This window comes from Silurus meridionalis, chromosome 7 (genome assembly GCF_014805685.1).
Source record: "Silurus meridionalis isolate SWU-2019-XX chromosome 7, ASM1480568v1, whole genome shotgun sequence".
Lineage (NCBI taxonomy): Eukaryota > Metazoa > Chordata > Actinopteri > Siluriformes > Siluridae > Silurus > Silurus meridionalis.
Window position 1 is genome coordinate 6292617 of NC_060890.1, and position 62339 is coordinate 6354955.

The 62339-nt window shown below is 38.6% G+C and overlaps 1 protein-coding gene, 1 non-coding gene and 1 pseudogene across 2 annotated transcripts; all 3 read right to left on the bottom strand.

The window, feature by feature from the left end:
* Positions 1-24367: 24367 nt before the first annotated feature.
* trnar-ccu lies at positions 24368-24440 on the bottom strand. Its single transcript has one exon. It is a non-coding gene; the product is annotated as a tRNA-Arg (tRNA).
* Positions 24441-31519: 7079 nt separating this feature from the next.
* LOC124389035 (sulfotransferase 2B1-like) lies at positions 31520-55860 on the bottom strand. The gene is made up of 6 exons (XM_046854235.1): positions 55681-55860; positions 46061-46274; positions 32639-32760; positions 32235-32333; positions 31905-32086; positions 31520-31635 (listed from the first exon to the last, which is right to left on the bottom strand). The coding sequence occupies exons 1-6, from the start codon at positions 55815-55817 to the stop codon at positions 31520-31522; spliced, it is 870 nt and encodes a 289-aa protein (XP_046710191.1). The 5' UTR covers positions 55818-55860.
* A 1029-nt stretch (positions 55861-56889) lies between these two features.
* On the bottom strand, positions 56890-58542 carry LOC124388820 (annotated as a pseudogene).
* Between the last annotated feature and the right edge of the window lie 3797 nt (positions 58543-62339).

The window sequence follows — 62339 nt, forward strand, 5'->3', positions numbered from 1 at the left end:
TTATGACACACCAAATGTTTTCAATTGGTGAAAGGTCTGGATTGCAAGCAGGCAGGTTCAGCACCCATGCTATTTTACTACAGAATATGCAAAGCCTTCCCTGAAAAAGGGAAGTTTGGATGGAATGGATGGAAGCATATGTTTTTAAAAAACCTGTATATACCTTTCAGCAATGATACTGATTTTGCAGATGTGAAAGTTGGCCATTCCATGCAGCATCCATAGTCTCCAAAAACTATTTTAAATTTTGATCCGTCTGACCACAGAACAGTTTTCCATTTAGCATCAGTTCCTTTTAATATGAACAGAGAAGATGGTAGTCTTTCTGGATCATGCTCTCATATGGCTTCTTCTTTGCATGATTGAATTTTAACCTGTATTTGCGAATGACATGTCGAACTGTGTTAACAGTCAATGATTTCTGGAGGTGTTTCAGAGACCATGATGCGATTTCTATTGCAGAATGTCTGTTGCCCCAAAGTTCACAGGCATCCAATACTGATTTTCACTTTTGGGATTGATCAAAGACTTTGCAAACTTTATATTGAGGAGCATCATTCTGAAATTGTTCCACAATTTTTCACAGATTGGTGAACCTCTGCCCATGTTTACCTTTGAGAGACTCTGCTTCTCTAATATACTCTTTTATACCCAATCATGTTACTGACCTGCTGCCAAATAACCTTAATTAGTTGCAAAATGTTCCCCCTGCTGTTTCTTTCTTAGCAACACTTACTTTTTTGGCCACATCCCAACTTGTTTTAGACGTTTTGCCACCATCAAATTAAAAATAATTCTTAAACATTCTTAAAACATTGGATGTGTTTTCTATGTTCTGTTGTGAATTGAATATGGGTAATGAGATTTGCATATCTTTGCATTTTTCCCCAAATTTTTGGAATCGTGTTTGTACACAGAAAACAAGTTTTAAAATTTTTCAATAGTACAATAGTTTTTGGCATTTTTGTTTTTCTATGTATACACTGCTTTTGTATCTGCTGTATGAGACAGAACCTCAAACCTAAATACACTTTCACATTTACCCACTAAAGCGACTTAAAAGCTATACGAGTAAAATGATTCTACAAACATACATATTAGCTTCTATTATTAGGGCTTTGGGTGCATTTAAACACAGCACCATTGACTCATCTGACTGGAAAGAATATCTCTAGGGGCATGACAAGAGACTGTATAGAAGCCCTGAATTCATTTTCAGTGCTGAATGTGTTCCTCGGTGCAGGCAGCAATTTCACACTGACATGCATGCAGAAGAGAATCTCACTTAAAGCTCTTTTTAAAAGCAGAGCAGCAAATTGCAGAAATGTAGGTCAGGCCCTGCAAATCCGGCATGCCTCCGACATACTATAATATCTGTTGGCATTTCGCCTCTTCCAGTGTCATCCCTGCTATAGTAAATACACATTACTACAGCAAATGAACACAGCTGCTGTGTCTCAGAATCACTGAGCCAGTCGTCTGTTTACTGAGGGACACTGTAGGTGGAGTCATGAAAGAATTACGGCTGTGTTTGTTAATCTTTAAAAGGTCTGGCAACTGCTCTGCTATTATGTTATGCGACTCAGACATGCGGTCATGATCTTCAAATTGTTCCTGCAACAATATGCTGAAAATCTAACAACCATTCTGGAAATGGGGGAACAAGAAACGTCTCTTTCAAATTCTCCATTAGTTTCACTGTAGTTCTTTTGAATTTAAGATATACTACCGTATTTTTCGGACTATATGCCGCTACTTTTTTCCCACGTTTTGAACCCCGCGGCTTAAACAACGAAGCGGCTAATTTATGGACTTTTTCTTGGGTTTTTCCCGGTTTCACAAGCTTAAAGCCAAAAAACTGAGCGACATAACATTAGACCAATGAAATTTCTGAACGGAAAAGGAAAAACGCACCTCATCTGTGTTCTGAGATGCATGGCATCGGGAGAAAAAACTTCCACGGAAGGAGAAAGACAGTGAACAATGACTTTCTTGGTAGGCTACTGTTTAGATACAAGCCGTTGTAGCGCGTTGAGTCTGGGTCATAGGAGAGCTCGCTAGTCCAGTTGCAACAGAAATCATATGAGCACAGACAGGTTTCCAAAACTCGTGCTTTTTTATTTTTCTTGGCAACAGCATTACGGGTTAGTCAAAGAAATAAGCATCAGAAAATAATAAGGACATATTCCTCGGTCTTGCACACATGCAGTAATAGCGGAAAAAATGCGACGGCAGGCTATTCCCAAAATGCTGCTCTGCTCTTTAAGGAGCCACAACATATTTCACCCGTTACACCGTGTAACAGACGCTGTCTTTCATTAAAACCTGTGTAAAGTACATTCGTTTCAGTGTGGACACCTGCGGCTTATATATGGGTGCTTTATAGTCCGGAAATTACAGTAGTTTTTCATTTTTTAAAGGATGGAAAATCTAAATCATTGATTTTTATAAGGCCTGTCAAAAGTATTTTTTCAGACACATGCATGCTCCTTTTGTTTACTAGGTAAAAGACAAAAACACACAAGAATTGAACAGTGAAGAAGGTTCTATGGACAGATGAGTCCAAATGTGACATTTATTGACTCTAACAGAAAAACTTTGATTGGTTGGAGACTTATTCCAAAAAAAGAACATATTTACGTTTAATCACCACATTATCTGTGTAAAGCTGCTTTGAGACAATGTTCATTGTTAAAAGCGCTATACAAATAAAAATTAATTGAATTGAATTGAATTATTCCAGGTGAAAGGAACACTGAGCCAAAATGGCTACCATATCATTCTCCATGTACTTCCATCTAGACTGCAGCTCATTTAAAGCAACTTCTGATGTGTGTGAATTTATACATCCGAGCTCTGTAAGTGATATCTGTCAAGAAATTACCTGCCAGGTCACTGCACCTAAATCCTATTGAACTGCTCTGGGATGAACTGGATCACACGATCAGAAAGAAATCTCCAAAGGTGAAGAACACCTTTTGCAAGAATTTTCAATGTTTGGAGAAACGAACTGTCCAGTGTGTGTAAAGCTGTAATTCGTGCTAAAGGAAGATTTTTCAATAAAAATAAAGTTAAACATTTGTACATTTATAGATTTGTTTGGTCAAAGTAAATCTTAATAGCATTAAATGACCTCGTTTGTTGCATAGAAATATAAGGAGCATGTATGTGCTTTTAAATAACCATGAAAGACTAGCTGTTTCCAAACGCAAAGTGCTTAGGAGTGACTTTGCAGTTTGTTCTCGCTGGATGCAACAAATATACAGCCTCCCTCCTGAGCTGTTTACAGCAGGACTCATGGAATCATTTGTGTCTCTAAACTCATGTATGTGCAAGAGGGCAGATTACACTTTTAACTTTGAAAACCTTTTTGTGAAACCATCATCAGTAGTTTGAAAAGATGCTTCACTGCTTGAATGGCTTCACATATCTCAGAGGAAGCATGTGATACATTACACCTTCAGCTGCTGATAAGTGCTGCATGATTGGGAGGAACTGCCTGGTGGTGTGGGGTAGTGGTGAGAAATCATAAGTAAATTGCTATGTATGAGAGAAATAAAGCACCTTGAAAAGTCTGATTAGAAAATAATCTTTGTGTTTAGCCTCATTACACGACAACACCAATAACTCAAAAAAAACCCCAAATAACTGTATTTTTTTAGGCTGTTGCTTCATTTACAGACAAAAGAAAACTACCTTCAACCACACAGCTGAAATTACTACACAATTAAAAGATTAATAGGATGAATTAAGTCATTATATATGGCACAGGAGGAATCAGAGATCTCTCAGATATACACTATACAGAAAAAAGTTTGACCATGAGATTCCTGTTTTTTTTTTAACATCCCATTTTACAGATATTCTATATTTGCTCTTATTATAACCTCCACTTCACTAGTAGTCTGATCCCTGATTAAATATGATTCTCTTACCAGCTCTGTGGCTCTGAGGGTGCGTCGCTCCTTCCTGAAAATGAGAAGATCCCTCACTCCGAGGTCACTCAAGAAATCCCTCCATCCTGACAGATCTCCATCACGCAGGTAGCACGAATCCAGCAGGACCCAGTCCACACCTGAGATGAAGATTTCGAAAGGAAAACGGAGTAAAAAACAAACGAGAGGAGATTGAGAGCAAGGTGAGTTACCTGTGTCCAAGCTTTTTACATCCAATATTCATGCACTTTTATTTCAAATTCATTCCTTTTTATTTATTGTCCCTATAGTTCATGACCTTCATATTAAAACGTTCTATAGCTTCTATCTGTCTTACATGCAGAGAACATTCAGAAAAAAAAATACTAAAAAGTATATGATTAGGATGTTGTATTAATTGACACAGGTGTCTCATATTTTTAGACTGTTACTAGATTATAGATAATAATTTATCAAATAAATTATAGATAATAATAACTGCACATTAAAGCATAATACCATAATGAAGAAATAAGTAATAAAAAACAGATATATCCCTTTAAAAATGTAATAAGATTTTACACAACAATCTGCCAATATTTAGCCATCTTTCTCATTTAAACTTGTTTTTTCCAGGTTTATTTAAGCAAAAAATAAAAAATAAATAAAAAGGCTTTTCCACAGTATTATACACATGGGGTGAACCATGACTCACATATGGTCAGAGGTATAGTGCCAAACTGTTTGCCCCATGTATAGTGCCATATCTATGAGTAGGAGTATTTCAGTTTGGCAGAACAAACACAGGCTGAAAGAACAGCGTGGTATTTTACCAGGAAGCTTGTTGGGCAGGTTGATGTTGCCGTACTCTTCAGAGAACTGCACTTTTCTTTGGCCAGGGCAAAGGAAACCCTTATTGGTGAGTACAGGAATGGCTTCCCTCAGCACCCTGTAGTCTTGCTCCTGCGAATGCTCCTTGATAAACACCAGGTAGCTGATCGTGATGTCTTTCGGCTTTTCCTGTTGATGGATGAAATTGTGCATAATAATGCCAATGTTCTTAATTTGCTGCTTTACATTAATTTTTTTCACGTCTGCTCTTTACCTCAGCAGCAGTATTTTAAATTACTCAAAGTAGTGATGATTACACATGATACATTTTCGTTAGAAAGTCCAGGATTTCATTATCAGAAAATCTGTTTTAGTAACCTGATTAACATTAAATTAAATAGGACTGAACGCACAGCCAGCACCTCTGATCTAAAGATAGGATTGTTGAATATTAGATCTTTCATGTCAAAAGCGCTTACTATAAACGAAATTATTACCGACCAGGAGTTTAATATAATGTGTTTGACAGAAACATGGATTAAATCGAATGAATATGCATTAAATGAAGCGAGTCCTCCTGGGTATAGTTACATACACCAACCCTGTCTAAATGGCAGAAGAGGTGGAGTAGCAGCTATTTATAATAATAATCTAAACGTCACACAAAAGACTAAACACAAATGTAAAACATTTGAAGTTCTTTACACCAACATAAAATATTCAGTGTCCGAAAGCAGGTCAAGTCAGTCAATTCCACTAATTATTATTTATAGACCCCCAGGGCCCTACTCTGATTTTCTGATAGAATTTGCAGATTTCATTACAAATTTAGCTACTTCTTTAGACAAAGCATTAATTATTGGTGACTTTAATATTCATTTTGATAATCAGGAAGACTCCTTAAGAGCAGCAGTTGTGTCCATTCTAGAGTCAGTTGGAATTAATCAGAATATTATAGGACCCACTCATAGTGGTGGACAGACTCTCGATTTGTTGTTAACATTTGGATTAAAAAAAAAAAACTTAGTCATAATTCCACAGTCTGAAGCTATTTCAGACCATTATCTAATCTCGTTTAAAATTTACCTCAGTCATTGCATTTCTACCTCACCACGTTACCGTGTTAAGCGTACTTTCACGTCAGCTACAGCAGCACGTTTTATCAATAATCTTCCAGAAATTACGATATGAGATAGATCTCCGTCCGACCCCGCAGAGCTCGACTGGGCCACTGAACATCTAGAAACAACGTTACGTTACACTCTAGATGATGTAGCTCCCCTTAAGACCAAAATGATCAGGGAGAAAAAATTAGCACAGTGGTATAATGATCATACGCGCACCTTAAAACAAACCACTCGAAAATTAGAACGTAAATGGCGTTAAACAAAATTAACAGTATTTCAAATAGCATGGAAGGAGAGCCTCTTAAATTATAAAAAATCTCTTAGTGCTGCTAGATCAGCATATTTCTCCACCCTCATAGAAAATAACAAGCATAATCCTAGATTTTTATTCAGCACGGTAGCAAAATTAACAGGAAATAAAAGCTGTTCTCATGCACACCATCAATAGGTAGTAATGATTTCATGAACTTTTTTAATAATAAAATTGAAAACATCAGGCAAGAAATCCAGACGGTTAATATAAATCCAAATTATTTTACAAGTAACCCTGTAGACAGCAGTGTAATTATAGCAGACAATCAATTACAAAGCTTCACTCCTATTCATGAGAATGACTTAATTTCATTAATTTCCTCATCAAAATCATCAACCTGCATTCTCGATCCCTTGCCTACAAGTTTCTTTAAACAGATAGCTCCAGAGGTAATTGAACCTGTTTTAAAAATAATAAACTCTTCCATTAGCACTGGTTATGTACCTAAATCCTTCAAACTGGCAGTTATCCACCCCCTTATTAAGAAACCTGACCTTGACCCATGTCAGTTGTCCAACTACAGACCAATATCAAATCTCCCCTTTATATCCAAAATTTTTGAAAAGGTTGTAGCACAGCAGTTATGCTCACACCTACTTATGAATAACATTTTTGAAATGTATCAGTGAGGATTTCGGCCTCATCATAGCACAGAGACGGCGCTAGTTAAGTTGGTAAATGACCTGTTATTGGCCTCTGATCAGGGTTTTGTCTCCTTACTTGTTTTGCTCGACCTCAGTGCAGCTTTTGACACCATTGATCACAATATACTACTTGCTAGACTTGAGAACGTTGTTGGAATAAAGGGAACAGCTCTCTCTTGGCTCAGGTCTTATTTGACTGATCGCTATCAGTTTGTTGATGTAAATGGTGAGTTCTCCACACTCTATGAGGTAAAGTTTGGTGTTCTTCAAGGATCTGTCTTAGGCCCACTGCTTTTCTCTTTATATATGCTGCCTCTTGGTGAAATCATTCATAAACATGGGATTCGCTTCCATTGCTATGCTGATGACACACAGCTGTATATTTCAGCAAAGCCAGATGAGCGAGATCAGCTTAACAATGTTGAGACAGTGGATGCTTAATAACTTTCTTCTGCTCAACTCAGATAAGACGGAAATACTTTTACTAGGACCACATGCAGCTAGAAGTAAACTTTCCGATTACGTAGCATCTCTGGATGGTGTTTCTGTTTCAGCGTGTACGGCTGTCAAAGACCTTGGTGTGATTATTTACCCGAGTCTTTCCTTTGAGTCTCACGTGAATAATATCACCAGGATCGCCTGCTTTCACCTTAGAAATATTGCTAAAATTAGAAATATGATGTCGTTACAAGATGCAGAAAAACTAGTTCATGCTTTTGTTACTTCTAGATTAGACTACTGTAACGCTTTACTGTCTGGGTGTTCGAGTAAGTGCATAAATAAGCTTCAGTTAGTTCAGAATGCAGCAGCAAGAGTCCTCACTAGATCTAGGAAATATGACCACATCACCCCTGTTTTAATCAGTCTACACTGCTCCCAATTAAATCTCGCATTGATTATAAAATACTACTACAGACGTATAAAGCACTTAACGGTCTCGCACCGCAGTATCTGAGTGAACTCCTGTACCAGTATGATCTTCCACGCCTACTTAGATCAAAAGGTGCTGGCTATCTGTTGGTTCCTCAAATAATGAAGACTACAGCAGGGGGCAGATCTTTCTCTTATAAAGCTCCACAGTTATGGAACAGCCTTCCAATCAGTGTTCGGGACTCGGACACAGTCTCAGTGTTCAAGTCGAGGTTGAAAACTTATTTATTTAGTCAAGCCTTTTATCAGTAGATTTTTCTTAGGTAAAGGCACAGATCTGGAGGGAGCATGGATATAGAGTGTTTGGTGAACTGGTATATTTGTATGCTGTCGTCCCCTCCTATTCACACGTTCACTCGGGTTTGTTGACGGTGGTGTGGTGGGTCGTCTCTTATCCCAGAGATCCCTCATGTCTGTGTTACCTTCTGGTTCTCCCTTTTAGTTATGCTGCCATAGCGAGTCTTGCCGGAGTCCAAACTGCACATTGACATTAACTTTCATACACCAATAGGGACACTTAATAATCCATATACTTCTCTTCCTGTCACCCTCTTCTCTCTCTCTCTCTCTCTCTCTCTCTCTCTCTCTCTCTCTCTCTCTCTCTCTCTCGGTCGAGTTAAACATGCTCCTGAGGCTCCAGTGACCACTGTTCCCGACCCTCTCCCCTCCGTGGATCTTCACACTTCTGTGCAGCTTGGGACGGTCTCTCATCAACACCTTGGGTGGTTCCATGTTATTCCGGAGTTGAACGGGTGCTTTGAGGATGGATTGGACTGTAGTTAATGTCAACAGTCTGCTATACTGACTCAGGAATACAGTTTGCTTCTGATCATCATCACTGTACCCCGCAACATTGTATATCTGCTTCAAATGGACATTTGGTGCAACCCAGATGAGGATGGATTCCCTCCTGAGTCTGGTTCCTCTCAAGGTTTCTTCCTTATGCCATCTCGGGAAGTTTTTCCTTGCCACAGTTGCTCATCAGGGACAAACATACAAAGAACATATTTATGTTTAATCACCACATTATCTGTGTAAAGCTGCTTTGAGACAATGTTCATTGTTAAAAGCGATATACAAATAAAAATGAATTGAATTGAATTAGGCTGGGGAATATACTGCAAAACCTGACAGAGTCCTTGCAGTCCACTGAACTCTGGGTGACTCTGCAACGTTTTTTTTAAACAGCTGTGCATTAATTAAATACGGCAAAGGAAGCATTCGAAAGATTATAAAGCTGAGAGACAAAACTAATCAAAACACATTAAGTCTCATTTGTAAGGTGTTGAGCCAACATTAGCTAACTGAATAGCTTCAGCATGCACCGCTGCAAAGTCTTGGCAGTTCACTGAAGGGATGAACACCTTCTTTCGGCTGCTCCCTTTAGGGGTCACCACAGCGGACCATCTGTCTTCATATCACTCTGTCCTTTGCATCTGTCTCTTTCAAACCAACCATCCTCAGCATTCTTCTACTGATATCCCTAACATGAAAAAGCCATCTCAATCGCACCTCTCTTACCTGGCCTCATACACCTGCATCAACACTTTTTAGGAACAGAAGTTCCCATGAATAGCTACCAAATGCAAATTTAACACTAATGTATTTAAAGACGCACATGACTGTAAAATGGCTTATCGGCCAAGTGTCTGATTACTTATGTGAAAATGGAGACCGTGTGTGAAAAATGGTTGAAATATTATTTTTTTGGTTAAACCCCTTCGTATTAAAGCTGAAGGTTTACATTGCAATCGCATACTGATTGCTACATTTCAAATCCTTTGTGGTGGTGTATAAAGACTAAATGAGGGGAAAAATGGTGTCCCTGTCTAAATACTAATGGACTATACACTGTTATTGAACTCATAAAAATAATAAACCTCATATCGGAATAGTAATGTTTTATAGGATAAAGGTGACGTTCTAAGGGGACAAGTGGGGACACACTTTAAAATGTCAGCCATATACAGTGTATATATACTTACACTGAATACATCCATGGCTTCCAAGAAGAGTTGTGGGATTTCCGACCGGAGCCACTGATTCCAGGAACTGTCCCTATCAACATCCTCTCTAGAAGAAGGAATGTCAAAATCTCCTGCGGAGTCCCGGAAAAAGACACGTAGTGTTAACACTATTGAATTACACTGTATTTCTCATTTACATTCCTGTCGCAGTGGATCGCAGTGGCTCATGACTGGCATCATTAGTGAGAAATAAACTGAGGGAAATAATGAATGCACCATATTTATTTATTGATGCTAATTTAACATGCAGCACAACAATTTAGCCATATTGATCAGTGTTGGACAGTAACAAAGTGAATGTAATTTGTTACTGTACTTAAGTAGCTTTTTCACGTATCTGTACTTTGCTTAACTGTTTTTATTTGGGGAGAATTTTACTTTAACTTCACTACATTTTAAATTTAAAAATCTCACTTTTTACTCAAATACAGTTTTTTCGTTTTTATTAAAGAGAGGATAAAAACGTAACTGGTCAAGCACGCAACAAGTGACCAATCAGGGTAGAGCGTGCTCTATTCTATTAATATATTAATGTGCTGAGAGTAACATGAAAAACTTTTCACATAAACTTAGTTGACTAACCAAAAAATCGTATGACAAAAATGATAATAGGAACATTAAAGCTGTAATAAATCCTAGTACATTCGATACTTAAGTACATTTAAATTTAAATACTTTTGTACTTTCACTCAACTTTCATTCTCTTAGTAATTCTATTATTAAAAGAAATTATTTGATGAGGAGTAACAATTTGGTTATAATGAAGAAGAAATTGTTCCTCCATATCGAATAATTTCTTTTAATATTAAAATAGAATTACTAAGAGAATCACCTGGACCTAGACGTCCAGAAACACATCAATGGCTGACAACATTCCAAAAGATCTCAAGACCAATGACTTGAATTCAGTCCACTTGGTTTATATGGCAATTTGCCATTTTAATGAGATGGAACCCAAAAGTGCATCAGGCTCAGCGCTGAACGTTTTCAAGAAATGTCAAGTAAAGTTGGAAAAATACTGTTGGCCAAGGGTCTCAGAAGGTGTTTCAGGCAAGCTTGCATTATGAATAGAAAAATGTGTGTGTGTGTCACCTTCTGTGGGTGGAGCATCTTCTTGACGACCAGCCAGCGCTCCACCCCGCCTGTGTGCTCCACCTCCACCACGTTGTGACTCAGATCTCGTCTCGTCATCTGCACCAGTCTCCTCTCGGCCTGTCTCACAAAATCCAAACACACAGCATGTTACTTCCTTATTCAGAACTATGTTTTTTTTCTGCGTGCTGGAGATGAATATCATGCAGGAAGTGCTCACCTCACTGTGGATGCTGATGAAGCGGAGACGGTGGAGGAAGAGCAGGAGAGACGGATAGACGTCATGGAAAAGTTTTTGGTCCGGTAGCTCTCTGATCGGAGAGGCAGGAAGATCTTTGTGGTCCAGCTGTGTAGAAAAAGAAAGGGATAGGATAGTTAATGTCTAGAGATATCCTCAGTTGGGATGTAAGAGCTATTTCACATGCGATTTTAATACCAAATATAAAGTGATCTATTAAAAAATATAAAATACACAATTAAGCACTTATATTGATTCTAAAGAAAGCACAAAGCCCATGTGTTCAATACTGTGATGGACAGGAACAGGGACACGTCTCCTTGACTGGGATCGGCATAAAAGTTAACAATATAGCATCAGATGTGTGTATCATGAAGCATCGTATTTAACATATTTGCATCTGTAAAAAACGATACATTTCTATAAAATTATTAGTTTATTTTCATCATTTAAAAAGTGACCAATAATTTGTGACCAATATTTGATATGTAGATCGATTCCTCCTCGCCAAACTGTTTCTCAAGCGAGGCGTGTCCTGAGAGTCACTTATGATAGATTAACATGGCAGAGGTAGAGCTGCATCTTTCTGGAGACAGAACAGGAAAAGAACATCTGGTTTTGTTTAATCTGTTTCTGTTTTTTGCACTACAAAGGCCTGTTTGTGAAAGAGCCATGCTTTAGAAGTCAGAAGGCATTTCAGTAAATTTATGAATTGCTGTCTGTCTGAAAGAAAGAAATAAAAGTGAAATATCTGTACCATGTTAAATCGCATAGCATCATATTTTTTCCCTTGAATCACATTGCGTTGAATCGAATTGAGATCCGCACTGCATCGTTATAGGGGTGAATCGTATCACATCGCATTAGTAGCTGCTTCATATGTATCTTTAATATATCGTATCGTTGACAAATCGCAGCAGCTTTAGACATGGAGATGCACATCCCTAATGTGTAGAATATACCAAGTATAAAATAAGTATAAACTGGAATATCTTGTGCTAAAATAGATATTTTTTTTTTCAGCAATCTCCTTGGCAACAGAGAGCACAGGTCTCTCTTCCTCCACCCAGTGAGGCAGGATGTATCCCATAGGGCTGCTGACCTTGTCAAATTTGATATGGAAGTCGTTGGAGTGGATTTCAGGCAGTCTGTGACTTTAAAAACTGATTTAAAGCAGTTACCTTTCTGCCCTGTGTGTGTGTGTGTGTGTGTGTGTGTGTGTGTGTGTGTGTGTGTGTGTGTGTTTGTTTGGGGGTGTTGGGGGTGCCTGGAAAAAAAAATTATATAAAGCATTTGAAACTAAAAACATGTCAAATATAACATTCTTTGGGCCATTTCTGCATCTGAAACTGTACAGAAGCAAATTGTAATAAACGTAAAAAAAATTCCTATTTAATTCTTCTATCAATGAAACTCCACTCTCCTGGGTCACAACATCGACTTCTAATAAAGTTTATTTCTATAATTGAGATTAGAAATTATTGTTTTTTCCATAAAAAAAAAAATCAGCCTATGTGGCAGAATTAAATGTGCAGTACATTGACAAGATGATGCTGATGCTGACGATAAAGATCTCTATGAACTGGCATCAGTTTGCAAAGTAGCCACCTTTTGCTTAGATTACTGCTTTGCACACTCTTGGCATTCTCTTGATACCTACTTTGAAGAACCTACAATATGACATATTTTCAGTTCACTTTTTTGTTATGTATATAATTCCACATGTGTTAATTCATAGTTTTGATGCCTTCAGTGTGACTCTACAATTTTCATAGTCATGAAAATAAAGTAAACTCTTTGAATGAGCAGGTGTGTCCAAACTTTTGGTCTGTACTGTATATATAATATATATAAACTTTTGGTCTGTACTGTATATATAATATATATACAGTACAGACAAAAGTTTGACACACAAGGTGTGTCCAAACTTTTGGTCTGTACTGTATATACTGTACTATAGTTTATACAGTACAGTACTGTAAATTATTCTGTTTTTGCTAAATGTACTGGAATTTGTTCAATTATTAACAAGTACACAACCCCATACTGATCACTATTCTTTAACATCAATCTCAAGTCAATGTATTTTACAGGGACTTGGTTTCTACACAAGTGTATTAGGTCGCTGAGAAAGCCTGTCCCCACTATAAAAAATAAAAAATAATGAAAAATACACAGCTTAATAAGTGTCTGAGTAAATCAATCACAAATCCGATGTCTTATTCCCACTGTGTTGTCAAAATAATGAAAGAAAGTTCAAGAAGCTAAAGCTTTCTAGCACGTTCTAACATGAAATTTACTCTTGCAACAAGAGGTCTGATGTTCTGGCAGTCGAACCTGAATGAGTTCCAGGACAAAGTGTGTGTCTTTGCTGTAGAGTTCAGTGGAGAGGCGCTCCAGACTGCGGCCCAGCCTCGCCTGCTGCTTCTTCATTAGGTTCTGACCCGCTTCGTTCAGCTCCACTCCCACACCGAACTCGTTTTTCCTACGGGACAGAGAGAATCAGAAGGGGATTTTGAGGACTTTCATCAGAAAGAAGGATAAATTAATGTGTTTATTAGCAATGGTAAAGAATATTTAATATACAGACAGCAGGAGATGTTTCTAGGGAAACACCATCGTAAGTCGGGGGACTACCTGGAAAAAAAAATAAAAGATGACGTTTAAAATTACGCAAAAAAAGTTACATTTTAATCATCCACAGTGGTGTAACATACACAAAGTTTACGTCAAGGTTCAGTTCAATTTCTTGAATAGCTAAAAATCTTGAATCCATAGTGCTAGTGTTAGCCACTAGCTACTTCCTGGTTAGTGACTTTTGCTAGCAATATTAATTCTTTAGTGTTTTCATGCATATGCAAAACAAATCTTATTTTCAGTATGGAGTGTGTGGAAACACCATCATAAGTCGGGGACTACCTGTATATATATATATATATATATATATATATATATATATATATATATATATATATATATATATCCTAAACAACAATTTAAGACATAACTGAACATAACACAACAAATCAAATGCATTATAGGACTAGAAATTGTGAACCTGATGTCCTCGATGATGGCTCTCTGCTGACTGAGCTGCTCCCCATCTGAATGTCCTTCAGGAGCCACTTCTACACCTTGACCTTTCTCATCCTCCTCTTTACTGTCAACACTGCTGTTACCCTCCTCGTTCATCACTGATGCCAGTTCATAGAGATCTTCATCGTCAGCATCAGCATCATCTTCAACGTCATTCCTGTCGCCATCATTATCTGCATCTTCAGAGAGAGAGAGAGAGAGAGAGAGAGAGAGAGAGAGAGAGAGAGAGAGAGAGAGAGAGTTACAACACTACTCTAGTGAAGGGGATGAAAAGTGCTCTAAAGCGCTTTGGAGTAAAGCTTACCCTGCTTCGAGGCTTTAGAACTGGAGTCAGACATGAGCTCGGAGTTTTCCAACAAATCCTCACCATCAGCCAGACTCTACTGAGGAGACTTCACTCATAGAGTCAGCCAGCGGTTTCTGCAGAAAAGAAAGTAACAACCGAAAATGACTGAGATAATATGTTTTAGCTAAGATATCGCGTGTGGTACTAAAATGTATCAGTAAATACTGATGATGTGGATGAATTTTTGATAATTTTACAGCTCTGGTAGTAATCAGGCTACCAAACAAGTCAGAACCTTATCAACCTTATCAACCATATCATTGCGCTCATTTGAACTGATATATTTATTAAGGAATTTAAAGGGGAGACATTCACATGAGCTCGGCCCAATAATAGACTGATTTGTATAACATAGAAAACTTCACAGGAGAGAGGAAACTCAGCTGCTGTGTAAACGACTCAAACACCTTGAAGACTTGAACACACACACACACACACACACACACACACACACACACACACACACACACACACACTATATTTATATACAGTAAGGAAAATAAGTATTTGAACACCCTGCTATTTTGCAAGTTCTCCCACTTAGAAATCATGGAGGGGTCTGAAATTGTCATTGTAGGTGCATGTCCACTGTGAGAGACATAATCTAAAAAAAAAAATCCAGAAATCACAATGTATGATTTTTAAACTATTTATTTGTATGATACAGCTGCAAATAAGTATTTGAACACCTGAGAAAGTCAATGTTAATATTTGGTACAGTAGCCTTTGTTTGCAATTACAGAGGTCAAACGTTTCCTGTAGTTTTCACCAGGTTTGCACACACTGCAGGAGGATTTTGGCCCACTCCTCTACACAGATCTTCTCTAGATCAGTCAGGTTTCTGGCCTGTCTCTGAGAAACACAGAGTTTGAGCTCCCTCCAAAGATTCTTTATTGGGTTTAGGTCTGGAGACTGGCTAGGCCACGCCAGAACCTTGATATGCTTCTTACAGAGCCACTCCTTGGTTATCCTGGCTGTATGCTTCGGGTCATTGTCATGTTGGAAGACCCAGCCTCGACCAATCTTCAATGCTCTAACTGAGGAAGGAGGTTGTTCCCAAAATCTCGCAATACATGGCCCCGGTCATCCTCTCCTTAATACAGTGCAGTCGCCCTGTCCCATGTTCAGAAAAACACCCCCAAAGCATGATGCTACCACCCCCATGATTCACAGTAGGGATGGTGTTCTTGGGATGGTACTCATCATTCTTCTTCCTCCAAACACGTTTAGTGGAATTATGACCCAAAAGTTCTGTTTTGGTCTCATCTGACCACATGACTTTCTCCCATGACTCCTCTGGATCATCCAAATGGTCATTGGCAAACTTAAGACGTGCCTGGACATGTGCTGGTTTAAGCAGGGGAACCTTCCGTGCCATGCATGATTTCAAACCATGACGTCTTAGTGTATTACCAACAGTAACCTTGAAAACGGTGGTCCCAGCTCTTTTCAGGTCATTGACCAGCTCCTCCCGTGTAGTTCTGGGCTGATTTCTCACCTTCCTTATTATCATTGAGACCCCACGAGGTGAGATCTTGCATGGAGCCCCAGTCCGAGGAAGATTGACAGTCATGTTTAGCTTCTTCCATTTTCTAATGATTGCTCCAACAGTGGACCTTTTTTCACCAAGCTGCTTGGCAATTTTCCTGTAGCCCTTTCCAGCCTTGTGGAGGTGTACAATTTTGTCTCTAGTGTCTTTGGACAGCTCTTTGGTCTTGGCCATGTTAGTAGTTGGATTCTTACTGATTGTATGGGGTGGAAAGGTGTCTTTATGCAGCTAACGACCTCAAACAGGTGCATCTAATTTAGGATAATAAATGTAGTGGAGGTGGACATTTTAAAGGCAGACTAACAGGTCTTTGAGGGTCAGAATTCTAGCTGATAGACAGGTGTTCAAATAATGATTTGCAGCTGTATCATACAAATAAATAGGTTAAAAATCATATATTGTGATTTCTGGATTTTTTTTTTTTAGATTATGTCTCTCACAGTGGACCTGCACCTACGAGGACAATTTCAGACCCCTCCATGATTATTAAGTGGGAAAACTTGCAAAATAGCAGGGTGTTCAAATACTTATTTTCCTCACTGTATATGTTTTAAAAATATATATTACAAGAACACTATATTTAGACATTTGCTGTTATAGTAACCTCCACTCCACTCTGTTATAATAACCTCCACTCTTCTAGGAAGATGTTCTGTGATGTGTTCGTGGAGATTTGTGCTCATTCAGCTACAAGGGCTTTAGTAAACTCAGGTTCTGATGTATATGAGGTGAGGAAGCCTGGGGTGCAGTCAGCATTCACATTCACAACAAATATTTTCAATAGAGTTGAGGTTAGAGATCTATAGCAGGAGATCTTTCACTCCAAATCATGTAAACCACACCTTCATTTGTGCACAAGGGCATTGTCGTGCTGGAACAGGTTTGGGCCTTCAGGATCATTTCGTGCTACCAATTCTTTTTATATATAGTGTATAACTATTACACATTTAAATTAATAAGTGCTCTAGAGCTGAGTGCTAAAGGAAGTGTGGTATTGATTATGTCCTATAACAGCACACTGCATTAGGTTTCATTCCTTACCTACTTAAACAGTAACCATTTTTTTTTTATGGCAAACATTATTTAGATTTGTGGAACATTTTAAAGTGAGATGCTGTATTCCAGAACATTCCAGGCTCTAATAATATAACAATAATTATGGATCAGATCAGAGTGCAACAGCCGACAACTACATAATTTAGGATGATAATGAGTTTTCCTCTAACCTGTGAAGGCACCTCAGGCGTCAGGGGTAAGAGAAGTTTGGTGTGGAAGTCCTGCACCCATTCAGTGATGCCCAGCAGGATGCCCAGCTGATGGAGCTTGTTGAGGTACCTTGACTCTGACTTAGCTGCGTCCAGGAGCACAGTTTTAGACACGGCCTGGCCAAGCACTCATGAAAGAGGCTCCAGAAACACCTACATGATAATCAAATAAGTAGAATTATCAAAGAGCAATATATTAAAATATATTCTAGTTTCAGGACTGGAATTGGAGCAGTTAATGGTTTGATAGTATGTTCAAAGCAACATCAGTGACAAAAGTATACAGTTTTTTTTTATGTTATTATAATTAATATAACCATGGTTCCCTGGTGGTCTAGTGGTTAGGATGCGGCGCTCTAATTGCTGCGTCCCGGGTTTAACCCCAGCCACTCTTAGTCCCGGTCCCAAGCCCGGATAAATGGGGAGGGTTGCGTTAGGAAGGGCATCCAGCGTAAAAACGTGCCAAATCAAACATGCAGATGATCCGCTGTGGCGACCCCTAATGGGAGAAGCCGAAAGAAATAATTAATATAACCATACGTAGTTTATCTGAACGCTTATCGCACACCACACACATGGGCGTAAATTTCATTTAGCAGGAGACACAAATAATACAGTCAAGTTGTACTTATAAAGATATGGTTTAGGTGCACTGAAAAATGATATGTCCATTTTCCTTTTCTCCATCATTTTATCTAGTCTATGACACTGCAAGGCAAGTTTATTTATACTGTAGCACATTTCATACACAATGGTAATTCAACATGCTTTACATAAAGAAAGTAAAACTATCATTAAACAATAAGCACAACTATAAAAACAAGGAATTAAAAAAAAAGGTTTAAAATTGTATTTAAAACTAATTAAGACACTTAAGAACCGAATAGAAATTGATTATACAAAAAAATACAGTGGGGTCAGTTCGGATGTAGCACAGTGCTTATTTAGTAAATGCACAGATAAACAATATGCTAATTGTGTATTTATGTTAACATTATACCAAGTCGTCCCAAATAAAACACTGCATGGGAAACGGCTTTGGTGTGTTAGTGTCAGTGCACTATGCTACAAGCTATTGTAAACAAGCTAACGTTCACTAGATAAGTCATATTTTAATCGCTAATAGAGCAGATTCATGGAAAAATTTATGCCCATGACATCACATCTTGGTAACTTCACAGGTCTGTAACTAAATCGTTGACTGCATACTGACATAACGCAATATTTGTCAACAAAGTGTTTGAGGGGTCCATGATTGGGCTGAAAAACCAGCTCCCACTGGCTCCATTCAGCCAGGTCCTCCAGAAGTGGGGCAGTAAGGAGACTTGCCACTGCTTGCTCCCGGCTCTTGTCCCCTAGCAAGCCCACTGTCTCCACCAGCAGGTCCCTGACACACACATACAAATGATGCATTTACCCCGATCAACATAGACATTAAAGACGTGTGATTGTTATATACAGTAATCATAATTGAGAATCATTCTTTCTTCCATGCTAATTCACAACAAGAGAACTTTTTTTTTATCTTGTAAGCTTTGAATTGTATAATTTGCCCCCAAGTGACTGCAATTTCATTTACAGTTTATGATGCGTAGTTTAGCATTTTTTCCCCCTAGTGGCGTGTAAAGACAATGACAGCTTTGTGAAACGCTGCTATTTCATATTCATGACTTGGAAGATTAAGTATGTGCTGCATTACTGGAAGATTTACTGCAAAACACATTATGGAGGCGTCAATTCACCTTTACGTTGTCATTTAGTCCTTTTATATACATATCCATTAACTAGGTGGAAAATCAGAACTACTGAAACTGTGTTTTATCTGGTGGGAAATTTGAATCCAGTGCTCAGTGGTAAGACAATGCACATTGTGTGTGTGTGTGTGTGTGTGTGTGTGTGTGTGTGTGTGTGTGTGTGTGTGTGTAAATGAGAAAAGGCTCACTCTGGCTCTTTAGGGAGCAGAGGGCATTCATAGCGCACAAGACTGGAACTGGCCCCATCACACAGCTGCTTCTGGCGCCTGGCAAAGTCTACCAGGGTACGCAGTTTTCCGTAGCCCAGCTCTCGACTGTCCTGAACCCTGTAGTGGCTCCTGAGTGCAGCCTCGATGAATGGCAGCTGCTCACACACAGCAAGACAGGAAGAAGACCAGTGTGTTTAATTAAACAATGTAAATTTTATGTATATAGTTTGTCAGTGAGAGTTTGCATCAAAGTGAACTGTCTGTTATATGACTTTAATTTTCTATAAATAGCAATAAAATTTAAATCTATACAATATCCTGATGATGCAGGATGTATGTTCACCCATTGTGAGAGAATATTTTAATAGAAATGTACATGAACCTTTTCTTGCCAATGACTGTTACTTTATCCACAATAGTATTTACAAAAATTGACTTGTCTGAGTCAAAAGGAAGTATTGAGTACATACCCAGTACATAGTGAAATGTGTATAGGACTTACTCGTGAAGGATCTGCTTCTCCGCATTGCTTAATAAAGTCATACACATCTTGCTGGCTGGGTCTGAAGCCGGTTGCTCGAAAATCCTGGTTTCCAATAGCTACAGCGCCTCCTGCAGCATCCTGTAGAATCTGCACACACATCCAGACCAGGGTTCAGCATTACAGAGCCTCCTGACAGCTAGTGATCTTTACTCAGTATCTCTCAATATATATGTATATACTGTATATATATTAGGGTGTAAGGGTACACATAATTTATGGTTTATGGTATATAAGTGACAATTCAGGTAAATTTCATCACAGATTGGGGGAAGAAATGCAAAATATAAAATTACTTGTTTTTTTTATTAACGCAGTTTAAATATTATTAAGACTTGTGAACATCAACAATTCAACTTTTATTATACTGATTATATTTAGTAATCAGTTAGATTGGCACAAATTTAATTGATTAAATAAATGGAAGAATTTTATAGTTTAAATTTGTTTGACCTCATTTGGGTCATACAGATGTATATATATGTGTGTGTGTGTGTGTGTGTGTGTGTGTGTGTGTGTGTGTGTGTGTGTGAGAGAGAGAGAGAGTGTGTGCACGTTTTACATCCTTTAGCATACTTTAACAAATGTCTTTATTCCTTCCATCCTTTATTAATTCATTCCTCGATATGCAGAATTGTCAGGATTTTCTCCTTTTACGAGAAATTCTTGAAGCAAACACTAAAGAACACATATTTCTAGACTGTCGTAAAAACTGAAATGGCACAATTCTGCGCAGGCGAAAGACAAAATACGACTTTTGGATTGCAATAGATTACAAATTGTATTTCGGCACATTACAAATCTTATTTCTGGTACGGAGTGAGTGGCCACAGTGACACTGCGCTAACTCTGGTTTCTCTTTTATACCCCTGGCATTGTTGTGTATGATTTCAAGTTTAAGAATAACAAAATAATATGTGCTAAAAGTACGAGGCGGAAAGTAAGCAAACTAGCGGTTCAACACTTAATGTGTTTGTGAGGAAACTCAGATGTTAACTGAAAAATAATTGCATTTGCTACACATGTAAACCGAACTAAATGCCCTGTACTGGAAAAATTCAGTACGCATACATGTACCATTACACCCTTAATAGATATGTGTATATCTCATGTGTTGATGTGGGCAGACCTGCAAGTTTTTGACCAAGAACTACAGGAAGGAGCCCTGATATAGCTGAGAAAACTCTTTGAACTTTAAATGCTCTGCATTTTCTTCTCCAGCCGGCTGAGATTCGGCAAAGTCAGCGCGCTTCTTTACTGCTTTACAGCATCTGTAAAGAAAGCATCAGTCGGTGGCATCTCAGATGCCTCCTTCTCAGATGCTTTTTGCTCCGGGAGGTTTTTTGTGTTTCTCATTTAGAGCCAGGTCATTTGGGAGGGCCAGAGAGCCGCCGCAGATAGCCAGCTGAAACAAGGTCCGAGTCAGCCTGTCTCCGGATACGCACGTGAGGAATTCCTGAACTCGCTGCAAATGCAGACAGATTTATTGCACTCGTTGATCATTTTATCAGATAAACCTGACATTTACAGTAGGTCCATTGTAAGAACAGTGATCTTCCTGTTCCAGCACGACAATGCATCGGGATGAATCGGTATGCCAACTGACCCCAGGCCTTCTCACCTACATAAGTAAAATTTCCACAAACACACTCCAAAATCTAGTGGAGCATCTTCCCAGAAGAGTGGAGGTTATTATATCAGGAAATGGGGACTCCATGTGGAATAGGATGTTTATACAGTACAAAACCTTTGTCTATATTGTGAAAATCCCCATTCAGTAGAAACTTTCCAAAGGTCAAACAGGTCTAAAGGGGAAAAGTTAATTTTATCATCTATATGAGACAAGAGGAAAGTGGAAATTTGATAGACATCCAGACCAGATACTAACAGAAGTCCTAAGAGGCCACGTTTTATAATATTTATTTTTCCTTTCTTATTTTCTTGCAGAAATGACAGCTGGAGCATGGACGGCTGTGGGCACGTGAAAAATTAAGTACTGATCACAAGGAAACAATGTTTGTTATGTCAAGATCACTAGAAAACAAGACAGGAATTAATATTATAATGCAGCCTATTAGGACATCCTAAGATAAAGATAATATAGAACAATCATGAAGAAGCAATTAGGACATTATGCAACAACAGCAATCTGCGATTTCCCTGACCTACTGTAAAAACTTTCAAGAAAAGTCTGGACCTTTCAGTCAACAGCAGCAAGACAACAGATCTGAAAAAACAGACTATGTTAGAGTTAGTGAAGACCTCAAGGACGGCCTCGGCAGCGGTCAAGCTGGCATATTTCTTCCTAAGCTCCAGGCTGCTTGACAATGAGTAGAGTGGCGCTCCCTGTGCTGGCTCCAGCTAATTCTTTTTAATCTTTCACAGCCTGACCTCAACCTCCTCCTCAATATCCTTCTGAATGGTCTCTCTGGCTCTCTCCAAGCAAACGCTCTCACACCCATACGCCTTCGAAAATGTCTGAAAGCCAAAACGACAGAAAAGTTTGGACACCAATGATAGATGTTTAATGATGAAATTGGACACCAATCATAGATGTTTATAGCTTATAGATATATTTCCAGAAAAGCTAGACATTGTGAGAAGATTTCGGCCAACCCCGAAGCTAGCTAGCTTGTATCAGCCCGGGAAAGGGTTTGATCTCCACTTCCAGACCAGTGAATACGAGCGGTACCACTGGCTTACAGCCTCTGAGGAGAGGTGCAAATTATGAGTCTGCATCTGCAGGTTATCTGCAGGTTGTATCTTAATTAAATTTTTATGTAATCCAAACTAGGTTCATTTGAACTCCCAGCTTGAATGGAATCGGTCTCTATTTCAAGGAAGTAAACTTTCTGTTTTAGTAAAATGAAAGCTCCAAATCACTCTGTTCTCTACATCTGCCTCTTTCAAACCTACCACCTGCATGTCTTCCCTCACCACATCCACAAACCTCCTCCTTGGCCTTCCTCTTTTCCTCCTGCCCTAGCAGCTCCATCCTCAGCGTTCTTCTACCACACATGACCAAAACCATCGTAACCATCTTAACTCTCTTGTCTTTTTTTTTTTTCCAAAAATGTCTTTCTAATAAACTAATTTCTAATCCTGTCCATCGTCGTCACTCCCAACGAAAACCTCAACATCTTCAGCTCTGCTACCTCCAGCTTCACCTTTTGGTCCAACAGTTTTCAGTTTCTTTCAAACTTTTCAAAGAATAAAAAAGTAGTATTTAGTTATACTTTGCTTATACTAAGTGTTATAACCAGGCTATTATTGACAAACATAAAATGACTGGATGCGACCTGTATTTTGCCATCTTGTATAATTTCCTCACTTTACCTTCAGTTTTATTTCTTTAAGTCATTACTTGTGTCATGTATTACTTTAAAATAAAATAATTAATTTAAAAAAAGTTTGTGTGAATTTACATACATATTTAATGTTGATTAATTGCTCTTAAGTAGCATTCATATGCATTATTACAGTATTATTAGCATGTACACTGATTATTGGCCTACGATCAACAGAAAAGCCAATAAATTAAATAGTCTTTGCAACGGTTCTTCTATCGAGTACAACAAGATACACAAGTAGAAATATTCGTCTGTGCGGCAGTGCCTACGTCTTCAGTGGTGTCCTACCTGAATCAATTCACCTGGAGATTTATAATTTAGGCAATTTGTGTGTTGTGCAAATTCAACAGGAAAGAAAACGCAAAAGTATAAATGTTTCATGAAAAAGCTTAAGTTGTTTTGTACAATTTCCTCACGATGTCCAGCTTTTTTTTTTTTAAATCTGTCTTTCAAATGTTCTTTGTAAGTATATCTGCGACTAAATCGATCATATCTATTTCCATTGTGGAGTGAAAAAACAGCTATTAAGATGCGGTTTGACAGCCCTAGAGCCCTCTCTGGCCATCCAATCAAAGAAGGGGAAAACGCTAACGTGCTTGGATGCCTGCTAGCGGGCCTCGGCGTGATTGAAGTCTGATTGGTTAAAGTAACAGCTTCAAGCTAAATATACGTGATGTGACAGCTGAAATCAGATTGGATAGAAAATCCAACCGAAACTTACATTCTGGGAGCAGAAGACCTGAGAGAAACTCTATGAAATTAAAAAAATCATTTAATGCATATTCATCTATAAAAATATGTTAAAAACCTAAGTCTGTGATTCTGAGTTTAAAATATATCTGAGTTCAGAAAATAAGGACTTTCTGGCATTAACGGCCCGCCCACTGCTGTGCAGGTCTTCAGTGCCTTGCAAAATATCTGTAGTGTAGGCAGGCAGAATCACCAGGATACCTCTGTATGTATAAGCAGGGTTTTGGTTTTTAGTGTTACGATGTTAGGAAGCTGGGGGAGCCATGATACACCCCTAGAGAATAGAGTGTTAGGGGCCTTGCTCAAGGTTTACAGTGCTGGGGCTTGAACCCCTGATCTTCCAATCAGCTAAAAGTCTAACCTACCACCTTTTCTTTAAAAAACGCTCACTCACCCCAGATGGGACTCGAACCCACAATCCCTGGCTTAGGAGGCCAGTGCCTTATCCATTAGGCCACTGGGGCTGGTCTGTGCATTACATACTTTAACCAACAGCTTCTACATCACTTTCGGCTGAAACCCTACACAACCTGGGAATTATGGGAAGTAAGTTACACTAAAGGTCCAGTGTCCCCAGTTTGATCCTGACTTCAGGTTACAGTAAGGCTACTGTATCCCTTTAGGATTCCTCCTGGTCCTTTAAAGATTTTCAAAGCTTCCCACAAACATTTCAGGTGAAAAATTGATTGCGGTTAAGCCAGCCACACTTTTTTTTGTCTTGCGCATCTAATCGTGCACTTACGGTATGGGTGGTGCAGACGCTTCAGAACGGCATTTTCGTTATAAAAATGTTTTATGTATTGCTTTCTTCATCTTCTTATTCTTCTTCTTCTTTTGGCTTCTCTCATTAGGGGTCGTGTACACTTTTTTACTCCTACTAACTTTCTTTCCCCTTCTCTCCAGCATGTACCTCCAGCTTTCCAGGCTCTTCTCAATCTGCTCCCTTCTCTCACCACAAATCACAATATCATCCACAAACATTATAGTCCATGGAGACTCCTGTCTGACCTAACAGGAAAGGGCTCAGAGCCGATTCTTGATGCAGTCCAACCTCCACCTTGAACCAGTCTGTCGTTCCTACTGCACACATCACTGCTGTCACACTGTCCTCATACATGTCCTGCACCACCCTCACATACTTCTCTGACACACCTGACTTCCTCATACAATACCACAACTCCTCTCTTGGCACCCTGTTGTACCCTTTCTCTAAATCCACAAACACACAATGCAACTCCTTCTGACTTTCTATATTCTTCTCCATCTACATTCTCAAAACAAATAATGCACCTGTGGTGCTCTTCCTCAGCATGAAACCATACTGTTGCTCACAGATCACCTCTTCTCTCAGCCTGCCTTCCACTACTCTTTCCTATAACTGCATGGTGTGATTGATCAACTTAATTCACCTGTAGATAATTCAGGTCTGCACATCTTCCTTATTCTTAAAGATAGTCACTAGTCAACATTTTCCATCTCCATCCTTTATTGCTCTAACTTGTAGCACATCTTTCCCAGCTCGACCGATCTGCCTGTTACTCCTTTTGCTTTCCTGCACTTCCTCATTCCACCATCACGTCTCTTTGTCTTCCTTTCTATTTTCAGATGTCACACCGAGTACCTTTCTAGCCTCTGTCTGACCTCTTACCTGGATCTCACACTACAGTCTTCCTCCTTTAGCTTCCACCCTCTTATTCTTCTTTCAGTCCTCACTCTCTTTCTCTTCTTCTTCATCTCCAAAACCATCCTACACACCACCATCCGATGCTGTCTAGCTACACTGTCCCCTGCCAACACTTTACAGTCTCCAATCTCCTTTAGGTTGCCTCTCCCATATAAAACATAGTTCACCTGTGTGCACCTTTCTCCACTCTTATACGTCACCCTATGCTTCTCCTTCTTCTTAAAATAAATGTTCATCACTGCCATTTCAATCCTTTTAGCAAAATCTACCACTATCTGCCCTTCCACATTCCTCTTCTTAAAGCCATACCTACCAATCACCTCCTTACCGCCTCTGTTTCCATCACCTACACCTACACCTATCTTGATATTCAAGACGATAATAGACATTGATGCTTTTAATAAGAATTATTCAAAAGATTGAGCAAACCTAAAAAGGAAAATGTTTTATGAGTGTTTAAATATCGTGATTTAAATGCACTAATTCTTATGTTTCTTAAAAATTGTACAGTAGAACGACCCAAAAATGAATTCAGTCATAGTCAGGGTCACTCTGAGTAAATATCAATTGATTGAATTAGCAAAAATTTAAAGGAAGGTAAAATAAAAATTATTTTGGTTTAAAATTTTAACTGTAGAATCTCAAACATTATACAGTAAAGATGTTTTAGAAGTGTTTGAATATGGGCCTTGATTATATACATATTTACACCACAAACACGAAATTGTATTATTTGTGCTTTGATAAAAAAAAAAATAGCAATACATTAATATTTATTTATGTCTTTTTGTTTTTTATATCGGAAAGGCTGTTCCCCTTTTGGGAACTTTGAGCTGCATCACAATGCTTTGGGAAAGCCTCGCATTGTCTACGCTCTGAATCAGTGTAAAATCCGGCCAATAGGCAAGTTGTGATGTCATCGGCAGGCGACGTCGCGTTTAGGTAAGCACTTCGTGTGTGAGATCTGTTCAAACATGTTTAAGAGCAAACAAAAATTTCGTATTTGTGTTCCTCATTCCCCCTCGTTTCATTTCGGGAGGATACACACGATCTGTGTGTTGTTTGCTTGGGAGTGGGGCATGCTCAATCGGCTCTCAAGGGAGTCGGTTGCTTGCATTGCAACCGCATGGCTAGCGCATGCTCCGCTCCTGGAGAATGCTCTTCAGGGAGAGCGCTCTCCCTCGCGGCTCGGGCCCCGCTCTTGCCGAGGCAAAGCGGCGCCGGAAGTCGTGGGGCTTGACAGGATCAAAGCTATCCTCACAGCAGTCAGGAGAGTAAGAAAAGGCCAGCCACTCACTGTTAAGCAGTTCCAGAGGCTGCTAGGTCTCATGGTGGCAGCATCCAGGGTGATTCTACTTGGCCTCCTTAATATGAGACCCCTACAGTGGTGGCTCTGAGACAAAGGGTTCTCCCAAAAAAACAAATCCACACCGTCTCATATCAACCACCAGGGGGGTCTCCAATCTCACCACCTTTACAGGCTGGCACTGCAGGAGGAAAGCAGCTGGAAGGTGCAGCTGGAAGTAGCTGGAAGCTACATCCTCCCAAAATGAAACGGGGGGGAATGAGGAACACAAATATGAAAGTTTTGTTTGCTCTTAAACATGTTTGAACAGATCTCACACACGGGACAGTTGAATTCGAAAGGGAAAGCTCTTTCAAGGCAAGGGCCAAGGCCCAGGGAATGGAGATTTTACAGAGCCCAGGTCAATCTGTTTACGGGTTCGGGAGACTTTGCACTGACCCCCACTGGTTCTCTTTCTCTCACCCAGCCCCACTGGGACTGGGCACCATGGTGCAGACATGGCCAAGGCTATGCCTGTAAGCCTTTCCCCCGTCGTGCTGCTCCTGTTCGCTGGGAAGGAGCCCGTCCTTCCCAGCGGGAAGGAGCCTGTCTCCTTCTGGTGGCACCTCGTTGGCCTGGCAGACCATGGTTCACAGACCAGTTCAAAATTCCTCCCAGGAGGGATCCCCTCTCTCAGACACTGGTTCACCCCCGCCCAGAGTTATGGAGGCTTTGTCTGTGGCCCCTGAGGTGGCAGAGTTTCTGGCAGCTGGTTTGTTCAGTTCTGGTGTTCTTGCAGAACCAGTTTGCCACAGGGTTGGCTCTGTCCAGCCTGAAGGTTTGTCCAGCCTGAGCATTGTCCACAGGACGAGTCCGTGGAGGAAGTCGGAGCAACTGTTTGTCCGCTATGGCCCTTACAAGAAAGGCTTCCCTGCCAGTAAGCAGACTCTCAGTGCTCTCAGTGCTACGATTCCTCTGATCTCCCTGCTCCATTTTTTTTAGGTAAAGGAGCAGATCCGGAGGGATCATGGATATAGAGTGTTTGGTGAACTGGGATATTTGCATGCTGTCGATCCCTCAATCTCACACGTTCACTCAGGTTTGTTGACGGTGGTGTGGTGGGTCGTTTCTTATCCCAGAGATCCCTCATGTCTGTGTTACCTTCTGGTTCTCCCTTTTAGTTATGCTGCCATAGCAAGTCTTGCTGGAGTCCCCAACTACACAGTGTCCTTAACTTTTATACAACAATAAGGACACATAATAATCCATATCTGTCACCCCTCTTCTCTCTCTCTTTCTCTCTCTCTCCCCCTCAGTCGAGTTAAACATGCTCCTGAGGTTCCAGTGACCACTGTTCCTGCCCCTCTTCCCTCTGCAGATCTTCCCACTTCATCCAGGCCTGCCTCTGGATAGTGTCCTCTTTAATTGGAGGCCAATCTGTGCAATCTGTGCTGTGGTTTCTCATCAAAGCCTTGTGTGATTCCATGAAATTCCAGAGTAGGAACAGAAGCTTTGAGGATGGATTTGGACTGTAGTTAATGTCAGCAGTCTGCTACACTAATTCAGGACTACAGTTTGCTTCTGATCACCATCACTGTACCCCGCAACATCGTATATCTGCAATAAATGGACATTCAGTGCAACCCAAATGAGGATGAGTTCTCTCTTGAGTCCGGTTACTCTGAAGGTTTCTTCTTTATGCCATCTCAGGGAGTTTTTCCTTGCCACAGTTGCCACCGGATTGCTCATCAGCGACAAACTTACACTTATAAAGAACATTTTTTCATTTTTATCACCACATTATCTGTGTAAAGCTGCTTTGAGACAATGTTCATTGTTAAAAGCGCTATACAAATAAAAATTAATTGAATTGAATACAGCAATAAGAACTAGTGTACAGCAGCATTACACTACCCTAACTAGAGAGAGAGAAAAAGTACATGATACAGAAATGACAGAGTAATGTGCAGCACATTACACTACCCCAACCCTAACTTCTCCTATAGATAGATAGATAGATGATAGATAGATAGATAGATAGATAGATAGATAGATAGATAGATAGATAGATAGATAGATAGATAGATAGATAGATAGATAGATAGATCGATAGATCGATAGATAGATTTTTGATAATAAATCAGAATTACAAGTTAATAAAAACAGCATGGTTTGAAAAAAGCATTATCTTGACATCACTTAGTATTGGTTGTATGTTTTAGTCTTTTTCAGTATTTACTTGTTACCTCAATTATCACTTTTGCATACTGAAGTTATGGCATGGTATTTATTAAAGACAGAATAACCAGGAGAGAGTTTTCTGTGCTCTATAGCTAAACTCGCTTGCTCCTGTAGGATATTACACTCATTGACAGTTCCCATATACTGTATACACTATATCAGGGGTGGCCAACCAGTCAGAGTTTTTTTTACTGTGTTACCGCAAAGAGCCACATCATACACATGGGCACACATGAACATCACCCATCCCTTCCTCTAACACACACACACACACACACACACACACACACACACACACACCTCTGCTCAGCCAGATTTATTGTAAATGTCACACACCAACATAATGACAGAAATTGACTCCTACAGTTTTAAGACCACAGGCCAGTCATTTTCAACAATGAACATTGTGTGCACTGTCTCACACACATAAACTCTTAGTTTACCCAAGTCCACAAACAATAATATAATAATTTACAATAGCGTTTTTCTTTTATTATGCATGTTACTTAGTGGGACTTTTGGCACTTCTTGCCTTGAACAATCCGCTTCAAATCTGCCTCGTATTCCGTTGTTGCCACTCGAAGCAATTTATTTCACATGGGTGTCAGTCAGAACAGATCGATGCTTTGATTTGACGTGTTTCAGGGTAGAAAACACAGACTTTGTTTGTGTTTTTTTTTTTATCTCCGTGTTCACTTTGCTTGAGTTCAATACAGTATTTTCGTCAAATGCGCATGTGTGTGAGATGAATATACCGCAAAGTTTCCCAGTAGGGGCAAGATCATTTAAATCTTAAAAATACTGTATTGAACTCAAGCGAAGCGAACACACAAATAAAAAAAAGCAAACACAAATGATATGAAGGAAAGAACCGCATGAAACCAGCCAAAGAGCCGCATGCGGCTCATGAGCCGCGGGTTGGCCACCCCTGCACTATATGGACAAAGGTTTGTGGACACCCGACCATAAGTTTGGCATGTGTTTTTTGAACATCCACTTCCACATTAGTGCCCATTTGCTGTTATAATTACCTTCATAACCACTAGCACACTTCATAATGTAGTGGTTATGAAGGTAAAGGTGGAGGTTTGTGCTCATTTAGCCACAAGTTTGTTAGTGAAGTCAGGTACTGATGTAGGAAGCCTGGGGTGCAGTCAGCTTTATTTAATCCAAAAGGTTTTTAATAGGGTAGAGGTCAGAGCTTTACAGCAGACCACTCAAGATCTTCCACTCCAACCCATGTAAACCATATCTTCATGGAGATGGCTTTGTGCACATTGAAATTGGGTCTCCTAGTCCAAGTGAAAGATACCACATCTGAAAATTGTGTGCCTCCAACTATAAAGATTTAAAGAAATTATTTAATGTGAAATGAAGTGTGTCTAAAGCTTGAAAATATGTTCAAATAAAATAATCAATGCAAACCAATATATTAAAGTTTTTTTCTTAAAGTTACTGTGTTTCTCTTTAAACTAATAGACTTGAAAAAAGTCTAAAGTCTTGAAAAAATGAAAAAGAATACGTGATATAATGTTTATTTTTTCGTTTGCTTCTTGATTCGTTAGTAAAACAGGTTGAACATTTGTGGCGTATACATATTTTGTAGTTGAATCAACACAGAATATCGACAATTACGCAATTAACGAGTATGCAGAAGAATAATCGCTAACATACAACAAAAAATCAATCGATTAATAAACAAAACACCTCTATAACTACCTTCTTCATAAAATATATCCATGAACAAATGTCAAAAGAATAAACATCTGATGAAAATTTCAATGGAACAGTCACCTTGTCCCTAACGCTATTTTGTTATTAGTTCAGCAGAGTTACATTAATAAAAATTATATCCTAAATATATATTCAATATTTCTAGCAACATTATCTTGTACTTTTTAAATGTACATATTCAACTATGTTCTTAAGCATAATTTATTCCTGTATTTTTCCCACCACTGTTCATATCAAACTGCACCCATATTTCTAAGATGCACTGTACCACATCAAATACATGAATTTCAATTATGACTTCTCTTTGCCATGGTGTGGTATGTCAGAAATAAGACCTATCCTGTAATTATAATGTAATATCTCAAATGTATTGCTTTAAAAAACTAACTTTCTATAAGATATTAATATCACTATATTTATTAATTTTGTTGCTGTTAACTGCTGATATGCTTTAAGTTTAAATGTCTCCAGATCTTTGCCTTCAGAATTAATAATCTACATTCCTCTGGGGCAAATTGTCAACTAGCAACCTGGAAAAATGTGAAAAAATATATATTAGGCTACTTATAAAGTATGTTAGCATTAAGAATTTAGTGCATTTAATCCCAGACAAAATTGTACTTGAATTGTAAATCTTTCATGCTCTCTTTGTAAAAAGTATTCAATTTCTCCACTTGGGCTTCAGTAAGAAGGTTCTTCCAGTCACCAGCTATTCCTGAAAGAAGACACAAAGACAGTGAGATATTTACACAATGTGTCACAAGCTCCAAGACTCCACCAAGACTTTGTTTCTTAGAAGCGACATGCAAAATGTGTTTGAAGTGGAAAGTGGTTTAGCTCGGTGGTTAAAGTGTTGGATGTGTGATCGGAAGGCCGTGAGTTTGAATCCCAGTGGTACTGATGGAGCCCTTGTGCAAGGCCACTAACCCTCAAACTGTAAAAATAGGATAATAGCATGTGAGTGTGCTAAAGGTTTTGCTTTACCTTTCCTGAGAAATTCAGATTTCTTTTGATCCATGAACTCCTCTGGAACCAGAGAGTAGTTGGACATCTTGTTGTGCTTCATGTTCTTGAACAGACAGTTCTCAGCTATTTTCTCAATCACTTCCGGGCTCAAAGGCTTTTCCAGGAACTGGGCGATTTTCGTGACCGAGCCTTTCAAGTCCAACAGGGTATATTTAATTATGACTATGATTAGGTCTGGGTATAACAATATACATGCACACATAGAGCTTTTTAATAAATAAAGTTAGAGGTTATAATGGAGACTAAAATACAGTTCGAAGACATAATGTGTAGCAGGAGATATTTACTTGTATCATCTCCTCATATGAAATGTAGAAAATGCGGTCTTGGTCTTTTGCGTTGAGCCAGCCTTTCACATGTTCAAACCAGGAACCAAAGATTACTGTAAAAAAAAAGTCTAGTGACCAAAAAAAAAAAAAGATTAATCCTATAAGCATATTCTTTAGTAAATGCACCTAAATGTGTAATTAACAATAGTGAAATTATAGGAAAACAATCCCAGGGGTTATTACATGCTAATTAATCCGCTTCTTATTTATTGCATATAAATAAAACATAAGCTGTAAAAATCCTGTTTTGCTATAGATTATATCCTATATTTTGACTGAACTTCACCTTTTTATCACTTTCATAGCAAAAAGCCAGGTTAGTAATTTGCAGTAAAAGAAATTCTATATAATAGTTTTACTTTTGCGTTCAGAAACTTTTCCAGAAACTCATCAGCAGTGCCCGGATTCACCAGGTAGGCAGCCATCCCGTAGTAGTGGAAGGAGGATGTAAACACATCCTTAGGGTTTCGTAGTACATAAATGACCTGGAGAAATAAGTGGAGACAAGCTGTACATTCACCCATGTACTGGAATGCTAATGGAATGCTAATTTAATCCTAATACTAACATACTAACAAATATACATAATGATAAATGCACATAGTATATAGTATTTAATTTTATCACCATTTCAGCACTCAGTAATTTTAAAACTATTCAAATTAAAACGCTCATCTTTGCCGTCTTTTATTTAATTAGATGAGGTGAATTTGGTTAGTGTGTTTGTTAGCTTGTAGGCTCTTATATAACTAGATCGCTAATACGAGCAACCTGCTAAATAAGTATGGACTATAAAACTTTTAGTTTTATCTGAGAACTCATACAATTTTAGGGCCAAAGTAGATTTTTACCATTGCTTTCTGAATATAGTTTTTTTGACCAAATGTTTCATATTTTGTGTCACATACGGAGCCATCTTGAAAACAGAACCAAATAATCCCAAATTCTTGAAATCGAATCAGATTAATGATAGGAAATATAGGTCTAGGGATTCTTTTTCTTCTTTCGGCTGCTCCCGTTAGGGGTCGCCACAGCAGAGCATCCGTCCCCATACCACCCTGACCTCTACATCTGCCTCTTTTAAACCAACTACCTGCATGTAATATGTGTCAAAGAATTAAAAGATTGGATGACTAATAACTTTCTATTATTACATTCCTAAAAGACAGAGATTTTGCTCATCGGCCCAAAAACCAGTACACGGAAGCTCCAGCATTTCAACCTGCATTTAGAAGGATGTACCGTAGCTACTAGTTCAACAGTAAAAGACCTGAGAGTTATTTTAGACAGCAACTTGTCTTTTGAACATCATATCAACCATATTACAAAAACAGCCTTCTTCCACTTTAGAAATATTGCTAAGATAAAAAACATGTTATCTACAGTGAGGAAAATAAGTATTTGAACACCCTGCTATTTTGCAAGTTCTCCCACTCAGAAATCATGGAGGGGTCTGGAATTGTCCTCGTAGGTGCATGTCCGCTGTGAGAGACATAATCTGAAAAAAAAAAATCCAGAAATTACAATATATGATTTTTAAACTATTTATTTGTATGATACAGCTGCAAATAAGTATTTGAACACCTGTCTATCAGCTAGAATTCTGACCCTCAAAGACCTGTTAGTCTGCCTTTAAAATGTCCACCTCCACTACATTTATTATCCTAAATTAGATGCACCTGTTTGAGGTCGTTAGCTGCATAAAGACACCTGTCCACCCCATACAATCAGTAAGAATCCAACTACTAACATGGCCAAGACCAAAGAGCTGTCCAAAGACACTAGAGACAAAATTGTACACCTCCACAAGGCTGGAAAGGGCTACAGGAAAATTGCCAAGCAGCTTGGTGAAAAAAGGTCCACTGTTGGAGCAATCATTAGAAAATGGAAGAAGCTAAACATGACTGTCAATCTCCCTCGGACTGGGGCTCCATGCAAGATCTCACCTCGTGGGGTCTCAATGATCCTAAGGAAGGTGAGAAATCAGCCCAGAACTACACGGGAGGAGCTGGACCTGAAACGAGCTGGGACCACCGTTTCCAAGGTTACTGTTGGTAATACACTAAGACGTCATGGTTTGAAATCATGCATGGCACGGAAGGTTCCCCTGCTTAAACCAACACATGTCCAGGCACGTCTTAAGTTTGCCAATGACCATTTGGATGATCCAGAGGAGTCATGGGAGAAAGTCATGTGGTCAGATGAGACCAAAATAGAACTTTTGGGTCATAATTCCACTAAACATGTTTGGAGGAAGAAGAATGATGAGTACCATCCCAAAAACACCATCCCTACTGTGAAGCATGGGGGTGGTAGCATCATGCTTTGGGGGTGTTTTACTGCACATGGGACAGGGCGACTGCACTGTATTAAGGAGAGGATGACCGGGGCCATGTATTGCGAGATTTTGGGAACAACCTCCTTCCCTCAGTTAGAGCATTGAAGATGGGTCGAGGCTGGGTCTTCCAACATGACAATGACCAAGCACACAGCCAGGATAACCAAGGAGTGGCTCTGTAAGAAGCATATCAAGGTTCTGGCGTGGCCTAGCCAGTCTCCAGACCTAAACCCAATAAAGAATCTTTGGAGGAAGCTCAAACTCTGTGTTTCTCAGCGACAGGCCAGAAACCTGACTGATCTAGAGAAGATCTGTGTGGAGGTGGGCCAAAATCCCTCCTGCAGTGTGTGCAAACCTGGTGAAAAACTACAGGAAATGTTTGACCTCTGTAATTGCAAACAAAGGCTACTGTACCAAATATTAACATTGACTTTCTCAGGTGTTCAAATACTTATTTGCAGCTGTATCATACAAATAAATAGTTAAAAAATCATACATTGTGATTTCTGGATTTTTTTTTTTAGATTATGTCTCTCACAGTGGACATGCACCTACGATGACAATTTCAGACCCCTCCATGATTTCTAAGTGGGAGAACTTGCAAAATAGCATGGTGGTCAAATACTTATTTTCCTCACTGTGTAGATGATTGATTGATAGATAGATAGATAGATAGATAGATAGATAGATAGATAGATAGATAGATAGATAGATAGATAGATAGATAGATAGATAGATAGATAGATAGATAGATAGATAGAACTTTATTGTTATTGCATAGTACAGGTACACAGCAACGAAATGCAGTTTGGCATCTACCAGAAGTGCAAAAAGTAGCAATCGTGCAAATAGTGCAGACAAAATATGTATCATATGTACAGCTTGTGATATATATGTAAGCATATGTACACTGATTAAATATAAAGGCTATATCAGATATATGCAGAGACGTGTGGACATCATTAAGAGCCTTTGCTATGTTTACACACGGACAGTTAATTAGTTGATACCGGAGAAAGTGCACCTCTTCAAGTCAAGAAGCTTTTATATATATATATAATCATATACATTTTACAGATGTGAATTATGTATTGTTTTTATCTGTACGATTAATAAAGACAGTAATTTAAGTTCCTTTCCCCATTATTATTTTCCCCACCCAGAGGGTTAATTGTGTAAAACATGGTGGATTTGTTGTTTGATTTGAGACTTGGCGCAGAAATAAAACAAAAGTTTACTGATTAAAAATATTTTTCAGTGGAGTTTATTTATTTTATATGTTAGTAAAAAAGGGACATCGTGAATAAGGGTATGTTTTGCTGGAGGTTTTAATTTCGACTCTTTTATATTGTTATTTATTTATGTATTTAAATTTTTTTATTATAAAAATGTTAAAAACAGAAATGCGCGCTGAATTGATAGCGTTAATAAAATTTTGTGCCGTTTACAATAATTTGAATTTTGACAGCCAAATATACATATACATACATATATATACATATATTTATATATATATATATATATATATATATATATATATATATATATATATATATATATATATATATATTAATACAAAACGATTTAAAAATGTTGTTATCTAATGAATGTGTCCAGGCTGAAGATCCACATATAGAACACAAGCAGAGAAAAGATGATGATGATGATGACTGTGTCTGTTCTCAATCATGTTTACGTCACTGACTCCTCTGTCTCATCCACATTAACCCCAAACTTCTTACTGCCTTCTGCCTGCTGAATCTTATCTTCATAAAGAGTGAGAGCACTATTCTTTATACACCAGTGGATTGAAAAAGACGCAGTGTAAAATGTGTAAAATTTGTGTAAAATGTAATGAGTAAAAGTAAAAAGTTGTCTAAAAAATAAATAGTGGAGTAAAGTAGTGATACCAGAAAAATCTACTTAAGTACAGTAACGAAGTATTCATACTCCATTACTTCCCACCTCTGTCTATATCGGATGCAGAGAAGATCGTCCATGCATTCATGACCTCAGGACTGGACCATAGCAATGCATTACTAGGTGGATGTTCTGCATCATTAATGAACAAGCTACATTTACTCCAGAATGCAGCAGCCAGAGTTCTCACAAGGTCAAGAAAATATGATCACTGGCTTCCTGTTAAGTTTCGAATCGACTACAAACTACTGCTACTTACCTACAAAACACTAAATGGTTTGGCTCCCATGTATCTATGCAGTCTTGTAACACGTTACTATCCGTCACACTTCCTGAGAACTCAAAACTCTGGACTTCTAGTAGTTCCTAGAATAGCAAAGTCCACTAAAGGTGATAGAGCATTTTCACATTTAGCTTCTAAACTGTGAAATAGTCTTTCTGACAGTTTTCAGGGCTCAGACACACTCTTCCAGTGCAAGTGCAGATTAAAGACGTATCTTTTTAGCGAGTTGTACACATAACACATCCCATTTTATAACCTTGTGCTCCAGTACATCTGATCACATGCACATTATCAACTTCTGCCTGTTAACATCATGAACAGCAGCTACACTAATTCCTCTCCAATGCTTCTCTCTCTTTACACAGCCCGAAGCATCCTGAGGTTGCACCAGCTCCAGTTACGTCCCACCTCATGAAGATTATGGAACTTTGAAGAAGTAGATGCCAACCACGCAAACCATCTAGAAACGTACCAGCGCCATTTGAATCTCATTTCATGTGGAGTTCTGACCTTGGACCTCTTTGAGTGTCATTGAGAAGCTGATGTTGGATCTGTGATGATTGTGTGATGCCCACGAAGGTGTGCCCACATTGTGTATTAGTTGTTTTTTATGTAGTTAATTTTTATTATACACTCTTTTTCAAAATTTATTTTTGAATAACATGTAATGTTAAACAGTAACATATACATGCAATTATACCTCTGCGCCTGTAGGGGGGGGGGGCAATGGGACTAGTTTGCCTATGCATCACCGGAAATTTCTCTCATAACTGAGAAAGATTTAATGAAGGCAAGCCACAGTTTCTGTGTCATCCTTTTTGTTCTCCACTTTTCAATTTTTTTTATACAGCTGTCTACGGGCGCCACAACCCGGTACCTGTAACAGTTTATTGGGGGCTCGTCCGGGATCTTCTCCGCTGTCAGGGTGGAAGATGATCCAGTGATACAGACACCTGGGACCAAAGGTGACCAGCCAGGGAACTAGCCACTCATTGGGGAGAGAGATTTGATACGGTTTCAGCCCAGGTGACCCATTGCGTGAAAGAGGGAAGCACTCATGGCAGACAGTGAGAGGAAAAGCTTGGTGTGGACCATGAAGAAAGGCCTGCTCACCCTTTCTGCAGATGAACTGTTCCAGATTGCAAAGTCGCTGGGTCCTGTGCCAGGGTGGACCGGTCTCGTTTGGCACCTATGGATGAGGAGGCTTGTTTCGACTACATCAGCAGTTTCATGCACAGTAAGCACTTGCAAGAGTCTGAGGACGAAGGCCTAGCTCACTTATTAGAGTTGAAAGAGGTAGTTGATGTAACTATTCAGAGTCATGTGTCTGACATACAAATGTGTGTAAAGGTAATGCTGTCTCACATGTTCCACTGTCAAACTTACAAGTTGATATCACTGGTGAGGAAACTCAAGCTAATGTTAATGTAAATCCAGTTGATGGTGAGACTGTTGAAATTGATGCTAATGCAATACACCCTTTAGCAAACACAGCTATCAACACACACAACTCAGAAATACAGAAATTACTGGCTAGCTATGAGGAACTTAGTAAGAAGATCACACAGTACATACCCACCTCCACTCTGCAGTCCACACTCCATTCACCTGCAAAGTCACAGTTCACATCACAGAATAGGGACACATTGAACACTAGGCGTTTGGGTGAATATCCCACAACTGTTGCTCATGACAAGTTGGTCTCCTTAAGAGAGTTGTCCTATCTACATCGTAGAGAGTTCAAGATTTAGGGTGGTCAGATTGGAGATCATGGTTCAGACATCAGTTATAACAATGTTTGCCGCCAGATTGAAGAAGGGGTAAAGGAGCAATTTAGTGATGCAGAAATTGTTAAAGCTGTCCTCAGGGCAATAAAACCTGGAAATTTCAAAGATATGCTTATGAACAAGGAAGATCTGACTATCGAAGAGTTAAAAGTTTTTCTTTACTCCCACCTCGGTGAGCAAAACACCTTGGAGCTTTTCCAGGAGCTCATGTGCACCAAACAGAAGGACAATGAGACACCTCAACAATTCCTGTATAGAGCAATAGGGCTTAAGCAAAAGATCTTGCTGGCCTCAAGACATGCTGAGACAGATGTGAGGTACAGTCCAAGCACAGTTCATAATGTTTTCCTCCATACTGTTCATCAAGGCCTGGGGCACAAACATGATGAAATCCATCGAGAACTCAAACCATTGCTTGCAGATCCTAGTGTGACTGATGAGACAATCCTAAAACAGATACATAAGATAATGAGCGATGAAAGTGGAAGACAGAGGCGTTTAGGTCCGGCCACCTGTCAAAGGCTCACGACTGTGCACAGTGCTCAGGCTGAAGCAAATGTCATTCAGTCTCCTGGTGTCAAGGAAGAAAAAGTGGAAAAGAAATCAAAAACAGATGTGATCCAACAGTGGACAGACAAAGTTGAGAAGCTGACCAGCCTTGTAGAGGTTATGCAACAGTCAGTACAAACACAAAAACCGGGACAAGTCAGGCATGCACAGAGAGGTAAGACAAACGACAGGAAGGAGAAACCATATGGATGTCACAAGTGCATTGAACAGAACTACTCCACTTGCACTCACTGTTTCCGTTGTGGAGAAGACGGTCATAGAGCAGTGGGATGTCTGAAGAAAACGGTGCAGCAGGAAAACTGGAGCCAGTCCCTATTGGGGGACAGACAGTGACTGGATCCCTAAAGACCCAGACACACACCCGCCATACCAATGACCCAGACACACAAAGAGTGACAGCCGTTCAAGCACAAGGCATGACAGAAGTTCAAAGTCAGAGACAAACAAACCCAACCTCTGGTACACCATTTCACATCCTACCGAACAGCAAAAGTGGGCGTCTTGCCAAACTCATTGGAAGAAAAGCTCTCACCTACTGTCACCTGAATGGTTTAGCTGTGACTGCTTTGTTAGATACTGGAGCTCAGGTGAGCATGATTGACAGAGATTGGAAAAACAAATACTTGCCAGATACCATTGTTAACTCGCTTAGCGAGATTTTTCAGGATGGAGAGGAGCTGAAAGTCTGTGCAGTTAATGGTGACATGATTCCATTTGATGGCTGGATATCTCTAACAGTTAATTTGATGGGAAATGAAAATCCTGCTCTGTCAGTCACTGTGCCATTTCTTGTCAGCAGTCTTACCCTGGAGAGGCCACTACTGGGATTTAATGTGCTGGAGGAGATGATACAAGCACAGCCTGAGCAGCTAGTCCCCACACTCACTACCCTACTTTGTAACGCCATGTTGATATCAACCGATAAAGCAGAGCTTCTTGTAGCCTTCATCCAGGTCAGCAAACCCTCTGTACAGTGTGGACGTATACGGACTGGCAGACAAGATGTTGCCATTCCAGCGGGTCAAGTAGCCTGGATAAAATGCCAAGTCCCACCAAGCATGGACTCGTCTGATTTAGCCTTCCTGTTTGAACCTGACGATAACGCATTGCTGGCCGACCTGGATGTTGGCGATGCTCTGTTGGAGGTGCAAAACCCAAGGAAGCCATATGTAGCTGTACCTGTTGGAAACAACACAAAACACTCCATCCTTTTACCAAGAAAGACAGCTCTTGGCCGCATTCATACTGTTGAGAAGGTGATTCCAGCGGGCCAGGCCAACAACCCAACACCCACAGTAACCATCAACAGTGCTGTTTTAACCCCTGATGGCCCCAGCCCACCTCCATGGCAACCTAATGTTGACCTTAGCCATCTTAACGAGGAAAAAATGGTAGTGGTCAGTGAAATGCTTCGCGAAGAAGCTGGCGCAGCTGGTGAAAACGATATTGGATGCATACCAAGCCTACAGATGTCGATCACACTTAAGGACACAATACCCGTGCAAAGGACTTACTCTTCAGTCCCTAAGCCACTCTTTAAAGAGGTAAAAGAGTACATACAGGAACTGTTGCTCAGAGGCTGGATAGTTAAATCCAAATCCCCGTATGCTGCTCCAGTTGTCTGCGTCAGAAAAAAAGATGGAAGCTTGAGGCTGTGCATTGATTATCATCTCCTGAACAAGAAGACTGTCCCTGACCGACATCCTCTACCTAGAATACAGGACCTGACAGATACCCTTGGTGGCAATACCTGGTTTAGCATATTGGACCAGGGCAAAGCCTATCACCAGGGTTTTGTTGCTGAAGATTCCCGCCATTTCACCGCCTTTATCACTCCTTGGGGGCTTTATGAATGGGTCCGTGTCACATTTGGATTGTCGAATGCCCCTGCAGCATTCCAGCGAAGCATGGAAGAAATGCTTGGGCCTCTCAGAGATGAGTGCTGCATCCCATATCTTGACGATGTGCTCTGCTATGCAAAGACATTCGATGAACATGTGGATTGAGGCCAGAGAAATGCGAGCTATTCAAACAAGAAGTCAGGTATGTGGGCCGTCTTGTGTCAGCTGAGGGGATCAGAATAGACCCCCGTGACTTGGAAGCTGTCAAAACCCTGACGAGTAAAACACCACAGACAGTTGGTGAGGTGAGGAAGCTGACTGGATTCCTGGGTTATTACCGCTCATACATTCAGGATTTTTCCCGAATTGCAAAGCCGATCTATGAGCTGCTTCAAACGAAGTCAGGAAAAACCCGGATCCCAGTACGAGGTAAAAGTGCTGGGGGACCACAATTACCCTCCCGAGAACCTGTTAGCTGGACTGCTGTACACCAGGGGGCCCTTGAACAATTGGTCACTCTCTTGACAAGTCCACCTGTTTTGGCATACCCTGATTTCCACTTGCCTTTACTTTACATACCGATGCTTCAGACCGAGGCCTTGGAGCAGTCCTATACCAGCGCCAGGATAGCAAACTGAGAGTCATAGGATATGGGTCAAGAACACTCACACCAGCAGAACGCAATTACCATCTGCACAGTGGGAAACTGGAGTTCCTTGCACTGAAATGGGCAGTGTGTGAGAAGTTCGCGATTACTTATACTATGCTCCACACTTTACATGCACCTCGATGACAATTTCAGACCCTCCATGATTTCTAAGTGGGAGAACTTGCAAAATAGCATGGTGGTCAAATACTTATTTTCCTCACTGTGTAGATGATTGATTGATAGATAGATAGATAGATAGATAGATAGATAGATAGATAGATAGATAGATAGATGAATAGATAGATAGATAGATAGATAGATAGATAGATAGATAGATAGATAGATAGATAGATAGATAGATAGATAGAACTTTATTGTTATTGCATAGTACAGGTACACAGCAACGAAATGCAGTTTGGCATCTACCAGAAGTGCAAAAAGTAGCAATCGTGCAAATAGTGCAGACAAAATATGTATCATATGTACAGCTTGTGATATATATGTAAGCATATGTACACTGATTAAATATAAAGGCTATATCAGTGCAGAGACGTGTGGACATCATTAAGAGCCTTTGCTATGTTTACACACGGACAGTTAATGAGTTGATACCGGAGAAAGTGCACCTCTTCAAGTCAAGAAGCTTTTATATATATATATATATATATATATATATATATATAATCATAGACATTTTACAGATGTGAATTATGTATTGTTTTTATCTGTACGATTAATAAAGACAGTAATTTAAGTTCCTTTCCCCATTATGAGGAAAAAACCCACAAAACGCCACCCAGAAGGTTAATTGTGTAAAACATGGTGGATTTGTTGTTTGATTTGAGACTTGGCGCAGAAAAAAAACAAAAGTTTACTGATTAAAAATATTTTTCAGTGGAGTTTAATTATTTATTTTATATGTTAGTAAAAAAGGGACATCGTGAATAAGGGTATGTTTTGCTGGAGGTTTTAATTTCGACTCTTTTATATTGTTATTTATTTATGTATTTAAATTTTTTTATTATAAAAATGTTAAAAACAGAAATGCGCGCTGAATTGATAGCGTTAATAAAATTTTGTGCCGTTTACAATAATTTGAATTTTGACAGCCAAATATACATATACATACATATATATACATATATTTATATATATATATATATATATATATATATATATATATATATATATATATATATATATATATATATATATATTAATACAAAACGATTAAAAATGTTGTTATCTAATGAATGTGTCCAGGCTGAAGATCCACATATAGAACACAAGCAGAGAAAAGATGATGATGATGATGACTGTGTCTGTTCTCAATCATGTTTACGTCACTGACTCCCTCTGTCTCATCCACATTAACCCCAAACTTCTTACTGCCTTCTGCCTGCTGAATCTTATCTTCATAAAGAGTGAGAGCACTATTCTTTATACACCAGTGGATTGAAAAAGACGCAGTGTAAAAATGTGTAAAATTTGTGTAAAAATGTAATGAGTAAAAGTAAAAAGTTGTCTAAAAAATAAATAGTGGAGTAAAGTAGTGATACCAGAAAAATCTACTTAAGTACAGTAACGAAGTATTCATACTCCATTACTTCCCACCTCTGTCTATATCTGATGCAGAGAAGATCGTCCATGCATTCATGACCTCAGGACTGGACCATAGCAATGCATTACTAGGTGGATGTTCTGCATCATTAATGAACAAGCTACATTTACTCCAGAATGCAGCAGCCAGAGTTCTCACAAGGTCAAGAAAATATGATCACTGGCTTCCTGTTAAGTTTCGAATCGACTACAAACTACTGCTACTTACCTACAAAACACTAAATGGTTTGGCTCCCATGTATCTATCCAGTCTTGTAACACGTTACTATCCGTCACACTCCCTGAGATCTCAAAACTCGTGACTTCTAGTAGTTCCTAGAATAGCAAAGTCCACTAAAGGTGATAGAGCATTTTCACATTTAGCTTCTAAACTGTGAAATAGTCTTTCTGACAGTTTTCAGGGCTCAGACACACTCTTCCAGTGCAAGTGCAGATTAAAGACGTATCTTTTTAGCGAGTTGTACACATAACACATCACATTTTATAACCTTTTATAACCATGCACATTATCAATTTCTGCCTGTTAACATCATGAACAGCAGCTACACTAATTCCTCTCCAATGCTTCTCTCTCTTTACACACCCCGAAGCATCCTGAGGTAGCACCAGCTCCAGTTACGTCCCAACTCATGAAGATTATGGAACTTTGAAGAAGTAGATGCCAACCACGCAAACCATCTAGAAACATACCAGCGCCATTTGAATCTCATTTCATGTGGAGTTCTGACCTTGGACCTCTTTGAGTGTCATTGAGAAGCTGATGTTGGATCTGTGATGATCGCAAATGTTGAGCTATTTTATGAGTTGCTCAGTAGCTCCTGGTTAATCTCAAATAACTGTATTAGACTGTAGAAAGGACATTACTCATAATCTTACATTCCAGTGCTCATGTTAGTTCTCACTCTCCAGTGTTTTGTATTGTTTTATAATCAGTCTATAATCAAGTCTATAATCACACTCTGAGGATGGGTTCACCTTTTGAGTCTGGTTCCTCTCAAGGTTTTTCCTCATTACATCTAAGGGACTTTTTCCTTGCCACAGTCACCATGGCTGCTCATCAGGGATAAATACACATCGTTCACCTTAACTGTTAAATTATGTAAAGCTCTGCCTTCTGTCTTTTAGTCAATGCCAGTGTCTTTAAGCTATACAACTTAGAAGGTCTCACCACAGTCCTATAAACTTTCCCTTTTACTCTTGCATATACCCTTCTATCACAAATCACTCCTGCCACTCTTCTCCACCCAGTAGGGGCAGGCTCTTTTCAACCTGCTCCCTACTCTCACCACAAATCACAAAATTATCCGTAAACATCATAGTCATCTGTCAACCTGTCCATCAGCCCTGCAAACAGGAAAGGGTTCAGGGCCGATCCTTGATGCAGTCCAACCTCCATCCACCTTGAACCAGTCAGTCGTTCCTACTGCACACATCACTGCTGTCACACTGTCCTCATACATGTCCTGCACCACCCTCACATTCTTCTCTGACACACCTGAATCCTCATACAATACCACAACTCCTCTTTCGGCACCCTGTCATACTCTTACTCTAAATCCACAAACACACAAAGCAGTTCCTTTTGACCTTCTCTATACTTTTCCATTAACATTCTCAAAGCATATATTGCATCCGTAGTGCTCTTCCTCAGCATGAAACCATACTGTTGCTTACAGATGGTCACCTGTGCTCTCAGCCTTGCTTCCACTACTCTTTACCATACCTTCATGGTAGTCAAAAGTTTGTTGAACAATCTGGTTAAAAACTTCACTCCCATCTCTTTTAAACATCCCCAAGCTTCTACTGGTATGTCATCTGGTCCAACCGACTTTTTACTCTCATCCTCTTAATAGCTGCTCTCACTTCCTGGTTATTAATCCTATCCACTTCCTACTTCACCATCTACACATCGTCCTTCTCTCTCTCATTTCCTCATTCATCAGCTGCTCAAAATACTCCCTACATCTTCTTAACACATTCTCCTCACTAGTCAACACATTTCCATTCTTTATTGCTCTAAATTGCAGCACATCCTTCCCAGCTTGGCCCCTTTAAGTTCCTGGGAGTTCACATCTCTGAGGATCTGTCCTGGCACTAGAACACTTCGGCTCTTGTTAAGAAAGCACAACAACGACTGTACTTCTTGAGAAGTCTCAAGAAAGCTCATCTGTCCCAAGGGGTTTTAAAGTTTCTACCGCTGCATCATCGAGACTGCATCATGTGTGTGAATGCAAAGCCCTGCAAAGGGTGGTCAAAACCACCCGACGCATCACTGGCACCCAACTACCTGCCATTGAACACCTTCACCACAGCAGATGTCTGTGCAGATCTCAGAACATTCAATCTATCTATCTATCTATCTATCTATCTATCTATCTATCTATCTATCTATCTATCTATCTATCTATCTATCTATCTATCTATCTATCTATCTATCTATCTATCTATCTTCACCTTCATAGTAATCATACAGACCTCCATCTGATGCTGTTTAGCTACACTGTCCCCTGCCAACACCTTACAGTCTCCAATCTCCCTCAGGTTGCATCTCCTACATAGAACATAGTCCACCTGTGTGCACCTTCCTCCACTTCTATACGTAAAAACAATAGGACTAAAATTGAAAAATAAAAAATACCAGTCAGAAGTGTTTCTCGTTTTGTAATCCAAATATGTGTACAAATGCTTTTGGACATACTTTCATTTAAACAGGCACTGTACCTACACCATAACTTATCATTTTAGTCAGAACCTAATAGAAGAGTGTATAGTAATACTTTTGGCTTGACTTTAAAATAAAAATCGTTCATCATGCTGTGATGTAAATGAGTTGAAAAGATGCGTGGAGAGGGCCTTTGCTCCAGATTGAGCTGTATGACCCGTTCCTGCTCCAGCCAGGGAACCCGCTTCCAGTTTGGTATGGTGTGCACCGGAGTGAGATCTCCCTCACTGTGGATCAAAGGAACGATCTCCTGCATCCATGTCGTGCCTACAGAGAATTAAAAACCCTCGTGAGAAAAATTAGAGCTCACACAAACATGACTAATTCTATTGTACTAACATCTGCAGTGGTTATGGAAATCTCTCTGGGCATGAAAAGCCCTGGGTTCTTCTGGGAACTAACATTCTAATTTCTTCCTTTACTGCATTCAAACGTCAATGAAAGTTATGGCACTTACACAAATGCAACATTGCATTTGTATTTTCTACATTTTCTACATTCTGTATTTCTGTCCGACCACTAATCTTTTGCATTTAGATTAATTGTAAATCTTATGAACTAATACTAGAGGTGGAAAGAGTACTAAAATATTCAACTCAAATGAAAGTATTATTAATGTGATGAAAGTTTACAGAAGTTCAATTGCAGCTGTGAAAATCTACTCAGGGTAAACGTCACTTGGTTGTTAATTTAACAAGAAAAACAGCAAAAAGAACATGTGATCTAAATACTAAACTGGTTTATGTTTAAACTAGTTGTTAATTAATAAACATTGTAAACTTTGTAAACATATTTATGGAGTTCATTTTCTGCCAAAAGTATTGCGAAAACTAATTAACGTGAAAGTGATTGGAGTCTGCACATATTTTATTTTTTAGGCAGTTATTCTCCCCATTCTCTTCTTGTTTCCACATTTTGTGTATGTGTTACCAAATTGTGCAGTTAAACTTCATAAAATCGAACAATCTAGCAATTCAATCATGCACTTATTGCAGCAGTGGCTAACTCGTACAGGTGTCATTAATAGCAATAATACAAATCGAACCGTGTATAATCTTTTTGTTCAAGATAAAAATTTACTTTAAGAGTACAATTTTCTTTTATTTTGTCTGAAATACAACATTTGTGTAAAGAATAGGGTTGAAGCTAAGCCAATTTGTGTGCAGTTATATGTAACTGTTTAGACAATATTAAAAAGATGTATAAGACACTATGTCACTGAAATTTGGTTAATAGATTGGTCTATCTATCTATCTATCTATCTATCTATCTATCTATCTATCTATCTATCTATCTATCTATCTATCTATCTATCTATCTATCTATCTATCTATCTATCTATCTATCTATCTATCTATCTATCTATCTATCTATCTATCTATCTATCTATCTATCTATCTATCTATCTATCTATCTATCTATCTATCTATCTATCTATCTATCTATCTATCTCTCTTTGTCTTCCTTTCTATTTCCAGATGTCACACTAAGTACCTTTCTAGCTGTCTCCTTATTACTTCTGCAGTAGTTGCCCAATCATCCAGCACCTCTTCACCACCACTGAGCCCCTGTCTGACCTCTTCCCTAAATCTCACACTACAGTCTTCCTCCTTCAGTTTCCACCATCTTATTTTTCTTTCAGTCCTCACACTCTTCCTCTTCTTCTTCACCTCAATAGCCATCATACAGATCATTATCTGATGCTGTTTAGCTACACTGTCCCCTGCCAACACCTTACAGTTCAGTTACAGTTCCAACTACCTGCCATTAAACACCTACACCATTAGTGGGTGACAATATATAAATCAGATTTTTGGATTTTGTCTAAGGTGCAATTTGTTATGAATATTTCACTTACCTTTTTGTGTATAATCCCACCATCTCTCACCCACTAACAATACAGTTATATTCAATTACCTGTAATTGTTCAGCATTTGCCAGTTGATTCTGGTTATCCATCTTCACACCTGCACAAATTCACTACAGCCGCCACGAGTCACATTGAAGTACCGTCAACTCCCCTATTTTATTATTGGGCTACAGGTTCAGTCTGATGTACATAAAACTCTGCAGACTTTGTAAGTACAAAGTTTAAAGTAAAACACAGCATAATACAATAAATAAAAAAGCACAGAAAATAATTTTTTGTTAAAAATAATTATAAAACTAAATAAAATAAAACTTTTGTTTTTGCGATATATTAAAAATGTTTCTTTTATTAAAATTGTATTATGTCATTGCACTTTAAATTGTAAATGTGGTATTTAAATTCTAAACCAGCATGTTTAATATTAAGATCCCCATGTCCTTTTTTGCGCTACACAGGAGACCCCACGTCCCCTTCCTTTTAAATATGTAACCAAGTGGCGTTTTCTCTGAGTACATTGTGAACTTAAATGAGCTACTGTTTATGTTTATACAAGTAGATTTTTTAAACCCATAATTTTACTGGTAGACTTCCATCAATATAACAGGACTTTTACTTGAGTAGAATATTTCAGTACTCTTTCCACATTGAGCTGAAAGGTGGGTAAAGCAGTGGACAAAAACAGCCAAAGTTACACACATATCAACCCTAAATTGATGAAACCAAACTGTCAATAACTTGGTTTGATTATGTTACTAAATGTTATACAATCAGTACTTGGGCTCTTGCACATGCTCATGAGGCAGTGTAATGGCTGTCTCTTTTACATGGTACTGTGCTTTATTATTAAAATTTTATCGATAAGCCTACATATCTTTTACACAGACGTGAAATAAGTTCCACTAGACTATGGAAGTCAATGATGTGCAAATATGTGGCCTACAAATAGCAAAATGCAGTGTTCCACCGGAACTCGCGGGGCTTACATTCTAAGACCACATGGAGTTCCAAAAATTTGCGAATACACTTAAGAAGAAGTACAGATACTCATGTTTTAAAATACTCGTGAAGTTAAAGCACTGACTATATTTTTTGACTCAGGTTAAAGAAAAGAAGTTTGGGCTCTGACATGTTCTTAAGTAAAAAACCTGTTTTAGTGTCATGCTGGTAACTGGAAGTCACGTCATATTATTATTAGGCCTGTCAATCGCTTAAAATATTTAATTGCACCTTAAACGCACATTTCTATCTGTTATAAATGTACCATATATTTAAACTTTAGATTTTAATACTCTAAGCAACATGGACATTATGGATGCTTTATGCACATGTATGTTTATTATTAGTAAAACCAAACTCCACATAGAGAATGAAGACAAACAATTATTGTAAATGTTTTAAAGTAATTATAGTGGTTTAAATTACCTAAACACCAAACAGAACTTTTGCCATACTTCCAGAAACTGTCCCTTTTCTACCTTTTATACCGATTACATAATCAGAGAATATTTGTTTTCGATGTAAACTGGTTTATGTAAAAGACATTTCGAGCTTTCTATACATATATTTATTAAGTCCGTGAGGCAAGTATTCCCTGAGATTCAGGTTGTCTTATTTGTGTTTGTGAAGAGAGATGACAGAGATGGCAAAGAGCGCCCCCTGTCTGTTTTCTTTATTTTACAAAAGCACAGTGTTTTGTTGTTATTATGAGTGTATACAAATAAAAGTAGACCCTTTACAGATTTAAATAATTTATTTCTCTTATCTAGTAAAGAATGGAAGTTGTGAATAAATGTATGTTGCGCTGAAGGTTTTAATTTCACCCCTTTTATATTTTTTTTATATTTAGTTGATTGATTTATGTATTTATATTTGTAATAAAAATGGTCAAACAGAAATGCACGCATTGATAGCGCGTTCATACATTTGAATTTTGACAGCCCTAATATATATATATATATATATATATATATATATATATATATATATATATATATATATATATATATATATATATATATATATATATATATATATATATATATATATATATATATATATATATATATATATATATATATATATATATATATATATATATATATATATATATATATATATATATATATATATATATATATATATATATATATATATATATATATATATATATATATATATATATATATATATATATATATATATATATATATATATATATATATATATATATATATATATATATATATATATATATATATATATATATATATATATATATATATATATATATATATATATATATATATATATATATATATATATATATATATATATATATATATATATATATATATATATATATATATATATATATATATATATATATATATATATATATATATATATATATATATATATATATATATATATATATATATATATATATATATATATATATATATATATATATATATATATATATATATATATATATATATATATATATATATATATATATATATATATATATATATATATATATATATATATATATATATATATATATATATATATATATATATATATATATATATATATATATATATATATATATATATATATATATATATATATATATATATATATATATATATATATATATATATATATATATATATATATATATATATATATATATATATATATATATATATATATATATATATATATATATATATATATATATATATATATATATATATATATATATATATATATATATATATATATATATATATATATATATATATATATATATATATATATATATATATATATATATATATATATATATATATATATATATATATATATATATATATATATATATATATATATATATATATATATATATATATATATATATATATATATATATATATATATATATATATATATATATATATATATATATATATATATATATATATATATATATATATATATATATATATATATATATATATATATATATATATATATATATATATATATATATATATATATATATATATATATATATATATATATATATATATATATATATATATATATATATATATATATATATATATATATATATATATATATATATATATATATATATATATATATATATATATATATATATATATATATATATATATATATATATATATATATATATATATATATATATATATATATATATATATATATATATATATATATATATATATATATATATATATATATATATATATATATATATATATATATATATATATATATATATATATATATATATATATATATATATATATATATATATATATATATATATATATATATATATATATATATATATATATATATATATATATATATATATATATATATATATATATATATATATATATATATATATATATATATATATATATATATATATATATATATATATATATATATATATATATATATATATATATATATATATATATATATATATATATATATATATATATATATATATATATATATATATATATATATATATATATATATATATATATATATATATATATATATATATATATATATATATATATATATATATATATATATATATATATATATATATATATATATATATATATATATATATATATATATATATATATATATATATATATATATATATATATATATATATATATATATATATATATATATATATATATATATATATATATATATATATATATACTTGCTTCCACTACTCTTTACCATACCTTCATGGCAGTCAAAGTTTGTTGAACAATCTGGTTAAAACTCCACTCCCATCTCTTTTAAACATCCCCAAGCTTCTACTGGTATGTCATCTGGTCCAACCGACTTTTACTCTCATCCTCTTAATAGCTGCTCTCACTTCCGGGTTATTAATCCTATCCACTTCCTACTTCACCATCTACACATCGTCCTTCTCTCTCTCATTTCCTCATTCATCAGCTGCTCAAAATACTCCCTACATCTTCTTAACACATTCTCCTCACTAGTCAACACATTTCCATTCTTTATTGCTCTAAATTGCAGCACATCCTTCCCAGCTTGGCCCCTTTAAGTTCCTGGGAGTTCACATCTCTGAGGATCTGTCCTGGCACTAGAACACTTTAGCTCTTGTTAAGAAAGCACAACAACGACTGTACTTCTTGTAAGTCTCAAGAAAGCTCATCTGTCCCAAGGGGTTTTAAAGTTTCTACCGCTGCATCATTGAGACTGCATCATGTGTGTGAATGCAAAGCCCTGCAAAGGGTGGTCAAAACCAACCGACGCATCACTGGCACCCAACTACCTGCCATTGAACACCTTCACCACAGCAGATGTCTGTGCAGATCTCAGAACATTCAATCAATCTATCTATCTATCTATCTATCTATCTATCTATCTATCTATCTATCTATCTATCTATCTATCTATCTATCTATCTATCTATCTATCTATCTATCTATCTTCACCTCCATAGCAATCATACAGACCTCCATCTGATGCTGTTTAGCTACACTGTCCCCTGCCAACACCTTACAGTCTCCAATCTCCCTCAGGTTGCATCTCCTACATAGAACATAGTCCACCTGTGTGCACCTTCCTCCACTTCTATACGTAAAAAAAATAGGACTAGAATTGAAAAATAAAAAATACCAGTCAGAAGTGTTTCTCGTTTTGTAATCCAAATATGTGTACAAATGCTTTTGCAGTTATATGTAACTGTTTAGACAATATTAAAAAGATGTATAAGACACTATGTCACTGAAATTTGGTTATTGGAAGTCAATGGGAGACATTTCTATCTGTTATAAATGTACGATATATTTAAACTTTAGATTTTAATACTCTAAGCAACATGGACATGGGGAAATATAGATGCTTTATGCACATGTATGTTTATTATTAGTAAAACCAAACTCAACATAGAGAATGAAGACAAACAATTCTTGTAAATGTTTTAAAGTAATTATAGTGGTTTAAATGACCTAAACACCAAACGGAACTTTTGCTATACTTCCAGAAACTGTCCCTTTTCTAACTTTTATACCGATTACATAATCAGAGAATATTTGTTTTCGATGTAAACTGGTTTATGTAAAAGACATTTCGAGCTTTCAATTCAATTCAATTCAATTTTATTTGTATAGCGCTTTTAACAATGAACATTGTCTCAAAGCAGCTTTACACAGATAATGTGGTGATTAAACGTAAATATGTTCTTTGTAAGTATGTTTGTCCCTGATGAGCAACTGTGGCAAGGAAAAACTCCCCGAAATGGCATAAGGAAGAAACCTTGAGAGGAACCAGACTCAAGAGGGAACCCATCCTCATCTGGGTTGCACCAAATGTCCATTTGAAGCAGATATACAATGTTGCGGGTTACAGTGATGACGATCAGAAGCAAACTGCACTCCGAGTCAGTGCAGCAGACCGCCGACACCAACTACAGTCAATCCATCCTCAAAGCACCGTTCTACTCGAATTACATGGAACCACCCAAGGTGTTGATGAGATACCGTCCCAAGCTGCACAGAAGTGTAAAGATCCACGGAGGAGAGGGGCAGGAACAGTGGTCACTGGAGCCTCAGGAGCATGTTTAACTCGACCGAGAGAGAGAGAGAGAGAGAGAGAGAGGGTGACGGGAAGAGAAGGATATGGATTATTAAGTGTCCCTATTGGTGTATGAAAGTTAATGTCACTGTGCAGTTTGGACTCCGGCAAGACTCGCTATGGCAGCATAACTAAAGGGAGAACCAGAAGGTAACACAGACATGAGGATCTCTGGGATGAGGCGACCCACCACACCACCGTCAACAAACCCGAGTGAGCGTGTGAATGTGAGGGGCGACAGCATACAAATATACCAGTTCACCAAACACTCTATATCCATGCTCCCACCAGATCTGAGCCTTTACCTAAGAAAAACCTACTGATAAAAGGCTTGACTAAATAAATAAGTTTTCAACCTCGACTTGAACACTGAGACTGTGTCCGAGTCCCGAACACTGATTGGAAGGCTGTTCCATAACTGTGGGGCTTTATAAGAAAGATCTGCCCCTGCTGTAGTCTTCATTATTTGAGGAACCAACAGATAGCCAGCACCTTTTGATCTAAGTAGGCGTGGAGGATCATACTGGTACAGAAGTTCACTCAGATACTGCGGTGCGAGACCGTTAAGTGCTTTATCGTCAGTAGTAATATTTTATAATCAATGCGAGATTTGATTGGGAGCCAGTGTAGACTGATTAAAACAGGGGTGATGTGGTCATATTTCCTAGATCTAGTGAGGACTCTTGCTGCTGCATTCTGAACTAACTGAAGCTTATTTATGCACTTACTCGAACACCCAGACAGTAAAGCGTTACAGTAGTCTAATCTAGAAGTAACAAAAGCATGAACTAGTTTTTCTGCATCCTGTAACGACATCATATTTCTAATTTTAGCTATATTTCTAAGGTGAAAGAAGGCGATCCTGGTAATATTATTCTATACATATATTTATTAAGTCTGTGAGGCGAGTATTCACTGAGATTCAGGTTGTCTTATTTGTGTTTGTGAAGAGAGATGACAGAGATGGCAAAGAGCGCCCCCTGTCTGTTTTCTTTATTTTACAAAAGCACAGTGTTTTGTTGTTATGAGTGTATACAAATAAAAGTAGACCCTTTACAGATTTAAATGATTTATTTCTCTTATCTAGTAAAGAATGGAAGTTGTGAATAAATGTATGTTGCGCTGAAGGTTTTAATTTCACCCTTTTTATAATTTTTTTATATTTAGTTGATTGATTTATGTATTTATATTTGTAAAATGGTCAAACAGAAATGCGCGCCGCATTGATAGCGCGTTCATACAATTGTGTGCTGTAAAAAATTATTTGCATTTGAATTTTGACAGCCCTAATATATATATATATATATATATATATATATATATATATATATATATATATATATATATATATATATATATATAAACAAATTTAAAACATTTTTTCCTAATAAATGTATCCAGTCTAAACATCCACTATATAGAACACAAGCAGAGAAAACTTGATGATGATCAGTAGTGTTTCTGTTCTCAGTCATGTTTAAATCACTGACTCCCTCATCCACGTTGCCACCAGACTACTTGTTGCCTTCTGTCTGCTCGTTGTGAGCTTTGTAATCTAGTCTACATCTGTGGTGTGTGAGATCTAGGAAATTATCCACCAGAGAATTGGAAAAAGCCGTGCAATGACAATAAATCGGTTAATGGGCTGAAATCAGTGCGTAAAAAAAAAGAAAAAACATTTACATTTTACCAAATGAATAGATTCAAACTAAAGTAATGAGTCTGTTTTGAAAACGTAAGAAGTAGAAAGTACAGTTGTTTGTGTAAAAATGTAGAGTGAAATTAAAAAGTTACAGTAACAAAGTATTTATACTTCATTACCTCCCACCCCTGAAATCTACTAATGAAGAGCTGTGATGGAGTCTTTTTTTCTTCAAACATGTTCAATTATGAAACGTAATTTACCTGCATTTGATTGATTGTACCAATATTAGTTAATTAAAAGTTAGGCAGTTTACCTTACGTCTAGTGAGTGGCCAGTCCATCGTATATGTTTCTTTATGTGGCTCTCAGGAAAAAAAGGTTTGGACCCAGGTGCTGTGAACCCAAAAAGTCCACGATAAAAAACCTAAAAAAAAAAAAAAAATGACAGAGGGGATAAAAACCCAGATTTCGGAAAAGTGACGATCAGCACGTCGTCCGGCCGGAAAGTGAAATCTTCATTATATTTTAGACTCTCAGGAGGATGCAGCTGTTTGGGCACATAAACCCCTTTATACTCACAATATAAATCTGCTTCAGTCATTTCAGCAAAGGCAAAAGAGAGACTGCGTGCTGAGCTCCTTTCTTTTGTCTGTGCTTCCACATGAACTATGATCTTTGTCAGAAGTGGGAGGTAATGAAGTACAAATACTTAGTTAATGTACTTAAGTAGATTTTTCTGGTATCAGTATTTTACTTCACTATTTATTTTTCTAACTTTTTACTTTTAATTTTACTTTTACTCATTTTACATTTTTACACAAATATCTGAACTTCAATTTACAAATCAGGTTTGTTACTTTAGTTTTAATTTGTTTGGTGTAATGTCAATGTTTTTTCTTCTCATTGAGCCTTGAGTTTTCCTGTCATTGCACATCTTTTGTCAATTCACTGGTTGATCATTTCCTGGATCTCACACACCACAGATGTAGACTAGTTTATAAAGAAAACAATGAGCAGACAGAAGGCAAGAAGAAGTCTGGGGTTAACATGGATGAGACAGAGGGAGTCAGTGATGTAAACACGACTGAGAACAGAAACATTCTGATCTTTATTTTTTCTCTGCTTGTGTTCTATATGGTGGATGTTCAGACTGGATACATTTATTAGGTAACAACATTTTTAATTTGTTTTGTATTAATATATTAAATAAGGCTGTCAAAAGGCAAATTAGTTTTTTAACGGCACTCATTTTATTAACGTGCGAAAAATGCAGCATGCATTTCTGTTTGACTATTTTTATTAAAAACGATGGGTTACTGAACGTAATCCCGGGTTCTTTGATAACAGAGTAAGGTGTTTCACTATGGGAATCGCTTTAGGCATGACCTACTACGGAAGCTCCAATGACACCACGTCTGTCTTGACAGACAGGTCGACCTGAGATCAGGCTCCGCCCCACCTTTATCTCTCAGGTCGTCCCCTTCTAACATCATTGCAGCAAGATTTCTTCCGTCCCGTGCAAGGAGGGAAGTGCTGGTGAAACACCTCACTCTGTTATCAAAGAACCCGGGATTACGTTCAGTAACCTATTGTTCTTTTTCTAACTTCGCTCGGTGTTTCACTATGGGAGATATAGACCACTCCCGGATTGCACATGATCCCGCTACACCCAATCACATGGGCTCAGGATGTCTGACTCCCAGCACCGCATGTGCCAAGGATGACTCAGACACATCCAGTCTATAAAACCGCACAAAGGTGTGCGGCGAAGCCCAACCAGCCGCCGCACAAATGTCCTGAACAGAAACTCCCTTAAGTAGGGCCCATGATGTCGCCATCCCTCTAGTAGAGTGGGCCCTTAGACCCGCAGGTGCCTATGAATGCAGAACCACTAGAGATATAGCCTCCACAATTTAGTGGGACAGCCGCTGTCTCGACAACAGCTTCCCTTTGTGAGGGGTCGCCCAAGACACAAACAGCTGGTCAGACTTCCTGAAACCCGCTGTCCTCCTGACATACGTATGGAGGGCCCGCACTGGGCAAAGAAACTCAATCTCTCCTCCTCCTGAGATGAAAACGGAGGAGGGTGGAAAACCAAAATTTCCGTAACGGGACATCTATAACAAGAATCCACCACTTTAGGTACAAACGCCAGGTTAGGGCGAAAGGAAACCTTCATAAGTCCCGGGGCAAACTGTAAGCAGGATGGACTGACAGACAGGGCTTGCAGCTCACTCACACGCTTAGCAGTCACTAAAGCCACAAGCAGTGCTGTCTTAAAAGAAAGAAATTTCAGCCCTATGCCATCCACCGGCTCGAAGGGGTGATTAGAAAGGGCCTAAACAAAACCAAAGACAGGTCCCACTGAGGCACTAACCGCCGAGACACCGGCCTCATATGGCGTGCACCCTTCATAAACCGACTAATCAAAGGGTGCCGACCCACAGGTTCGTTACCAAACACGTCATGACACGCAGAGATCGCCGCCAGATACACCTTTAAGGTAGAAAAAGCTTTCCCTTTATCCAGCAAATCCTGGAGAAAACACAATATGTCTCTCACAGAACACTGGAAAGATATAATGTGACTACGACCACACCACTCCTCAAAAACTCGCCATTTATTGTCATAAAGCGTGCGAGTAGACGAGGCCCTAGCATTCTGGATAGTGTGTATAACCGATGAGGGTAAGCCTGCCACACTCAAGTTCCACCTCTCACGGGCCAAGCCCAGAGAGCCAACCTGTCCGGGTGCGGATGATAAATCTCTCCGCCCTCCTGGGACAGAAGGTCCCTCCGTGGAGGGAGTGGCCACGACTGATCTGACAGCAGCTGAATTATTTCTGCGATCCAGTGCCTGGACGCCCAACGTTGAGCTATCAGAATCAGTGACAAGCTGAGTTCTCTGACCCTGGCTCAGTGGAGGGAATGCATAGAGAAGAACGTTTGGCCACGGGTGAGCTAACGCATCCACACCCAACGGTGCATCTTTGGATCAGCTGTGGAGGCCAAATGGCGTTCACAGCTCTGCCCATTAGGGTCGCGCCCCAGCCCACCAAAGAAGCGTCTGTCGTCATAGTAACCCTCGACGATACCGCCCCCCAAGAGAATCCCCGACCGAAGAGTCACGGGGCATCCCCAGTGGCGGAGCACTAAAACGCACGCATGTGTTATCTTGACCGGCCGATTGAGATGACGTCGGGGACATAAGCGCAAACGAGCGACCCATCTCTGAAAATCTCTCATCATGAGAAGTCCCAGCCGCACCACAGAAATCACTGAGGCCATTAAACCCAGCATTCGTAAGCACACTCGAAACGGGACCATAGTCCCCGCCTGAAAACGGGAGCGACACTGTATGAAAGATGTGATTCTCCTCTCTGTCAGCGTGACTCGATACCAGAGGGAATCTATACTGAGTCCTAGATATTCCGCGCACTGCGCGGGACACAAGCAGCTCTTTTCCCTGTTTATCTTGAAACCCAGGTTGCAGAGATGTGTGACTATGCTCTCCGCATATCTCTGATCGCTCGCTCTCTTGACGAGGAGCATATCAGATAATCGTCTATATAAGACAAAATCCGAATCCCGCTGTTTCTCAATGGCAAAAGAGCCGCTTCCACACACTTGCTGAACGTTCTCGGAGCGAGAGACAGTCTGAACGGAATGGTTTGAAACTCGTAGGCAGTGTCTCTGTGTGCAAACCTCAAATATTTTCTGTGTGACGGGTTAACGTCTATGTGAAAATACGAGTCTGATAGTTCGATCGTCACAAACCAGTCGCTTGGACGGATCGATCGGCAGAGTGCTTTGTGTGTCAACATTCTGAACGGATATTTTCTCAGGTGCTTGTTTAACACACGCAAGTCCAGGATCGGACGAAGAGATGTGCTTTCTTTTTTTGGGATCACGAAGTATTGGGAGTAAAAGCCCTGACGGCTTTCCGCCTCCGGGACAACTCTGATTGCCCTTTTGCTCAAAAGAGAGTCAATCTCGGCCGTCAGGACGCGAGCCGACTCTCCTTTGGCTACAGAGATCAACACTTCATTGAATCTGGGTTTAATTGCAAATTGAAGCCTGTATCCCGTGAAATCGTGTTTAAAACCCAGGGGTGAACCGTGCATGCGAGCCAGTTGACGAGGCATGCAGAAAGTGGACCTCTGCGTACACAACTCTGCGTTTTGATGAAGTCACCGCCGTCGCCGCTCTGGGCTCCGCCGGCTGAATTCTTGGAATTTTTGCACACTATCGCCCTCGGCTGATCGCCTGGATGCGAAAGTGCCACATTTATTGAGTTTTCCATTTTTATTATCTTTTGTGAACACATCGCCTTCAGCCCGTGGCTTGGATGCGATTAAGCAATCTTTATTGCGCAATCATCCGAACTGACGTGCGAATGAACAAATGTCGTGAGTGCTTGGTGACACTGAACATTTTCCCTTAATCCTCGAACCCGAGGAGAAGCTAGGGAGGAAGCCCTTACGGAACTTTGAACCGGGCTGTGTTCCCGTCTCCTTTACTTCGCCGGCAAAGAAAGGAGGACAGGAGAACATTCGCGTGTCAGGTCGCAAGCTTTTTCTTCCACTCCTCGGGGTGGGGCGGACGGTTTCTAGCCGCCACTGAAAAGACCTTTAGCGGGGTCGTAGGCAGCGTCCATGACTTCCACTTTCTGTGTGTCACCCAAGCCTGACAGGTTAAGCCACAACAGCCAAGCCCATCACGCGGCCGCAGCCCTAAACCGCGCCTCGTGAAGAGCGCAAAATTAGGTCATTTACCACACAGATATCGTCCCAAAACACTGGGTAAGGTACTCCCGTGTCGAGCTGTCGTCCCATCTCCTCCAAAATCTCCACCTGGTACGCGGACAGTAAAGTCACCGCGTTTAGCGAGCACACTGACTGCGCCGCAGTCAGTACTTATACATTCTCTGATGGATGGACGCTGTCAATCTTTCAATTTTTCCAGGCAGTGCAATTTGAGATGAGGCAGAGATAGAACGTCGATTCGGATGGAGGTGATAAGCCACTGAAGGCTCCACAGCTGGGGGTCTGGCTAACCCCAGCTCTTCTATCCCTGAATCTCCAGCTTGGAGCATCCTTTTGCAGGAAGCTTGCTCTTGAAGGGGCTAGACCAGAAACGAGACATCTCCTTCATGCAAGCCGGCACGGCGGGCAGGAGCTGTCTAGCAGCGGGTTAAACAGGCGGCAGCCTTTTCCCATCATAAAGGTCTCTCACAGCTCCCTCCGCGTCTTGGGCCACGGGCCAGGCTAGGCCTAGCTTAGCTGCAGCTCGCTTGCATACCTTGTGCAGGTTACCTTCGGCCTGTGAGGTCGTGTCGCCCGTGCTCTGGGGTCTCGACTGTTGGGCGGGGAAGGGACCACTGTTGTCCTCTTCCTCGTCCTCCATGTCCAGGACGAGGAGGTCAGAATTCGCATCGCCCTCTGCGTCCTCGTGGCACGGTCGTTTCTCATCCTCCGCGAGGAGGTTATCAAACAGAGGCGGCATGACGGCGATTTGGCCTCCATCAGTTCCGCCCAGCTCGTGGAAGCTGATGCTCGACGGCCGTGGACCTCGAGGCGGCGCCGGACAGACATGGGTCCTGTTGGTTAGCCACCGCAACTCTCTGCCGTCTCTCCAAGTGTTTCACCGGCAATGGCGCGCAGTGAGCACATGCTTGCGGGTCCGCGAGCAACGTTTGAGCGTGCTTCGGGCGCATGCACATGATGCACATCGGGTGAGGGTCCCTGCCTGAGATGGTTGCTCCACATGTTGATGGATATGGGTGGGATGCAGCCTCCCTGATCTTCGACTCATTCCCTTTGGTGGGGGGATGACCGTCGACATGGCTGAGTACGGAGAAACGAGACTCGTCACAACACGTTAGTCTGTCGATGTTCGCGGGGTATTTAGCCCTCCAAAAAGCTTCGCCTTGACACGCTAAGCCTGTAATAGCTTGACGCTACCACGTTCCCACTGTGTAACTTAATACCCAGTAGGATGGAATAGGAATAGCTCGCCTCAAAGCAGACGCTATTCCGTGATGTTGCTCAGCGCGATCCTGTAAGACTGACCTCGCTTTCGGTGGCGTAATCCAATGACGGCCCGCACGGTGAACAGTTAAGCGAAAACCAGCCGAGAACAGGATGTGCTGAGAGAGCTTAGTGTAGTCCCTCACGGGAAGAAAGCGCGAATGATGTTAGAAGGGGATGACCTGAGAGATAAAGGTGGTGATCTCAGGTCGACCTGTCTGTCAAGACAGACTTGGTGTCATTGAAGCTTCCGTAGTAGGTCACGCCTAAAGCGATTCCCATAGTGAAACACCGAGCGAAGTTAGAAAAAGAACATAAATAAATAAATCTTAAAGAATCGAAATTAAAACCTTCAGCGCAACAGCGCCCCTAGTGACAGTTAATATTACGAGAGGAGGGAAAAAAACAGGGAAACAGCATTTGGAAATACGTTTGAAAAATAAGGATGAGCTTTATGTGTCTCATGAGATGTACGTGAACTCAGTCAAGTTAAATTTTTAAGTAAAAGTATTAAAAACAAATGCAGCTTGGAGCTCCAGTGCCACAATTTATATATAAACACATTTGCATTTACATGTATTTCTGCAGTTCTGTGCTGAAAAAATAACCTAGAAAGATGAAAATGTATGTATGTAGACTTCTTTTACAGAAACAGTTAAATCACAATAAAAATGTAAAGGAAATGGATATTCTTTGTTATTAAAACTGTGTCAAAAAACACTGAATGAAACAAGTTTGACTCTTCTTTCTTTATTAAAATTACCTACAAAGCTTAAACATTTAAATAAATATTTTGGGAAAGATATTCTATACTAATTTACATCGTCTCTTTGTCTCTTTGGCTGTCATGTTATTGTAGAGAATTTGGACACACATGCAAAGATGTCCTATACAATTGTTTCTGGAAGAACCACAAATGAATGGAAAAAGTCAGGTGTCCCAATAATTTTGTTCATAGAGTGTACATTACTAAAGATTACATTTTTACAACAGTGATGTCTCATTTAATAATTGATAAATGTAAAGCTGCTGTGAGGCAGTTGCTCGAAAATACACCCTACTATCCAAAGACAAGTTTACACGCCTGTCATTATC

Coding starts and splice junctions, on each gene's coding strand:
- LOC124389035 (XM_046854235.1), bottom strand. CDS start 55,817: ATGACTGAAGCAGATTTATATTGTGAGTATAAAGGGGTTTATGTGCCC. Junction 32,087..32,234: donor TCATATGAGGAGATGATACA/AGTAAATATCTC, acceptor ATATACCCTGTT/GGACTTGAAAGGCTCGGTCA. Junction 31,636..31,904: donor ATCTGAATTTCTCAGGAAAG/GTAAAGCAAAAC, acceptor GTCTTCTTTCAG/GAATAGCTGGTGACTGGAAG.